This window comes from Dendronephthya gigantea, unplaced genomic scaffold, assembly GCF_004324835.1.
Source record: "Dendronephthya gigantea isolate DGI-Jeju-01 unplaced genomic scaffold, DenGig_1.0 000090F, whole genome shotgun sequence".
Classification (NCBI taxonomy): Eukaryota; Metazoa; Cnidaria; class Anthozoa; order Malacalcyonacea; family Nephtheidae; genus Dendronephthya; species Dendronephthya gigantea.
The window spans coordinates 376,283-448,371 of record NW_021163100.1 but is presented as its reverse complement, the minus strand read 5'-3'; the positions used below and the strand labels follow the sequence as shown (position 1 = coordinate 448,371).

At 38.3% G+C, this 72,089-nt stretch overlaps 3 protein-coding genes and 1 long non-coding RNA gene across 4 annotated transcripts; 3 read left to right on the top strand and 1 right to left on the bottom strand.

Moving 5' to 3' along the window:
* The first annotated feature begins 18,455 nt into the window (after positions 1 to 18,455).
* Positions 18,456 to 19,037, top strand: LOC114533444. The gene is made up of 3 exons (XR_003688059.1): positions 18,456 to 18,537; positions 18,638 to 18,743; positions 18,993 to 19,037. It is a non-coding gene; the product is annotated as an uncharacterized LOC114533444 (long non-coding RNA).
* An 8-nt stretch (positions 19,038 to 19,045) lies between these two features.
* On the top strand, positions 19,046 to 23,661 carry LOC114533413 (protein transport protein Sec16A-like). Its single transcript, XM_028554926.1, has 16 exons — positions 19,046 to 19,092; positions 19,184 to 19,232; positions 19,504 to 19,560; positions 19,818 to 19,871; positions 19,963 to 20,049; positions 20,233 to 20,319; positions 20,506 to 21,111; positions 21,343 to 21,450; positions 21,714 to 21,803; positions 21,915 to 21,968; positions 22,084 to 22,195; positions 22,466 to 22,669; positions 22,833 to 22,961; positions 23,057 to 23,099; positions 23,341 to 23,410; positions 23,638 to 23,661. Exons 3-16 carry the CDS (start codon positions 19,519 to 19,521, stop codon positions 23,659 to 23,661), a joined length of 1,710 nt encoding a protein of 569 aa, XP_028410727.1. The 5' UTR covers positions 19,046 to 19,092; positions 19,184 to 19,232; positions 19,504 to 19,518.
* A 20,795-nt stretch (positions 23,662 to 44,456) lies between these two features.
* Positions 44,457 to 47,709, bottom strand: LOC114533412. Its single transcript, XM_028554924.1, has 4 exons — positions 47,602 to 47,709; positions 45,948 to 46,231; positions 45,389 to 45,689; positions 44,457 to 44,936 (listed from the first exon to the last, which is right to left on the bottom strand). The coding sequence occupies exons 1-4, from the start codon at positions 47,707 to 47,709 to the stop codon at positions 44,457 to 44,459; spliced, it is 1,173 nt and encodes a 390-aa protein (XP_028410725.1).
* Positions 47,710 to 61,424: 13,715 nt separating this feature from the next.
* Positions 61,425 to 71,763, top strand: LOC114533428. The gene is made up of 7 exons (XM_028554941.1): positions 61,425 to 63,135; positions 65,890 to 65,946; positions 67,981 to 68,264; positions 68,787 to 68,915; positions 69,544 to 69,668; positions 70,008 to 70,915; positions 71,378 to 71,763. The coding sequence occupies exons 1-7, from the start codon at positions 61,716 to 61,718 to the stop codon at positions 71,542 to 71,544; spliced, it is 3,090 nt and encodes a 1,029-aa protein (XP_028410742.1). The 5' UTR covers positions 61,425 to 61,715; the 3' UTR covers positions 71,545 to 71,763.
* Positions 71,764 to 72,089: the final 326 nt, after the last annotated feature.

Below are 72,089 nucleotides of genomic sequence, written 5' to 3'. Positions count from 1 at the left end.
TGGGCCAATCAAATGCTTGGAACAATTTAGAGAACCAATCACAGCGCACGGGGACGTGTTACAAAGCTAATAGCCAATCATATTGCATGGAACCTTAAACAACCAACCAATCACATTTCACCAAAATAAACTGGAATGTCGCAATGTGTTTGTTTGTTACGTCATTTGTAACTGACGCTGACGCACCCAAAGCTAGGTTTGATTTAGCCAATCAGATTGCATGGAACGAAATATGCCAGCCAATAGGATAAGTCGGATTGCATGGAATAAAATAAATTAGCCAATCAAATTACCATAGAACAAATATAAAAGACTTTTATGTTCCTAATGGTGAAATTTCGCAAGATAGGTGAAGTTTTTGTAAATTGTCGTGCGAATTCACCGAAGTTTGGTTTTTTGGAAAGCAGAAGCTGGACAGCGTGATGCCCTTGGAACTTTTTAAAGAAATAAATGTTATCTGAACTTGTGTGCGTTTCTTGTTTGCTTTGGGGCGAGAAAGGGAGCGGTGGAGAACAGTTTTTATGTTATCGAGACTCATTGACAATATGGTAAAAACGATTAATACTAATGCGTATTTGTTCTGTTTTAATGGCGACAACCACTTTTTTGGTCGTATTTGTTGAACGGTGGTATTTTACTGGCTTCCTGTCTAGGGTTTATGATAATATATATCCAACAGTGAATGCATGTAGTCAGATTACACTGGTATTTACAATAGTAATGAAAAGAAAAGCTTCATCTTGCTTGCAAAAGGTTCAGTGAGAGCGGTCGTTCCATATCAATGACGTATTCTTGCTTACTTGATGACGTTTATTGTCGTTTTCAAAATTCCAGATGCACGTGCATGTGTGCAACACTGAGCTTTATATTATTATATAGATCACTGGTGTGCAATCAAAGCAATCTAGTTTCCAGAGCCCTTAATTGAGCATTAGCATGAATTGAACATGAGTAATTAAGCTGCGTCATCAAACATCAACAACGAATATTCTATATTCTCACTATTCTAAACTTCTAATCATAGTATTGACTGTATGCGGAGCGGATTTTCATGGAACTTCCAGCTATCTGAATTTTTGAAGGATGATTTATTCGAAAATTAAAACCGAACGTGAAGGGCTTGAAGGCAAGGCATTTCTTGGGCGTCATTTTCAGTCTCCCCGTGCGCGCGGTCGATAATTTTCTCAAATATCTCGCCAACCGCTTCCGAAAAAAATTTCAGTGGAAAGTTGAATTCATGTGGTTGAATGCTTTGAATCCTTTTGAATATTAATCAAATTCGCGGTAAAAGAAGCGATATTTCAAGGGAAGAAAGGATTTTTTCCGTATATCAAAAAATTATATCAAAAAGCCTTAAAGGTCATGCAGGCCAGTCAGTAAAATTAAAAACACAAATACAATGTTATGAATTCAAACTCAAGTCGACAGAGATAAACAAAAAATAGATTCACAACATACAACACAAAGTTAACCTAAAAAAAGCTTAATAAATTGAATGAAAGGAACTTCAAAAGTCTTCAATAAATTGAATGGTGGTGCTATAAATTTCGGATCACTTTTAAATCCTGATGAACTGATAGCAAAAGACCCCCCCCCCGTTATAAATTTGATGAGAAGAAAGGATTTTTGGTTTTTTTTAAAAATTACATTCAAAATGAAAGGAAAGTTATTTAACTGAACACAAATAAAATATTATTGATCCAGTTTCAAAACAACGATGTTGACAAGAGTTTTACTCATGAAATGAAATAAGTATCTGCATGCATGATTGCAAGAAACAACTGAAGTTAAGAAACTCATGCATGATTAAAAAAAAAACAGGGCGATGTGTATAAATAGCCAAATGGGACTCATTTTATCCACGGAAGAAATTTTTTATATAAGAAAAGCGGACCATAGGTGAGTCGGCCGGCGATTACAATTTACAAAGTTCAGTCAAAAACCAAACGGCAACCCGAAACTAGCGAAAGGAGGAAATTTCAAAAAACGTTGAATGTTGATATTTATGTTTTGGATCTTTGCAAAGAACTTTTATTTGCAAGTGGTGTATAATAATGCCACAAGTACATTCTACCAAGTTTATGATAAATTTTGCCACCTCAAATTAATGGATGTTGTAATGTTCCGGAGTCATTCACATGATATACGCTGCTCTCTTGACTTGTGAATTACTTCCTGTGTATTCATCAATGATAAAATATAATAATACAGTCCGTAACTATTATTTGGAATATATCTGTACAGTAATTACACCCGGCAAGCTTCAATTGTACCTGCATTAATTCATGAAAAATGCATGTAGGATTCCATTTTAAAACTTTTGAGCAATCATCTACACGACATCAAATTAATGTTTACCTTCTGCCCTGCTGTTTATACAATACTTATAATATATAGGCAAGCAGTTCTAGAATATAAAATCCAACATTCAGTTTCCAATGTCCGATATTTCTAGTACAAGAAAAATGATAAAAATATATTCATTCTTTTGCATAACATCTTTCCTTGCAAAAAGTAAAATAAACTAAATGTGAACAAATTCTTATATATGGTGAGCCAAAATGTTGAATCTCACTGGCATTTGCTGATCCTTTTTATCTTTATGGGTTGCACTATGTTTTTCTGGAGGTGGCTGGCTGACTATCACTGTTGGCTTCTCATTCACATTAGGTTACCTCTATGGCAAATCCAGGACAAAACCTCGCCGAGTAACTGGTGCTACTGCAAAGGGTGGGGTTACTAGTACTGTTTTAGGGGTATTATTCTTTGTGCTAGATTATAAGATAGAAGCTTACAGTTTCTGTGAAATAATTAGCCATCAAAATCAAGATCTGCAAGATGAATCCTTGAGTCTGCAAGATGAATCCTTTTCCTTCATGTTTCTTACCATTCTTCTAAGGGTTGGTTATTCTGACTAGTTGATCTGTTACCTCTTGAATTACGATTGAAAATTGAAATTTGTATTAGTCCTGGTTTTTAACCTAAGCTCTGCCTGAATGTCTTGTTCGATGTCAGCCTTAGGCAAATCTTACAGTATTGACAGGTAAGGATCTCGGTTGGTCTTGTTCCTCATTGACATCAGCTTTAGTATCAAGCTGCTATCTATACCCTCCCGAAAACTCAAGATTTCCGTCGTTTCTTGTGACGAGCTGTGGGGATGATAACCTTAAACCACAACCATCATAGATATTTATTTCATCATGGAACATCATATACTCCGCAATGCTCCTATGTCTGGTTTGGTTTCAAGCTACTGCACGTATTCCTGTAAACAGTGCATCTGCCTCTGTTTGGCGAGGTGATTAAAATAGCCTAGAAATCTTTGCACAACTTCTACATTCTCTGCCCTGCCACATCTATATAGGTTGTCATGCGTCTTGCAAGCACTCCAGTATCTAAACGCATCTTTTTATCCCATATCAGGCATACAGTATGTGTGAATTAAAACTTGGTCCTAGCCCCGCTGTCCAGGCAGCCAAGAAGTAGACGATCTCTCAAACTAATCAATAGTTTCATATAGTTGATGTTCAGAAATGTATCTTGTACTGGTACGAATGGAACAATCGCAGGTTCTTTCATTTTGGCTCTGTGGTAGTATTTTAAGTATTTTCGATGTATTTTCTTACACTCAGTTCCCACCAAACTGTTCAACGTCGTCATTTGAATCTTCCTAATCTCGTTTTCAGCCAGCGTTTCTCATAGTATTCTCCATGAAGAAGGGAGGTCTGGTGGTTAGGTTGGTCTTGTTTCTCATTGACATCAACTTTCGTACCAGGCTATTATTTATACTGTCCGTAAAGTGTTCCAGAAAACTCAAGATTACCGTCGTTTCTTGCGAAGAACCGTGGAGATGATAACCTTAAACCATACCCCATCATAGATACTTATTTCATCATGAAACAACAAATATACTCAGCAATGCTGCTATCTCCGGTTTAGTTTAAAGCTATTCCTGTAAGCTGTATTCCTATTTATACTGTCCGTGAGAATTTTCGTCGTTTCTTGTGAAGAACGTGGGGATGATAACCATAGATACCCAACCATAGATACTTTTTTTATCCTGGTACAACAAATACTCAGCAATCTCTGCTTTGGTTCAAGCTGTATTCCTGTAACACTGCATCTGCCCCTGTTTGGCGAGGTGATTAACAGAGCCTAGAAATCTTTGCACAACTTCTACCTTCTCTGCCCTGCGCCATCTATTCATTCAATTTTTCAGACTCTATGTGGTTCTCACCAGGCAAGCACTCCAGTATCTCAAACGCATCTTTATATTCCATATCTAGCGAGTCTATGGACTCGACCACATTACTTGCCTTTTCCACATTATTTATTACGATGCTGATATTTTTCTTTGATATATTGACTGGTTGGAAGATTATTTTATTTCTTTACATATCTCCAAACCTAATCGACAGGCTCTGGTGTTATCAAGACACATTACTCTGCCTTCTTAGACTAGTGTTATCAAGACACATTACTCTGCTTTCTTAGACTGGTGATATATGAAGATACATTACTCTGCCTTCTTAGACTGGTGATATATGAAAATACATTACTCTGCCTTCTTAGACTGGTGTTGTCAAGACACATTACTCTGCCTTCTTAGACTGATGTTATATGAAGATACATTACTCTGCCCTCTTAGACTGGTGTTATCAAGATACATTACTCCGCCTTCTTAGACTGGTGTTATCAAGACACATTACTCTGCCTTCTTAGACTGGTGATATATGAAGATACATTACTCTGCCTTCTTAGACTGGTGATATATGAAGATACATTACTCTGCCTTCTTAGACTGATGTTATATGAAGATACATTACTCTGCCTTCTTAGACTGGTGATATATGAAGATACATTACTCTGCCTTCTTAGACTGGTGTTATATGAAGATACATTACTCTGCCTTCTTAGACTGGTGTTGTCAAGACACATTACTCTGCCTTCTTAGACTGATGTTATATGAAGATACATTACTCTGCCTTCTTAGACTGATGTTATATGAAGATACATTACTCTGCCTTCTTAGACTGGTGTTATCAAGATACATTACTCCGCCTTCTTAGACTGATGTTATATGAAGATACATTACTCTGCCTTCTTAGACTGATGTTATATGAAGATACATTACTCTGCCTTCTTAGACTGATGTTATATGAAGATACATTACTCTAGCTGCCTTCTTAGACTGGTGTTATCAAGACACATTACTCTGCCTTGTTAGACTGGTGTTATCCAGAGTCCAGACCAGTTTCTTTCTAATGCACGTGATTGGACAAGGCGGTATGACCCGAAATTATTTGCAACTTCATCTGTCATTCTAAAATTATATGCATCTAAATTAGCGTGCCACGATCTTCATATCACTCATCTATAGTTTCGGTACTTGATATGGCTGACGATATGGTCATCTCTGACGTACAGAAAGGTTATATGACAGATATTTCACCGTACGCAGGCTTCCATGGTTTCCATTGCTGAAATGTTGTTTACATTTCGCAGACTTGTAGACTTATCCTGGATACTAAATTTTTCACTATCCATCCCACCACCACCACCACCACATTTTTTTTGCTACGTGACGTAATATTAGAGACCTTCAGTTTGACGTTTACGGCAAACGCCAAACCGCTAACAAAGTTTGTGTTTTAACTCCACTATCTTTAAGTGTGCGGCAATTTCGCTAAATTACAAACGTTCTGTATAAAACTTGTGATGTTCAGCAGTAATGTAAGAAAGCAATAGGCTATTTCTAATGTATTTAGAAAAGCAGCAAATTCAGCTTTGCCGTATGTGTTTCACGTTCGCCGTATAAAATTTAATGCTTGAACGACTGCAACACCCTCAGCCGTTCAGGCATTGAATTTTATACGGCGAACGTGAAACATATACGGCAAAGCTGAATTTGCTGCTTTTCTAAATACATCAGAAATAGCCTATTGGTTTTTTACATTGCTGCTGAACATCACAAGTTTTGTGTAGAACGTTTGTAATTTTGCGAAATTGCCGCACACTTAAGGAGAGTGGAGTTAAAACACAAACTTTGCCAGCGGTTTGGCGTTTGCCGTAAACGTCAAACTAAAGGTCTCTAATAGACGGGCCACGTACTCTATCTTCAATTCTTAAAGTTCTGCATGGTACTGACCGCCAGCTTCGTTGCTTCTGAAAAGCATCATCTCGATAGCTCAGAATTCTACGCAAATTATGTTCATGTAATTTAGGAAACGCACAAACAGCATTTTATCGATTCTCTGGCATCAATTACGTGGTAACTAGTGCACTTCATGTTAATCGTCGTGTTTGGCTAATGCAAGCTCTGCATTTCATCTTGAACAGCAGACAAAACGTTTTCAGCAAACTTCTTTAGCGATCTTCTCGTTTAGATTCAATCCCTTCAGTCGAAACTCAGAAAAGGCCTAAGCTTAAAAAACTATTTAGACCTTATCCACGCGTTTGATCACAGTTCTCACTTCTCAATTTCATATTTAGTAGACTTAATTAAGTTTGAAATGTTTTACAGAACAACCACGATTCATTTGCCAAATTAAAATACGAGAATTTGCAATCTAAGTGCACAATCAAAAACTTCTGTATGTTGGAGCACGTCATTCATTTATGCTCTCCGCCATATCACAAAAAATTCAACAACTCTCCAACAAAATTCCTCACAAACTTGCGTACAAGTTCTTCAGCTGTTTGATTTAATTTTTGTAAGTTTCTTCCACGCAAAGCTCTGAAAGTACTCGACGCTTTTGTACGTAGGGACGAATTTTGAAACAGGGCTGACTTCGTTTATTTCACGAAATCTTTCTCTCTGTCTTTTTCCTGACTCAACCTTGCAGCTGGTTGCTTTCATGTATACAGAAGAATATTTGCTCCATGCGGTTTTTACGTTTTTTTATGTTTCATTTCTTATTTTTGCTCAGTATTTTATAAACACCAAAAAAGATAAAGTTTAAACAAGTCTTTTCATGACAATTATCAAGACTAATTATCACGAGTAAAAACTACTAGTAAAATTTCTGCAATTTGATTGGCTACGCTACGTCCCTGTGCGATTTTTCCTACTCCTGAAGATATTGTTTTTTAGAAGTTTTTTTTCTAAAAAATTACCCACATAGCTCTTGGTTTCTATGTTAAGATAAACGTCGTCGCCCTCATTCCATAATTAATAGGAACCTTAAGATACACCAAATCTACGACGCGGACGTGTACTGCCTTTATTTCCACAGTTTCACAACAGGGGCCAGTTGTTCAAAAGCTGGTTAGATTAACCCATATGGACTAACCCTAGCTGGGTTATAGCAAATCTTTACATTAATTTTTCTAATCACTTGTTTACGAAGTTGAATATCTTTTTTCATGAATATTTTCTGGACCGATGGAAGTAACATTTTCTAAAGTTTTAAAACGGACGGTCGTTCAGAAGCACATGAACTAAAACACTGGATTAAAATTTAACCCAGGGTTTGCGGCCCCAGACTTCTTTTATGAACTCCTTTTGGTAAACGAGGTCAGAGCTGTGTGTAAAACTAATTAAAACTTGGTTCCTAACACTGACTAGCGGCTCATTTCATGTCACGTCCGCGTCGTAGATTTGGTGTATCTTAAGGTCCCTAATTACTCTACTTGTCAGGAGCCGGTTGTATCAAGCCCGTTTAACTTAAACGGTGGTTAAGTTCAAAATAGAAAGCAAGTCTATCGTTTTATTCAACAAGGGAACTAAATGTCTTTAACCTCAATACAAAGATACTGTTTACAACTACATATTGAGTGCATAATATCCAAGTTGAGAGACGTTATGAGTGTTATCAAATTTTGACTTGTCCACACTCCTCAGTTTAAGCTAGACGAGCTTGATACAACCGGCCCGAGGTAGTCAAACAGTGGATTACTCCTAGGTTTTTGACTTGGAAACTATAAGATTCTCGTTATTACAGGTGATAACAGCGATGGTGCCCGTTTAGATCTTGATGACATTGAGAGAGGCCAAGGGTAAGTTTAAGCCTAGAAACTACATTGGATTAATATTACCGTGAACGTTATGCGACCTCGGCTTATATATCCGCTATTTTTCTGGCAAAATAATTTGCTTTGGTGATTTTTGTTTCTTCAAATGCAAGTCGGAACCATTTTCTTCTTATCATACCTCGATTAAAACTTTTCATGCATTTGTTGTTAACCAGCAATATCGTGTGAGAAAACGTAAATTTTAAAATTTATATCCGTAACCATATTTCGAACAAATCTGTTTATTATGTTGACATACCTGAAATTCGACATCTTCATTGTCAGCGTGGTGTATGAGTAGAGGTATTGCAACAGTCTGCTAGTATTGAGTTAAAGATTCAAAATATCAATCTTACATTTGCTGACGGTATTTTATCAATTTTTCACGCAGTCATGCCGCTCGTAGAACATCAGATCCAAGAGAACAATCTGTGGTATACGAAAACGTGAGTTGTACATGTATACTTAGATGAGAAAGCGCATGTATAACAACTATCTTTAGTCTAGTGAAGACCAGCGAATATGGTGTGGACAATTTGATACCGAGAAAACAGCTATTATAATAATCCGGTAAAAATCGCAGCAACTATAGCAATATAATCCGATTTAAAGTAATGTTAGTATAACTAACAAGCCAAATACCATTTGTTGCGCGACAAAAATATTTATTAACAATTTAATACATATTTACATGAAAATAATAATTAATTAATTCGGTCAGCCATTTTGCTTTTTCTTTGGTTTTACTATCCACCGTATATGAGCTGATATACGGTGAGTATAGCTCGACCAAACAAATTGCGGAATAGCTCATATACAGTGAGTTGCTATACTATAACAATTTATACATATTACAACAATGATCATCGACAAGCGACAAGTTTGGCGCAACATCAGGCAAGTATTTTATAAACGTCTTAACGATATTTTCTGTCTAGAATCTTTATTCTCTCTTCACCGTTGCTTTACAGCGTCGCGTGTTTGTTCTTAGCTATTAGTGATCGAGTTTGAGATGCACAAAATCTACGACGACTCTTTTTCATGCATAAACAAAGTCAGAGCCGTATGTAAAACAAATTAATACTGGTTTCCTAACACATGTTTTTCATGTCACGTCCGCGTCGTAGATTTGGTGCATCTTAAACTCGCTATTTAATTGATGTGGACGTCGCGGTTTGACGTCATTTGACGTCAGTGTGAAAGGATCTATTATTGTTCTGTTGTTCGATTAATGTTGACTACTTGATGCGGTAGCTCCCAGCCAGAAATTTTGCTCTTCAAAATTAAATGCTAGGAGAAGGATTACTGGGTAACTCCACTACTCCAGTATTGGAATAGCACATTCAGCTACATATACCGCACTGCGAACCAGTGAAATCTTGTGTTGTTGATATTATTATAGAGCTTTAGGTTGATTACGAGTGATTAATGCCCCTTGGGATAGGATAGATCGCGGGAAAAAGTTTTGGATTACCTGAAAACATGATGGAGAATCCGTATCGTTGTTGTGGGTGAATCTTGTCGTTCCACTCAACTCGTAGTCAACTCTAAAGATCTCTATTTTCACAGGAGTGTGAGGTCAGTTTTGAACGGCGACGCCGTGAACCGGAAGCTACTACTGTCCGACAGAGGTACCGACGTTGCCCAAGACCACCAAGCAACCCCAGAAAACCTAAAATAGTTCCGGCTAGATTTCCAACAAACCGACCTGTACCATCCAACGGAAACTCACAATCAATTCCCACAAGTCCAGTTAATCAAATTGTTACAAAGAACGGTGGTTTGGATTTTGGTGAACCACCAAAACTCTGTAACCTAACCCATCGGTTGACAACACCGTCACCCCCAGTAAACAAGAAGATCTTGGAAGCCTTTTCCAACGATCCTGTTGAAGAAACTGGTGAAACCAATCCACTTGCCAAGTATTTTTCAACGCGAGGAAATACATCATCTACCTCAAAGGAAGCGGCTACTCCAACACCGTCACCCCCAGTAAACAAGAAGATCTTGGAAGCCTTTTCCAACGATCCTGTTGAAGAAATTGGTGAAACCAATCCACTTGCCAAGTATTTCTCAACGCGAGGAAATACATCATCTACCTCAAAGGAAGCGGCTACTCCAACACCGTCAGCATCAGTAAACAAGAAGATCTTGGAAGCCTTTTCCAACGATCCTGTTGAAGCAACTGGTGTAACCAATCCACTTGCCAAGTATTTTTTGACACCAGCTCCGGAAGTTAAAACAACTGTTAAGGTTGAGAAGTTTGTTGAAGTTAAAGCACCAACTTCAACCCTTCCACCAGACGAATACGTCGTTGAACAAGTTGTTGAAAACTTAGTTCAAGTTGAAGTCGTTGAAGTTGGACCAACATCACCAACTTCGACACCTCCACCAGACGAAAACATCTTGAGGTCCGTTGCAAAAGATTTAGTTCAAGCAGCTATCGAGACCAGCAAAGAAGAGTTAATATCCGAGCATATATCGCGTTTTGATTCATCTGCCTCTCAAGTTAAGAAGTTTGTAGAAGTTCAGGCGTTATTATTAAAAACGTCGACTTCGACCGTTCCACCAGACGAATACATCTTGAGGGCCGTTGCTAAAGACCTAGTTCAAGCAACTATTAAAGCAAGTCAGGTGGATTTATTCTCCGAAGTAACATTGTTAGACAGCTCCTCCTCAGATCAGCCTTGTAAGAATAAGATGTCAAACAATCAACACTTGTCGGCACACGAATTCTTTGACAGCTTTGGTTCATCCGATTCCGGCACTGCACCTTTTCATCGTGTTGACCACAGTTTCTTTACGCCTAACAAGAATCAAACATCGTTCCCGGCCTTGCCACCAACATCGAATGCAGCCGAGCAACGTTTCGTATCGCCAGCGACAAACGCTCAAAATTTTGAGCCAGCAAATCTGAGCGCGTATGCACATCCACGTCAAAATGTAGGAGACCACGGCATGTCGATGCAAGAACCATCATATGGGGCACTGGAGCGATATTCAACAACTCAACTCTTTAGTGAAGCTGGTGCTTCAACTACTAAAGAAACACCTCATGCCAAACAGCTCTCGGATGCTGAGAACCATGCAACATCGACTCCACCATCTTACGGGTCAAATTTGCCAGAACAGCCTTCTGCCCATACTGGAAACGACCTGTTTAACGTGGCAAAATCATCTACTCCTGGTGGTGGAACGTCACAGTTGTTTTCCGGGCAGCACCAGAATGATCCTTTCAAAGGTTTTAGTTCTAGTCAGGAGGAGAGCCGAAGATTTCCTTCTTTTGTAACAGGAGATGGAGTGCCTGGTTTTTCGATCAACACCGATGCACAACATTCTTTTCAGCATACAGAAGCATCAGAGAAAGAACCTAAAGTAAGGAAATGGCCTTTCGACCACAGTGAATCGGCAGCATCTCAAGTTGAACCACCTTCCAGTCGAGACCAAAACACCTACCATGCATCTTCAGCTCAAAACTTGCACGCACCGCCATCGAGTTCAACTTTTCCTGATTTCGACCAGAAAAATTATTCACTTGGGGACACAGCCACAGTATCTTCTGATTCAGCTATGGCATTCAGTGGTATTCCTAGACCCAATACCGTATTGGGTAACCAGAGTAAGACTTCTGGCGAAACATTACCAGGCCAAGACGTTGTTGAAACTTACGATCCAATTGGAAAACAACCAGTTGAACTTGCCAGCAATTTATATCCCACTGAACGCAACGCTTTTCCAGCTGTTCAATCTACAACTTCTGGCCTATATCCACCAGCAATGGTGAATGATGCTATTGACCAAGCCGCTGGTCCATCGTCGCAGAGTGTAACGCCAGCTTTCTACCCACCAGGTTTAACAACCAGCAAACCAGTAGGTCAAAGCAGCTCCTTGTACCCACCGGGAATGGATCTTGGGGAATCAAGCAAATTTCCAGCGTCCAATATCAAGCGTGATGTAAACTCGGCACATTTGCCTCCGCCATCTTTAGAGATGATGAACACCACCAACAACAATGTTGGTGAACGTTTTTCTCCTGGGCACAATTTTTTCCCAGCCACTAAACCTGCCGCTCCAAGTCAAGGGTCCTCTATGGAAGACGGCCAAAAGTTCTTGGCACAGAATCAAATTCATCTATTTTCACCAGCTGGTGCTTGGACGTCAACAGAGGACCTAGCTGAGAACCAATCTGCGGCACAGAATTCCATTCCAACATCTTCATCGTATGCACCAATGGCAGGCTATCCTGGAGAAACCCAGTCGGCACAAAGGAAACTTGCTTCATCCCTCACGTCTGACAATGCCGTTAATTCTGAAACGTCTCAGCCTGGATTTTCAATAAACAACGAGGAAAATAATCAGGCTTTACGTTCAGACGTTGTACAACCTGATACACCGCAGTTGGGACCAAGCAGCATGGTACCTTTTACTAGTAAAGAACAACTGCCCAGTAACCATCAAACAGCATGGCAACCGGCTACTCAGCCATTTGATTCGCAGGCATCAAGCGACGATGTCAAGGCTGAACCAACTCAGTGGGACGCTATTGATCCTCACGGTACTCCACGGAATACCCAACAAGCATCAACATTGCAACAAACAAGTGGACCAGTAAATGTGGGTGAAAAGTCCAGCGGAATTTTTTATACTCACCCATCGTCAAACGATCAGTCAGCACAATTTGGTAACCATAGTGCTGGCACTATCGGTTCAGCTAATCTTGAATCAAGTTTAGCCAATTTGGACACCATTACCGCTCGTGACGATGAATCTCGTGATGGTAATTCACTATCAGGTCACCAGCAAGTTCCAGCATTTGGTCACGAGCGAGTGAATTCACTCAATACAAGTGATCCCAAACTTGATACACCTCCGGCTAACACAAGCACCATCATCTCCAATGATGACCTAACATCGGGCAACCAGCAAGCTCTCTCCAGTCAACATTTGGGTGCTTCGGTTACCATGTTTCCTGTTGGTATGACACCACAGAACACCAATAAAGCAACTATTGCTTCGACCGAGACCAGAGGGAGTCAACAACTGGATACCGTCGACCCGAACCAGCATCCGTCGGCCTTTATGCCAGTGAAGCCAAACTCCCCGAGCTCCCAAGACTACGAAGAAAGAGTTCGGCACTTAAAATCTCCGCTTCGTTCGCCAGTACAGCGCGAGAAAAAGGAAGCTTTAATTCAAAGTGCTAAAATTCATACTTCTCTCTGGGACAATGATCCTCAATTGGCCATACCTGGTCTTATTTTCCAAACAGGGAATCGTGGAAATCAGTTTGTTCCAGTTTCCAGCCATGACCAACTTAATCGCCATGGATTCGACAACAGTTCTCAAAGAGCTATGAATGTGCATGGCCAACCGCCAAGTTCCAGTGGTATTTCGATCGACCATAATGCCAAAATATCGCAGCAACCACATTCTAATGCCGCGTCATCAGATCTGGGTATTCCTGGCTTCACACGGAATCGTAATCGATTCAGTAGTACTCCATCAAAGTTGCCAAATCCACCTGTGGCCTCCAGCGCCGCTCAGCAAACCCTGTTAGCGGCTGCTTTGCAGAGAAGTGATTGTGACTCGACATCCAGTCTTAGTCGCCAAAGTTCACTTGGTGTTTCAAGTTCAAATCAAGAACTCGCCAGTGCAAACCCTGTTCATGATGTGATCGACAAGCCAACTAGTCTTAACCGAGGAAATATCCAACGGTGAGTATGGCTCTCTACCAAGAATAGCGATTTTTCACACCTCGATCGAAACCCGTTTTCAAATCCGCACACAAACTAAGCAACTATTGTCTAACGATGGTCCAAAATCTCACACTACTAACCATAACCTAAAAATAACAATAATCTGAGATATCAGTAATCGTTCAGTAATTTTTTAGTTAAAGTAAAGAATATAGGAAGATTAATGAAATTCTAGGATGTATAGAGAGCGACAGAAGTGTCAGCAGGGTAGACGCAGGTTCTTACAAGACATTGTGCACGGATTTCATAATTTTTAAATTGCTCAGCTATTTGTTGTCTTACAATAATTATTTGTTTCTTCGGTATTAATTATTCATTCTTCGTAACCTGCGTTTATTAACCGTCATTTGAGACGTTGGAGTCAACGTGGACGACTCTTGGCTTAGGAGAAAGCATATTAAAATTAAGCGTTAATTAAGAGCTTAAAATTAAGAGTCTAGTTGTAGAATTAACGCATTACATTGTACAAATTTGCATTTTAAACTATCTCAAATATTAAATATAATACCGATATTAACTGGTACATAACGTAACAGTGTGACCTATTAATAAACGGCGTCAACGGATCAAAACCTATTCAGTAAAAAGTTTTCATGGTGTTTCTGGGGGCGAATTATTTATTTTGGTTTCAATTAACGGACTAGACTGTTGATACTTTTAATTTTTTTAGGCCAAATGTCATCCAAGCGCCTGTAGTAAACAACATTCCTTCCTCAAACCAGATTCCTGACCAGCACTTGCAACAGACTGCCCCTGCTTCTGGGACCATGACCGGTCTCCCCCAGAACTCCTTCACACATCCTGACGCCAGCCGCTCTGCAGTGCGTACCGGGTTGCCTCAGAGTGAGCATGCTCGGATGCGGGAAGGTAGTGGTGGGGGATTGGTCCCTGAGTATGGTGGCGCTGATGGTCATGTTGACCATCCTGTTGCTACCAGTGATGGTTATGGTTCTGGCCAGATTGAAGGTATGGTTTCCTCGAGTGAACAGGAACAGCATCAGTTGTTATACCAACAGCAACAATTGCAGTACAAGCAACAACAGTACGAACAAATGCTGTTTCAAAATGAGTTCAGCTCGCAAAATCAGCAGCTGCGAGGAGGACACATGAATGTACAGCGACAAAGGTCTGAACCGAATCAGTTTACTCAACAACATCATTTGCAACAGCAACAACAGTTGCAACAGCAACAACAGTTGCAACAGCAACAACAGTTGCAACAGCAACAACAGTGGCAACAGCAACAACACTTGCAGCAGCAACAACAGTTGCAACAGCAGGCACAGGAGTACCAGCAGAATATTCAACATCAAAAAGTGGAAAGGTAAATGAGATATTTTAAAGTACTCTACAATAGACTGTATAAAGTTCTTAAAACCACCTTAGGCACCGAAAGCAGTAGTAAAGTATTACAATATTGTATACGTAGAAGCCAATGTTTCTAGCACTTAGACTACATGACTACTATGGCGAAGTGGCAAGCACATTCACGAGATCATGAAATTACTGGCTAAATTTGTTAAAACACAAAATTGAAGTAATTTTTCGCACATTATCCTCTCGTGTTCAACTAAACAAATCCATCATTTGTAGGCAAATTAGCGGGCAATACCCACAGCAAGTTAGCAGCAATGTTAATCTACAGTATTCAACCAACGATACTGATCAATGGCAGCAGCATGGCAACACTGATACACAGTATGAAGATTTTGATTCAGAGGAGGAAAGCAATCGATATTATGATGAGAGCAGAAAGTGGTTTTGGTCTTTCAAAAGAGAACGGTGGATCCGTGCAGAGAAGTAAGTGCTGTTTTATGCGGAAGTGGTTTGAATTCAGACAACAGTATTTCTCATACAAACTATTTGTTTCAAGCAGCAGGCGAGAAAGCCAGTATGATGATCAACGATATCACAGATCTGACTCGAGAAGAAGTCGCAATCGTGAGCGAAGAAGAGAGAGCCAGGGTAGAAGACGAACAGACTACAATGACCGAGCATATTATAAATATTATCGTGATTCTTATGATCGGGATTACCATCGTTGGGAGTCTGACTTTAGTGGGTCCAGTGGTGATAGTCAGCGGCGTGGTTCTCGTTCAGGACGATCATCCCGTAACTCAAGACGATTGAGCTCAGGAAGTTACAGCTCATCCACATCAAACTCTTTGGGAGACAGTATCAAGTGGGATGACCAGAACAAGCAACAACAGAGTAGTGCAATCACCGCTGAAGATACGGTTGAACGGGGTAAGATTTAAGTAGAGTAGTAAACAGCGGTGGATGAAGCCTGGCGAGATATCAAAAATCCGAAGACCAAAGTTTCAAAATCATCAGAAACTGGTAGTTACCTTTATAGTACTGCACTGGAATCGCTCGTTCGATAACTGTCACGAGGTTTTTCCAGCAGGCTGGAATCCTAAGAAACCTGGTTGTTTATCCTTAGCTAAAATCGTAAATATATTTTCCACAGTTGTAGTAATTACTCCTGAACGACTAACCCCGAAGCAGCGTACAAAACCTCATATTGTTGGAGCGTTTTCAACCGCCTCTCGATTGAGTGTTGCTCCAGTCAGACAGGTCCTTGATGGTGAGACTGCTAAAGTGTACTTGACTGATGTCAAGGTAATCATATAGCTACGTCATATTAACTATTTCTGTACGTATAACTACAACTGGGACGACACTTTAATACTGTTCTAGGCCTCTTGCGGAAGACAAATTCCAGTTAGATGTATTGGTATAGGTCTGAATGTCAGATATAGTCGTAGTCGTTTGTATAATAACAGCGGAGACAGAAATATTGTCTATAGAACTGATGCTAGCTTTGTCTAAGCCTTATTTGTATAGATTTCTAGTAACAGTATTACACTCAAGACCAATAGTAGCGTATTATTCGACTTCCAGGGAGATCAGATAGATCAGAAACAGCAAGCGTTAGCTCTAATCAATCAGGTTGGTTATCCCTTGTCAATTGACAGGTTGCGACATACCTAAAATATTCTACTGTATAAATTGACGCATATGATCTTGTTTTATTCAGAGCGAAGATAGATTCAACGAGGCGATGCGCAATTTCCCTGGACCACTTTGCAGGTAAAATGCCAAAATAATGGCTGGTTTAAGACGATTTCATTTCTGGAGTCAGGATATGATTGATAGTGAATTTTTCGGCACTAAGACTGTATTATCACTCAGCATTTGAAAAGCATACAAATTTTATTTATTTTCAATGTTTTATTCTACTTTATTATATGTCTAGAATAGTTCATCGGCCATCAACTAAAATCAAGCATTCTGATTGGTTCCTGAGCGGTCGGTAACCAACAGTACGGACCGGCCAGGTTCGGCGGGAATTTTTTAGTTGGGAATTTTAATCGTTTTTAGTCATATAATAAATAGTTTATTGACTGAGCTTGTTCGGTCCGTACAGGAGGATACTGATCTCATTCTTTTTTCGCCGTCCTGTACGGACCTCTCGCTCAGTCAATAACATATATGTATTTTTCACAGGGGCAAAACCCATAAACGGGATGTTGTAAAGTATGCCAAAGAGATGGCCATGATGGCTTTCAACAACCAAAGCGATTCTTTTGAAAAACGCGAGGCTGTCTACATTCTTTGGCAAGTGTTGGCTGTTATGGTCCAACAAAATGGGGTAAGAACTACATTCAGTCTTTCTGCATGCATAAAAATTATAAAGATTGTGTGATTAGCTCGCTTTTAAACAGTCTGAAAGCACTGGATCAAAATAATTTCTAAGTAATCTACGTTTGAATATGCAGAGTTTTTAACTCTTTCTGTTGGCCTTTTCTTCATTGGTTGAACTGCGATCTTTATTCCAGGTGTACCTCAACACCGATATTGCCGAGGTTCTAACCTCGGATCTACCCGAAGATTCTTATACAAGACGGGAACGTAGTTCTTCCAGCTCTCAAAGGGTATCCTTTGCAGCTGATGGGCAAGATTATTCCAAACACGATCAAGTCGCGACATATCGAGAGCTTCTCTTGACTGGCAAAACACAGGTACGCTGTTTATTAATCTTGCCATCGCTTTTCTCTTGCCTGACGAAAGCCCGCTCTCCTCCTGGCGAATTCGTTCGCACGAAGTGGTAAAAAGTACAGAAGGATTAATCTTTACCAATACGTGCGCTTGTATTGAAAGAAGCATGTGTAGAAAAATACCTTTGAATATTGTTGACCTGTTAGACGTAGGAACTATTCCATGCAGAAGATCTAGAAAGCAATTCATTCTATCTACAGTTTCTTTACGGTTTTTTTAGAACAACACTGCACGTGCAAATAGTTTGGCCGTTATACGAGCTTAGAGTTATTCATGAATTCTGGCTATATATTTATACCCGCGGTGAAGTGGAGAACAATACAACTGTTTTATCATTTATTCATTTCACTCCATAGGAAGCTCTGGAACACGCAGTAAACTCCAAGATCTGGGGCCACGCCTTGACGCTAGCATACCACACTGACCAGAATGTATTTTCGAATATCATGGAAAGGTAACGACATTTATTCTTTGCTTGCTATATTTGAATTATTCTGCTTGTTGTTTACACGTTTCTCTCAATTGTGTTCTTGCTTGATCTCTCCTAACTGCTTGCAAATGTCTATTTTTCCATATTGTACATGTGTCAGTATATTTTCCAATGCTTTTTCGCATTGTTTATTGTAGATTCAACAGTCAACTTAATGAGGACGACTCCTTGTTATGTTTGTATCAGCATCTCGGGTCTAAGCGACCTTCAATTTTAGATGTGAGTTTGAAGAATTATCTGGACCAATGTGGTTCACAAACGCGGTACAGTTCACGTAGAATTTATAAAGTACCCTATCTTTTTTTTTGTCAAAATTTAGAAAAAGACAAGGCGATGGAGAAAACATTTGGCAATCATGATTTCAAATCCATCCAAGTCAACCGCTAAAGATAGCGAAAATATTCATGCACTTGGCGCGAGCTTAGGTAAGTTCAGTTTGGATAAGCCAGGGATGGTGATTTGGCCGGGGGTGGGTAGGTGTTGACCAATATCACAATTCAAGCTACGTTGTAGTATGCGTGATCAAGTTGATGCATTTTCACATCCGGTGATAGCTAACTGCTTAAACAAGTCACGAGGACACTGGCAACGTTTCCTTCAAGAGATTCTTGTTTCGATTGACCTACTGCTTGTGTTTGTTGCTATCATGCAAAATGTTACTTTCTCTTTTCCAGAGTCTCGTGGCCTGATTGAAGCAGCTCATCTTTGCTACATATTAGCTGGAGAAGAAATTAGTAAACAGAGTGGCACACTGTTACTAGGTTATTCTTCGAAGTATGTTGAAGAGTCGCATTGTCTGTCTGTTTAATGAACATAAAGGTTCGTGGTTCATCTTCTCACAAACTTAAACTCTTGTTTTCTGTAGTGAAATCCGACCAGAATTCGTGGATTTCCTGGCTCTTCAACGCACAGAGGTAGATCGCTGAGATGCTTACAAATCCTTTATTGAAGCCGCTATACATTTGCCATGCAGCATGCTCTAGAATTCTCTCTTATGTTTTTTTCACTTTGCTACAAACCCTTTTTCCGCCATTGCCTTTTAATTGCTTTATTTCCACTCTGCTTGCCAGTCGACCTAAACATTCATCCGTTTTTGCCTGATACATGCATGTGTTATAAAATTGTTTAAAATAGTCAAAAGCTATTCTGTTTGTATTCTTGTTAACCAACAACATGTTCCTGTAGATATATGAATACGCTATGAGCCTCAAAGATGAAAATTTTATAATAAAAGATTTCCAGGTTAGAAATTACTTCATTGTAGATTTCTCTAATGTGTGTTGAACTTTGAAAAGCACAGAAGTGCCGCATAAGTACTAGTTGTTCAATTCAGCGTCTCACTTTACTTCGTATTTCAATACTTGCTTACGTTTCCGCAAATTGCGGGGATATCTATTCTATAGAATAAGATTTTTTGAGATCAGAAGATAATTCTATACCTGGTTGGTCATGGAGTTGAACCTTGGCTGCACATTCTTTAACGTTATGTTTTTTTTCAGCCATGGAAAGAATTGTACGTCCATTCATTGGCCGATGCCGGATTCCATAATAAAGTTAGTAATTGTTATATCTTCGTTTGACTTATGGTGTTACTCCACAACCTTCACAATCTTTGATTTAACACGCGTTCATTGTCTTATTTAGGCATTTCGTTATTGCGAGAAATTGGTAGATGATGTCTTGAAGCATTCAACATCCTTTACTAAAGATATGATAACGCGACTTCATGCGGTATGTCATCATTTCTCGCCTTACCTTTCGTTTAAAATAGACGTTTCAGGCCTGTTCTAGCCTTCGCTCAAATCAAGAAATCAAAAGCGAATAATGAAATTTTTAAATAGCTTATTGTTTTCAGATACAACCTGATATACACATGGTGAAATCGTTTGATGCTCAAATTTTCTTTCCTTCCAGTTATCCATGAGACTTTACAGACGAGAATTTATTGCGCCGTTATTAGATATGAACGGACGCCTGCAACAATTGTTAGATCTACTCAAGGTACGAAGTATATTTTTATTTTACATGATTTTTATGTCGATTCTAAAATCTGCAAGTGAAACTTTGCGATCAACAATTAGACAGCGTCGTTTCTGTGAGGACACGCCAACTGATGCTGTCCTGGAAGCATGCTTGCAGTTTTCCATGCGAAACGTTTCTAAGGCGTGTTAAAAATTGTCTTTTTAGGAAAACAACGAAACCTTAGGGCACTCGTTCTTGTCTACCAGCAGCTGGCAAACATTGGCGCAACAACTACCTCAGCAATCACAACTTCCACAGGAAGTGCCGTATGAACACACGCAAAACATTGATAATAAAGAAGTTCAAAATTCCACTACAATGGTACCTACAATGTTTGTTCCTCAAACAAATAGTGACATAGTCCAGGAACAAGTTTTATATCGCGAGGACAACAAAGCTTCTCAGAGTTTCGCTCAATTCGAGCCCACCGCTGCACCAAGTGGCAACATGTCCTACACCGGGGAATTTCAAGCTCAAGAGCCAGTACCATCGCAAGGGAATTACCCCTACGGGGTTGCTCCCACCGACCAAACTCTTCCACCGGAGAATTACCCCTATGAAAATGTCGCACAAGCAGTTCCGAGCAGCATAGAGCACAATGAAACAGGATTACCAAGTTCTGGCACAAACTTCTACGAAGGGGACTCTTTTGAGCATTTGTTACGGAAGCAGCCGAGTAATGCTAGTGTTAACGCAGTCGAAACAAGTGGAATTTCAGCGCCTGCGACTTCAGATAATAGTTTTGATTACTACGCTCAATCTAACTTCAGGGTAAGTGTAATATACGTTTATTAGGAATTGACCCTTCGGTACCTAGATCGCCCAGAAATCCTGGTAACCTTATTTGGAATAGATTAAACTCAGTATTATGGAGAGATTTTTGCACCGACTTTAGATGAATAGGGCCTTTACTCGAACAATTTAGACCCAGGTAGGCATAGGATATTAATTATTTAACGAGAGTAGGTTACTAATATTTAGTTTCTGTAAAATCGTTTTTAGGAATCAAATATTGCGAATGGCGCAAAGAAGGAAGAAACTCAAGCCCAGACCAAGGAAGAGAAGAAGACCAAAAAAGACGATAACAAGAAGTCAGAGAAACAGAGTGGAGTAAGTTTTCTACAGTTTCAAACTGCAGATTCCGAATCAACCCGGAATTGAGAAACATGCAGTAATCGTATTGAGCTAGTTGTTGACCGTTAGCGAAACATGTTCTGTGTTTTCCGAGGTCTTGTTTTATAGTTTGTGTGCGTAGGTATATGGTAGAAAACAGATGTTTCAGCAAGTTTAATTGTTAGTTTATATTGTGTGTTAGGGGGCGGTTGTTTTAAACAATGCTTAAACCAACAAAATTTTGACTTCATTTTATTTAGGGATTGTTTACGTCATTTGGCGGTTTCTTGAAATTTTTCATTCCCAAAGGCAAGAACGAGATTATCTTACCTGACGATAAGAAGAAAACTGTAAGTTATAGTGCCTTGCTTCGAATATGTGCCTTTCAGCTTTTGTTTACGAAAATATATATTACATTATGATTTATTGTTTAAAAAGTTTCGTATATGTTTACTCTTTAGATCTATTGGGACGAAAAAGAAGGAAAGTGGGTGAACACGGAAGAAGGTGAAGAGGTAATGTAAAACATGGTTTGTTTTGTAGTGTGCTTGCAAAGGTGTGTATATTTTCTTTCTTCACAATGCACACGCTTATAAAGCTGATATTAATCTTTGTTCCTTCATTAAACAGGAGAAAGCTGACTTGTCTCCACCACCAATTGATCCATCTTTGATTGGCGGTGCCCAACCTGTCATGCCTACCATCCCATCAGGAACTGTTGGACAACCTACACCAACATCTGGTAAGCAACTTGTCGTTATGTCGACTTGTAAATGAAATATTTATACAGGCCCATATACAAGTCTGATCCCAAATCACATCTTTCAAGAATTCAACGTCTTCATTTCTACAGACCTCGTCAGCCTAATTTTGAATTATAAGATAGTGTTAATGAAATTTATATTTGCATTATATTTGGGAAAGGGAAAATGAAATTATAATCTGAGTATGTAAAGCTGTATCGTAAAACTGTTATGTTGCTATAAAAAACTCCGACTTTCCCTTTGTCTAGGCACATCGAGTGCAGATACCGGTTTCTCAAACACACCGCAACTTCCAGCATCCCAGGCTTCATCAGCGTCGCAAACTCCTCCTGCGGCAAAAGCTCCACCAATCATTCCTGGCGCTTTTACTCCAGATCAACCAGAAATATCGTTGATTAATTCACTATTATCGACACCTAGCCGATTTTCGCGTAGAGCTCACAGCTCGAAAGGTATCATCTAAAATATGTTAATAATGATTAGAGCGGAGATTTCGATAGGATTATGGCTTGGTTTGAGCATAGACAATCCTGTCTTTTAGATTGTCTATGGTTTGAGAGACTCTAGATTGTTTGGATTAGAATTCTACATTTGAACTTTGAACTGTTGTTTCAGGTCGTAGATCGAACTATGTTGATGTCTTGAGTGCCTCAGGGGCAACGACGAAACCTAACGAAACCGCGTCACATCTCCTTTTCCAACCGTTTCCAGCACCACCAGGGAATCAGGCACCAATAACAAGCAGTAAGTGTTAAAGAACGAAATCCCGTACTTACACCTAGTAGCCTAGTGTTATCAACTATACATCACTAACTACAAAACGTTTCGACTATCTTTAGACATTCTGTCGAATACTGAAGGATCACTGATGCCGCCAGCTAGGTATGTGAAAATACCACTTTGATTTAGCGATACGTCTTGATACGCGATGTTTAATATTTCTGTTGACAACAAATTTCAAAATGCGCGAGAATCAAATCCAACGATTCAGTTTTGTTATTTTTTGCAGTGTCTGTTTAGTTAATATCTGTGAAGAGTATTCTTAAATAGTGATGTATTATAGGGTGAATATATAATATGGATCCCAAATAGGTACTAATATTGTTGTTTGTTTTATATACAGTCAAAGCAACGGCGTTGACCAGAGCAGTGTAGCCAACAATACTGTGGAGGAACAGTCGACTTACTCACAGGTAAATGAAAGAATAAGGCCACCGTTATTGCACGTTTAACTGGATCTTCCCATCTTTTGGAACGCAATTTGTATGACTAGGTTTGCCAGCTCTCTTAAAATTGTAAATAAGATGCATGAAAGGCGGAATAAACAAAATTGCCCTTTATGTTCAAGGCTTAAAACCATTAGTTCAAGTGTCAAGTGTCACTCATAAAGGAATCCTTTCTGTTTCGATATTATCCTCAGGATGTTTTCCTAAGTGTGGAATGATTATCGAGTGGGGTTTTCCTTTCAGGATTCTCAATCGTCTCCCGCCGTACCGTTTTTCAATCCAGCTGATTACGTATCAACACCTTCGCCGGCGTCCAGTCGGGGCAGATTATACCCAATAGCAAAATAAAAAAGCAAAAAAAAAAAGAAAATGCAGTAAAATGAAAAACAGTATAAATACAGTATAAAATTTATGTAAATTTATGAGAAATTGATGAGCAATGAGTGATTGTTCATTTGAATGACAGAGTTATTTATCAGTATAATTATATAATTATGTGTAATAATGTGTGTCCTCAAGGCACGCCATAAAATATGGAATAAACTACACTCTTCTACAAGCATTATTTTATCGTGTGATTGCTTTTATCGCTGAATGACGATGCAGATAAATTACAATAATATTACATGCGCCGGTGGATGAACTTTAAGCATTCTTCTGTCGACGCTAACCGTAGTGGCGTGACTGGCGTCACCAAAGTCTCCCCCTCCCCATTCAAATCGCTCACTCCCCAGAAAAATCCTATTTTGGCATCTGAACCGGTATGGAGAAGAGCGAAAGGCACTTGATTGGTCCCAATTTGACCTTCTATGTTTTGCTGTGTATCTATGGTCGTAATTGACGTCATGAAGAACGTCATGTGTTTGTTCTTCAGTCATTTAGCATTCCCTTTTGCTTTTCTTCAATTATTCACACGACAGTTAGTTGTTTGCGTGTCAACGGAGTGCCAAAACTGAAAAAAATTTATACCCGTTCCAAATCTTTCGGGTTATGGTGTAAAGCGGCAAGAACGTCATAGACTATGTAAAGTGTAGACGGTCCAAGTTTTGCAAACGCCTTACGCCTACGCCTTCCCCTGTTGCTCGAATCATTAATTAACGACTAATCCATGGAAACTATGACAATATGTACATGTTTTTTATATAACATCTGAAAACGTAAAGGAAACATAATGAATTGCAGATCGCGTACGTACAAAGTACTAATGTTTCATGACTAACGAGACAGGAATAACGTAATACACATTTACTGTATTATTAAAACCGTTCGTCTCCATATTTTATACAGTATTTAGGTATTTACTGTTGTTGCTATAAACAATACTAACAATACGTGGGCTCGCATGTACCGGGGGGTGAGTACGGCACTTATATAGCGCCCTGTGCTCAACAAGAGCTAGCGCAGCCGGTCACGTGACTTTAGTTTTGGCGGGAATTTGTATCTCCTTTTCCCAAGAATTTGAGAACGATTCAAGGTATGCAAATTTATTTGTATTTCTTCAATTGTTTTTTATACAACTTTGTTTCGCTTTTTCTTTTCAAGTACTTCTTTCAGTATATTATACCTTAATTTTATACATTCTGTTTATATTAGGATGGTTTTAGTGTTATATTCGGAACAAAATCATTTTGTAAACAAAGGATCTTTTAATCCCGGTTTAATCTTATAAGCCGGTGCGGAGCACCGTGCGAGGGTACTAATTCCGCCCGGAGATTAGGAATTATACCCGGAACCCGGGAGAACATAGCGAAATCCAATGTCGCCCAAATCATAGAGATTATAAATAACACTAGAGGAGGCATTGGTATCAGAAACATTAGTCAAAAAAGGGAGCGCGATAATGGGGGGCAAATTCAAGTCCCGGATGCTAAGCCAAGCGCTGATTGGCTAGATCAATGCCTCCTTAGCAACCACGTTAGCAACAATTTTAAAAAAATTATATTCGTTTTTCAGGTCGCTTTGCCGGTTTTTTAAGGAAAAACAGTGCTTTTTGAAACTGGTTCTACTAATTTAGACATCCTGAAACGATATTTTAGGCAAAAAAACTTTTAGAAATAAAAAAAACTCGTTAAAAACGACTTATTTTGGCCTCGGACATCGTAAATGAGTGAACATCCGGGACTTGAATTTGCCCCCCATTAACGCGCTCCCCAATTTCTCCTCGATGACTCCTCTAGTTTTATTTATTTATAATCTCTATGGCAATTCTCTATGGCCCAAATGTTATGGACGTTCAATGGTCATGGTACTTGTGCGCACGCGCAAAATTTGAATGAGTGACGACTGGTAATTAGCAACTTGCTGATTGGCTAAGACGAAACGTTCGTGTTTCAGTGAAAAACGTCAGCAATTTAACTGTCATTTTGCTTATTTTTGCAAACTATTTTTTTAAAAAAATGTTTCGAAAACACAATATGAAATGTGGAATCAAATAACAGATAAAACACTGGGAAGAGTTTAAAATATTATCAGAACTGGAAGAATTAGCGGTGAAAAAGAACAACTGGTTTATAATCCTTGAAATGGTAGGAGTCTAGTTTGTTTATTTCGAGGTTTCTTTCGTGTTTGCTGTACGAATACATTTTATGAGCTTGGTACAGTGTGTCGTTTTGCTCGGTTTTGCGAAGACGTGACCGACTATTTAAGGCTTTACATCATCGTTTTAATATAACAAATATCACTTTAAAGGTTTATAGAGTCGACTGCAATCACTGCATGAATTTAATAATCGAGAAAAAAAACATTCGACGTTCACTGCTTGGTTATTTATATTATTTGTGCTGTTTTGAAGGTTTAGCTATAATGGAGTATTAACTCTCACTTAAACTGTGAAAGTCTAAAACTTAATGCAACGGAAAGCAGCAGGAAAACGGGTGATTTCACTTCACCTTTACGACTATATTTGTTTCCGAAAAATTTGAAACATCAGCTATCGGCTTTACATTTCAGGCTAGCTCAGGAAATATTTTGCTTCGTTTGAAACGGCAAGGGGTTGCTGCATACATGTATTTCTAGTTTATAAACTTTATTATAGATAAAAATTTGTTGTTTCGTATCTTGTCAAATGCTTTTTATGCTTTACTTAGAGCGAATTCAAACACTGTAAAATTAAAATATGATTTCTTCAGACAATAAACTCATTTTATGACAAGCACTGAGTTTATATCTGAACCACCGCAACCACGAATTTTTAGCTAGGTTGCATGTCCTGAAGCAAAGGTTTTCTTTGGTTGTTATAACTGGCAGAATTTGCCCAGTATTGTAGTACTATAGTACTTTATATATAACCTGAATTATTTGATTATATGGCAGCCAATTTAATATTCATGTAATTATTATAAACCCTTGTAATATTATTGTATTCTCTTGTGGTGTTTATTAAAAGGCTCTTTCTAAATATGTACAACCAGTTGAACTATACAAATTTTACCCTTTGAAAAATTTACTTAGAATGTACTTATCTCCAGCCAGATCCTGGATACATTAATCTTAATTGATTCCATACCTGGATATACCTGGAGCAATTAAGTATAAGAATAATTTTTCACTGACAAATTTCTGCCATGAGTACTGTACATATGTTTCATCCCAAATCCCAAAAAGTAGGTTCATAAAAATTCTGTTCATCTTGCATTTAATTTCCAGTATATATATATATATATATATATATATATATATATATATATATATATATGCAATTAATGAGTTGTGATTCGATCCCCAGGTGCCTTAGAGAATCCCTTGTACATTTCCCTTACGAAAATATTCTATAGAATATTCTATTGAAATATTCTATAGAATATCCTATAGAATATTCTAAAAGATTTTGGCACTAATTCTATAGAATATTCTACAGAATATTCTATGGAACATTCAATAGAATATTTTATAGAAGATGCTATTGAAGATGCTATAGACGATGCTATAGAAGATTCTATAGAAGATCCTATAGAAGATTCTATAGAAGATGCTATAGAAGATGCTATAGAATGCTATAGGATATGCTGCATACAGTAGCATATTCTACAGAACATGCAATATTACACAATTAAGATGTGCTATTCACTCTTCTGTGCAATATTACCAATATATTATGTCTAGCCATGAGAAAACATCAATGATGAAAATCACTTCAAGAATAAAAAGATATATATTAGAAATATTGGCATATATGTACCAGTACATCAAAAGTTGTGCAACATTGAATACTTTTGTTTGTAATGTATTTTGGTAATATTAATTATTGTCTATTATTCTATATTTTGGATATTTTTAAAGTGTTTGTCTGACCAGTAGCTCAGTTCATTATTTTTCGCAGGACTTCTTTTTAGCATTTTCTTAGCATTACTTGTCACACGTACTTCAGATGCAGGACAACCATATCTTTTTGAAGTATACTCTACATTAAGGAATATGATTGAAAAATTATTTAAAAATGCAAGACTTGTCTTACCATGCTGTGAGTGATGAAATAGTATACAATATATATTTAGCTAACTGAAATAAGTTATCAGCTTACCACATATGCCATTGACTTTTTCCTTGTCAAGTTGTGGCTTGGCATCCTTCTCCTTTAATGCATTGGAGATCTTTCCTGTCATGGAGTGTGTGGACAGAACCTCCCGGCTCCACAATATACCCATAATATTGAGTACACAAAATCCTTTAAAATTAATTGCCTTTTCCTTTTAAAACCTTCTGTTGAGTCTTTGTTATTGAGACACTGGGACATAAGGGCACCTACAAATATAATTATACCATTTTGACCTTTGGTTTATAGTATGATGTTTGGACATAAGCAAATCTGCAAATTTAATAGTAAATGCAAAATTAAACACATGAGACATTATATTCACTCTTAGAATGATATATTAAAAATTAAGTATTCTATATACAATATAAAGGGTATAGAGAATATTTGTTAATTGCCTGCACAAACATATAGGCTATAGCATATAACTACAAACACACTCACCACTTAATTCCAATACTTTAGCTTCACATGTTATTGTTGAAATTGTAGATGGGTCAATGGAACCTTTCAGAAATTTTCTGATGGCCTTGACACAATTTCTTTCTCACGATCCTAGTCTATAGTCATGTACCATTCACAAAATTATCCGAATCTTCTGATTCTTCTCACATAATCCAGCGCGTTTCACCAACCTTCTATACTCCTCATCGACAAATTCAAGTACTGCGTATTTCATGTTCAAATACGAAAGAAAAACTCGCTAACTTCTACCAGTATCAGTTATAAAACGTTGAACGAATGACAAAGACGCGCTCACAATTTGAAAATAATGCGTTATGCGTGTCAGTTACACAAGTCCCACATAACTTTGCGGCCTTGTTTGGGCAAAACGCCCGCCATCTAACCTGCGAACAGGCATATTATGAAACAGATATGTCTAAAATACTTGTGATTTGTCTTTTCAAAACGAATGATTTTTGCGGAAAATTTTAACATTAAGATTTAAAAAGTATGTCGAGAGGACCTCACACAAAATACGAATATGATGCTATTCAACCTTTGTGTTTCTAGACAGATGAAAACACATTTCTCGACCAATATCAATCGTGTACTAAAATTAATATATTTTAAATTGCCTTAATTTTTACATAAAGTCACATTCTGTATAACATTTTATAGATTATTGTGTACAGCATGTTCTATAGAATATATCATTCACAATAGAATATTCTATAGGATCTATAAATTCTATAGAATATGGCAATGGAATATTCTATAGGATAAGAAGTCCTATAGAATATTCTATAGGATTTAGAATATGCTATAGCATATTCTATAGGATTCTATAGAACATTTTCGTAAGGGTTGTAACCCTAGCAACAAAAGGAATTTTGTTTTAGACTATATAATCAGAAATTTGTTTATATTACCTATAGTAAGGATTTACCAGTTAATCAGGACATACCAGTAATCTTTGAACAAGTGACTTGGCTGAAAAGTATTAGAGGCCCACTTTAGGATAATATTATACATTTATGCAGTGGCCGGAGAAGATTGTTAAGGGGGGGGGGCATATATATAGGGGCATATATTCATGTTAACAGACATACTATAAAAACAATTAATCAAATTAAAAAGAAACTAATAATATGCTGGGGTCGGTTGCATAAAACCCTTTAACACTTCACTTTGCATATAGTTAAATCCTATAGTTAACATAGAAATACATTAACTCTGATTGGCCAATTTTGTCCTTAACTGCAGTTAAAAGTCAACTTTAGTTTTTTATACAACTGACCCCTGAACAATGAATATATGCATATTTGCCCCCCCCCCCACTTACTGTAATGATCTTCCGTAGCCCCAGCATTTATGGATAAACTGAAAATGTACTTGAATTTTGCATGATTAGTTCACAAAATTTTACTTAATTATTATTCAGTTCCTGGAACAATAAATGTATTTATTATATTTGCAGAGCTAGATTTGTGATCTTTAACCAAGGCCTTTGGCCCTGATTATAAGCTACCTTAATTTGTTTCTTTATATTCAAACTGATGCCTCCTTTAGACATGATCCTGATGAATGCATAGGGATCAAGAGTAATTTTAATTTTTAATTTTATTCTGCACCAAATAAATTATATCCCTATATATAACCTTGCTGCATCTGCTGAAGCAAAGCTTTTATTGCTGGACACTATGAATACTGTATGTGCAAATAATTTAGATCCACTGATTTGACAACTAAGCAGATAAAAGAGAAATTCTTAACAGGTAAAATTCTCAAACACTCAGTTAAAATGTTCTGTTAACAAGTTTTATAGGACCAATATTTTGCCCATATGTTATTTTATGGAAAAAAATGTGACAATTATGACAACATGATTTTTACAATTTGGGACTAAATTGTGGTGGGCTACAACACTTTCTACCAATATTCCATCACAGTACTGTTACAGACAAATGATATACAAATATCAGGGTCCGGTTATTCGAAAGGTGTTGAGCTTAAACAGTGTATGGATAAACCAATGTTTACAAAACTCATACATACATCCTGTGAATGACTGAACAGGTGTTGAAAGAACTTTTGATAAGGGGGAGAAGGGAGGGGGCTGCGTCTATTCGGAAAAAAGGTCATGGTGAGATCCTCCAGCACCTTAATTTCCCCCCATATATATTTCAGTTTGGTAACTGGTCACCTTCAGTGACACAAACTAGCACAGTAAAAGAGTCTATGGCATGGACCACCCCCGCGGTTTCGATGGGCAGCTGAACCTGCATCTTTTCATTCTTTTGCACTAAATAATATGTACTTTCATTGAAAATTAAACTATTTACCTTGAAATATTTCAGCTACCTCAGTTATTAAAATAATGGATGTCAATTTTGTTTTTCATTTTGAACTTATATATCCGCCGTTCCAGTTAGACGTACGCCCTTTTGACAAATGGCCCTGTACATCACTATTAATCAGTATTTTCCTTCAGGTCATTGCTCCGAGGCGTACTGGTTTTTAGTGACTCATAGGCTATATACTGTATAGTTTTACAGATAAATATTTCGTTCAGGTTTTGAGTTTCTATGGATGATCATGACGAAATGATGGTAGAGGATACAGCTGCATTGGATGATTTAAAATTATTGATTGAGAGTATCAAATACTGACACGAAGATTTAGAATTTCAGGAGCAAGCTCTGAAGACCATGGCATCTATATTTCGAACCAGTGGTAAGATTGCTACATTCACACTGTATATTTTAGTTGTCTTTTTATTTACACGTTCAATAGCCAGATATGCATGAAAGATTTTTCAGTTTAATTACAAGAATAAAAAAAAGCATACGTGTATTTCTTAATTTATCGTGTGGAAATATAGATTGTACGTCTGGCAGATCTTTGTTGCGAAATCAGGCGTAACGTCTCTCTTGGAATGTGGCAGTGATCTAATTGCTCACGTGTTAATGCTAATGGCGCGGCCACCTCCTGCTATTTCTCAGAATTTCTTGATTGTTATATGGCGTTCTATTTGGTCTGGATCGGGCCATTTTTGTTTGACCGCTCATAGCATTTCTGTGCATGAGAAGTGCGACGTTTGACCTGTAGGCCTAATGCTCCACCGTCCAGGTTTCTACACTCCTATACGTTGTTATTTTTGAAGTTCACATTATTTACAAATTTCGTTTAGCAAGACCTCCAACCGAGGGTCAACAAAACACACTGTTTTCCCGAGGTGTCAGTAAATAAGTGATATATTTGTTGTTATATCTACTGTCAATATGAAAATAAACCAAAGAAGAGCTAATTCCATGTATAGATTAGAATATGAAACAATATTAACTTCAAATTAACAAAGTTAACTTCAAAAACTTTCCTGTGATTTCCATGGTCGTGTTGCTAGGGAAAGCATAGCAACAGGCATGAGATTTGCCCTAGGGAAAATTATGAGATTTGATGCCCGTTCGTGTTGATCACGCGTAATCATGGCGAAGATTTGAAGCCCTCCACGCGTGCATCTATTATTGTCCAATAGGAAAGCAGAAAAGATGAATTGTGACACTAGGTATATAGCAATAGAATGTACTCGCTATAGTTTGCTGGTTTGGTTCTTTCTAGACAATACATCGAGCTTCTTGGTTCATACGAATGGTTTAGAACACATCTTAAAGATACTGATATCCCCTGACGACCAACCAAACTCGCTTAGAGAGGCTTCTCTACATGCATTGTGCGCCGCTTGTGAAAATAATGGTAATAACGTATGCTGTCCATGTTAAACGTGGAATAGTTTTGAGACTAAGCACATTATTATGTCGTTCTTGCATGTACCGTATTAGCTTAGGCCTATATAATAATCTGACAATGCTGATATGGTTTTCCTAGGATTATTAAGGGTCTGGTAATAATTAAAATAAAATATAGTATTAGTGTCAGGGGACGCTTTAGTTAGGGATTATTAAGATTAACTTTTTTAATAGATTCAGATTTTTAATATAAAAATTGACCCAGGGAACTATTCGAATCCCTCGAGCTCTTTTCTCTAAAGGGTTAGAAAAAGAGCTTACAGGGTTAAAGTATGAAAGCAATGAATTACCTAAATTCTTTCATAAATTATTGTGTATAAATCAGGTGAATTAATATTGTGATGGTGCTGCTCTGAGTTACAAACAGATCCAGACGAATACGTCGTTGAACAAGTTGTTGAAAACTTAGTTCCAATAACTGTTGAAGTTAAAGCACCAACTTTGACCCTTCCACCAGACGAATACGTCGTTGAACAAGTTTTAGAAAACTTAGTTCAAGCTACTGTTGAAGTTAAAGCACCAACTTCGACCCTTCCACCAGACGAATACGTTGTTGAACAAGTTGTTGAAAACTTAGTTCCAGCAACTGTTGAAGTTAGACCAACATCACCAACTTCGACACCTCCACCAGACGAAAACATCTTGAGGTCCGTTGCAAAAGATTTAGTTCAAGCAGCTATTGAGACCAGCAAAGAAGAATTAATATGAGGGGCAAATATCGCGTCTCGATTCATCTGCCACTCAAGTTGAGAAGTTTGTAGAAGTTCAGGCGTTATTATTAAAAACGTCAACTTCGACCGTTCCACCAGACGAATACATTTTTTGGGCCGTTGCTAAAGACTTAGTTCAAGCAACTGTTGAAGTTAAAGCTTTAACTTCAACAGTTGCTTGAACTAAGTTTTCAACAACTTGTTCAACGACGTATTCGTCTGGTGGAAGAGTCGAAGTTGGTGCTTTAAAAAATTTTGATCCACCAAATGAGATCTCGTATGCACATCCACGTCAAAATGTAGGAGACCACGGCATGTCGATGCAAGAACCATCATATGGAGCACAGGAGCGATATTCAACAGCTCAACTCTTTAGTGAAGCTCAGATCAGCCTTGTAAAAATAAGATGTCGAACAATCAACACTCGTCGGCACACGAGTTCTTTGACAGCTTTGGTTCATCCGGTTCCGGCACTGCACCCTTTCATCGTGTGAGCCACAGTTTCTTTACGCCTAACAGGGATCAAACATCGTTCCCGGCCTTGCCACCAGCGTCAAATGCAGCCGAGCAACATTTCGTATCGCCAGCCAGGTTTGTGTGGAAAACTTAGTTCAAGCAACTGTTGAAGTTAAAGTTTCGTGCTTCAACTTCAACAGTTGCTTGAACTAAGTTTTTAACAACTTGTTCAACGACGTATTCGTCTGGTGGAAGAGTCGAAGTTGGTGCTTTAAAAAATTTTGATCCACCAAATGAGATCTCGTATGCACATCCACGTCAAAATGTAGGAGACCACGGCATGTCGATGCAAGAACCATCATATGGAGCACAGGAGCGATATTCAACAGCTCAACTCTTTAGTGAAGCTCAGATCAGCCTTGTAGAAATAAGATGTCGAACAATCAACACTCGTCGGCACACGAGTTCTTTGACAGCTTTGGTTTATCCGGTTCCGGCACTGCACCCTTTCATCGTGTGAGCCACAGTTTCTTTACGCCTAACAGGGATCATGCAAACATCGTTCCCGGCCTTGCCACCAGCGTCAAATGCAGCCGAGCAACATTTCGTATCGCCAGCCAGGTTTGTGTTGAAAACTTAGTTCAAGCAACTGTTGAAGTTAAAGTTTGGTGCTTTAACTTCAACAGTTGCTTGAACTAAGTTTTCAACAACTTGTTCAACGACGTATTCGTCTGGTTGAAGAGTCGAAGTTGGTGCTTTAAAAAATTTTGATCCACCAAATGAGAGCTCGTATGCACATCCACGTCAAAATGTAGGAGACCACGGCATGTCGATGCAAGAACCATCATATGGGGCACAGGAGCGATATTCAACAGCTCAACTCTTTAGTGAAGCTCAGATCAGCCTTGTAAAAATAAGATGTCGAACAATCAACACTCGTCGGCACACGAGTTCTTTGACAGCTTTGGTTCATCCGGTTCCGGCACTGCACCCTTTCATAGTGTGAGCCACAGTTTCTTTACGCCTAACAGGGATCAAACATCGTTCCCGGCCTTGCCACAAGCGTCAAATGCAGCCGAGCAACATTTCGTATCGCCAGCCAGGTTTGTGTTGAAAACTTAGTTCAAGCAACTGTTGAAGTTAAAGTTTGGTGCTTTAACTTCAACAGTTGCTTGAACTAAGTTTTCAACAACTTGTTCAACGACGTATTCGTCTGGTGGAAGAGTCGAAGTTGGTGCTTTAAAAAATTTTGATCCACCAAATGAGATCTCGTATGCACATCCACGTCAAAATGTAGGAGACCACGGCATGTCGATGCAAGAACCATCATATGGAGCACAGGAGCGATATTCAACAGCTCAACTCTTTAGTGAAGCTCAGATCAGCCTTGTAAAAATAAGATGTCGAACAATCAACACTCGTCGGCACACGAGTTCTTTGACAGCTTTGGTTCATCCGGTTCCGGCACTGCACCCTTTCATCGTGTGAGCCACAGTTTCTTTACGCCTAACAGGGATCAAACATCGTTCCCGGCCTTGCCACCAGCGTCAAATGCAGCCGAGCAACATTTCGTATCGCCAGCCAGGTTTGTGTTGAAAACTTAGTTCAAGCAACTGTTGAAGTTAAAGTTTGGTGCTTTAACTTCAACAGTTGCTTGAACTAAGTTTTCAACAACTTGTTCAACGACGTATTCGTCTGGTGGAAGAGTCGAAGTTGGTGCTTTAAAAAATTTTGATCCACCAAATGAGAGCTCGTATGCACATCCACGTCAAAATGTAGGAGACCACGGCATGTAGATGCAAGAACCATCATATGGGGCACAGGAGCGATATTCAACAGCTCAACTCTTTAGTGAAGCTCAGATCAGCCATGTAAAAATGAGATGTCGAACAATCAACACTCGTCGGCACACGAGTTCTTTGACAGCTTTGGTTCAACCGGTTCCGGCACTGCACCCTTTTATCGTGTGAGCCACAGTTTCTTTACGCCTAACAGGGATCAAACATCGTTCCCGGCCTTGCCACCAGCGTCAAATGCAGCCGAGCAACATTTTGTATCGCCAGCCAGGTTTGTGTTGAAAACTTAGTTCAAGCAACTGTTGAAGTTAAAGTTTCGTGCTTTAACTTCAACAGTTGCTTGAACTAAGTTTTCAACAACTTGTTCAACGACGTATTCGTTTGGTGGAAGAGTCGAAGTTGGTGCTTTAAAAAATTTTGATCCACCAAATGAGAGCTCTTATGCACATCCACGTCAAAATGTAGGAGACCACGGCATGTCGATGCAAGAACAATCATATGGGGCACAGGAGCGATATTCAACAGCTCAACTCTTTAGTTAAGCTCAGATCAGCCTTGTAAAAATAAGATGTCGAACAATCAACACTCGTCGGCACACGAGCTCTTTGACAGCTTTGGTTCATCCGGTTCCGGCACTGCACCCTTTCATCGTGTGAGCCACAGTTTCTTTACGCCTAACAGGGATCAAACATCGTTTCCGGCCTTGCAACCAGCGTCAAATGCAGCCGAGCAACATTTCGTATCGCCAGCCAGGTTTGTGTTTAAAACTTAGTTCAGGCAACAGTTGATGTTAAAGTTTCGTGCTTTAACTTCAACAGTTGCTTGAACTAAGTTTTCAACAACTTGTTCAACGACGTATTCGTCTGGTGGAAGAGTCGAAGTTGGTGCTTTAAAAAATTTTGATCCACCAAATGAGAGCTCGTATGCACATCCACGTCAAAATGTAGGAGACCACGGCATGTCGATGCAAGAACCATCATATGGAGCACAGGAGCGATATTCAACAGCTCAACTCTTTAGTTAAGCTCAGATCAGCCTTGTAAAAATAAGATGTCGAACAATCAACACTCGTCGGCACACGAGTTCTTTGACAGCTTTGGTTCATCCGGTTCCGGCACTGCACCCTTTCATCGTGTGAGCCACAGTTTCTTTACGCCTAACAGGGATCAAACATCGTTTCCGGCCTTGCCACCAGCGTCAAATGCAGCCGAGCAACATTTCGTATCGCCAGCCAGGTTTGTGTTTAAAACTTAGTTCAAGCAACTGTTGATGTTAAAGTTTCGTGCTTTAACTTCAACAGTTGCTTGAACTAAGTTTTCAACAACTTGTTCAACGACGTATTCGTCTGGTGGAAGAGTCGAAGTTGGTGCTTTAAAAAATTTTGATCCACCAAATGAGAGCTCGTATGCACATCCACGTCAAAATGTAGGAGACCACGGCATGTCGATGCAAGAACCATCATATGGGGCACAGGAGCGATATTCAACAGCTTAAGTCTTTAGTGAAGCTCAGATCAGCCTTCTAAAAATAAGATGTCGAACAATTAACACTCGTCGGCACACGAGTTCTTTGACAGCTTTGGTTCATCCGGTTCCGGCACTGCACCCTTTCATAGTGTGAGCCACAGTTTCTTTACGCCTAACAGGGATCAAACATCGTTCCCGGCCTTGCCACCAGCGTCAAATGCAGCCGAGCAACATTTCGTATCGCCAGCCAGGTTTGTGTGTAAACTTAGTTCAAGCAACTGTTGAAGTTAAAGTTTCGTGCTTCAACTTCAACAGTTACTTGAATTAAGTTTTCAACAACTTGTTCAACGACGTATTCGTCTGGTGGAAGAGTCGAAGTTGGTGCTTTAAAAAATTTTGATCCACCAAATGAGATCTCGTATGCACATCCACGTCAAAATGTAGGAGACCACGGCATGTCGATGCAAGAACCATCATATGGAGCACAGGAGCGATATTCAACAGCTCAACTCTTTAGTGAAGCTCAGATCAGCCTTGTAAAAATAAGATGTCGAACAATCAACACTCGTCGGCACACGAGTTCTTTGACAGCTTTGGTTCATCCGGTTCCGGCACTGCACCCTTTCATCGTGTGAGCCACAGTTTCTTTACGCCTAACAGGGATCAAACATCGTTCCCGGCCTTGCCACCAGCGTCAAATGCAGCCGAGCAACATTTCGTATCGCCAGCCAGGTTTGTGTTGAAAACTTAGTTCAAGCAACTGTTGAAGTTAAAGTTTCGTGCTTCAACTTCAACAGTTGCTTGAACTAAGTTTTTAACAACTTGTTCAACGACGTATTCGTCTGGTGGAAGAGTCGAAGTTGGTGCTTTAAAAAATTTTGATCCACCAAATGAGATCTCGTATGCACATCCACGTCAAAATGTAGGAGACCACGGCATGTCGATGCAAGAACCATCATATGGAGCACAGGAGCGATATTCAACAGCTCAACTCTTTAGTTAAGCTCAGATCAGCCTTGTAAAAATAAGATGTCGAACAATCAACACTCGTCGGCACACGAGCTCTTTGACAGCTTTGGTTCATCCGGTTCCGGCACTGCACCCTTTCATCGTGTGAGCCACAGTTTCTTTACGCCTAACAGGGATCAAACATCGTTTCCGGCCTTGCCACCAGCGTCAAATGCAGCCGAGCAACATTTCGTATCGCCAGCCAGGTTTGTGTTGAAAACTTAGTTCAAGCAACTGTTGATGTTAAAGTTTCGTGCTTTAACTTCAACAGTTGCTTGAACTAAGTTTTCAACAACTTGTTCAACGACGTATTCGTCTGGTGGAAGAGTCGAAGTTGGTGCTTTAAAAAATTTTGATCCACCAAATGAGAGCTCGTATGCACATCCACGTCAAAATGTAGGAGACCACGGCATGTCGATGCAAGAACCATCATATGGGGCACAGGAGCGATATTCAACAGTTTAACTCTTTAGTGAAGCTCAGATCAGCCTTGTAAAAATAAGATGTCGAACAATTAACACTCGTCGGCACACGAGTTCTTTGACAGCTTTGGTTCATCCGGTTCCGGCACTGCACCCTTTCATAGTGTGAGCCACAGTTTCTTTACGCCTAACAGGGATCAACCATCGTTCCCGGCCTTGCCACCAGCGTCAAATGAAGCCGAGCAACATTTCGTATCGCCAGCCAGGTTTGTGTGGAAAACTTAGTTCAAGCAACTGTTGAAGTTAAAGTTTCGTGCTTCAACTTCAACAGTTACTTGAACTAAGTTTTCAACAACTTGTTCAACGACGTATTCGTCTGGTGGAAGAGTCGAAGTTGGTGCTTTAAAAAATTTTGATCCACCAAATGAGATCTCGTATGCACATCCACGTCAAAATGTAGGAGACCACGGCATGTCGATGCAAGAACCATCATATGGAGCACAGGAGCGATATTCAACAGCTCAACTCTTTAGTGAAGCTCAGATCAGCCTTGTAAAAATAAGATGTCGAACAATCAACACTCGTCGGCACACGAGTTCTTTGACAGCTTTGGTTCATCCGGTTCCGGCACTGCACCCTTTCATCGTGTGAGCCACAGTTTCTTTACGCCTAACAGGGATCAAACATCGTTCCCGGCCTTGCCACCAGCGTCAAATGCAGCCGAGCAACATTTCGTATCGCCAGCCAGGTTTGTGTGGAAAACTTAGTTCAATCAATCAATCAATCAATCAAAACTTTATTTAAGCACGGTAAAATCTACAGTATAAAAAGTGGGCTATAATTATATACATTCATTAGATATTTAGGGACAAAATTACTAAATACAACACAATACAATACAATTTAAAATACAGATATATAAACTGATTTACAAGATTGCCGTGCGAGAGTCTGTTTTATAGGGAAAAAATGTTGTCAATCTCCCTTTTAAATTGGTTAAGAGAGCATAATGCTCGTACATTTTGAGGTAACTCATTCCACAACACCGCGCCACTATAACTAAAACTTCGTTTAGCATAATTTGTTCGCGGTTTCGGTACAAATAAAGCATTTTCAGAGTTTCTCAAATTGTATCCTGTGCTGTGGAATTCAAATAAATTACGGAGATAATTCGGTGTTAAATCGTTAAGAATTTTGAACATTATTACAGCCTTGTGTTTTTTCCGGCGTGTCGAAAGATTGTCCCAACCTAGTTTAGTGAAAAGGTCGCTGGAACTTGCATCGTATCCAGATTTGGTAATTACCCTCGCTGCTCTATTTTGCAGTTTTTGCAATTTATCATTTAACGTGATAATTTTAACCATCCCAAACTGAACTACAATAATCAAAATACGGTTGAATCAAAGCTCCGTAAATTTTGAGGGCAGTGCTTGTATCTATGAACTGGCGTATCCTTTTAAGAGCACCAATTGCCGACGCAACCTTTTTGGAAATGCCTTCAACGTGTCGCGCCCATACTAGGTGCTCATCAATTTGTAATCCTAATGATTTCGTATCTTTAACTCTCTTGATTATCTTCCCGTCAATTTCAATGTTTATTTGTTCATTATTGTGTATCATTAACCGTTGACGAGATCCAATTATCATAAATTCCGTTTTAGCGACATTTAGACTCAGTTTGTTAGCTATGAGCCATTGATTAAGATTTTTCAATTCAGAGTTAATTATTGATTCAAGCTCTGTTACAGATTTTGCCGCAATACTTATATTGGTATCATCAGCAAACATTCTCGGAGAGGCTCTTTCCAGACAATTAGGCAAATCGTTAATGTAAATTAAAAACAATAGTGGCCCCAAGTTGCTACCTTGAGGCACACCACAACTTATTTTAACAGCCTCAGATAATTCACCATTTACGCAACATCTTTGGCCACGGTTGCTTAGATATGATTCAAAGAGTTTGATGCCGCTTTGGTCAACACCATATATTCTTAACTTCCGTAAGAGAATGGTGTGATCAATGGTATCAAATGCTTTTTTGAGGTCGATAAAGACCACTCCATTGAGTAGGCCATTATCTATGTTGATTGACCATTTGTCCGTTGCTTCTAATAAGGCAGTTAATGTACTGTGCAATGATCGAAAACCGGATTGAATTTTGGATATCAAATTATTAGCATTTAAATACTCATATAGCTGATCAAAAATCAGTTTTTCAAAAATCTTAGCAACACATGAAATTACGGATATTGGTCGATAGTTGTCCATATCATCTTTTCTACCTTTCTTAAAATCGGCGTAACTCTTGCTAACTTCCATTCCGTTGGGAATATGCCAGTAGTTATAATCTTATCAAATATTAGAGTTAATGATGGGGCAACGATTTCAGCTGCAAGTTTTAAAAGTTTGCAGGGTATTTTATCCAGACCTGATGCTTTCTTTTCGTTAATCGTTCTTAATTTACTACAAACTGTATTTATTGTGGGGGTGTCAATGAGAATGTGGTTTCAGTTGGCTCAATATAAACCTCCGGTTCCACAGCAGATGGTGGTATATCAGATGCTAATTCTCACCTACTTTTGCAAAGTGAGAATTAAACATTTCGGCTATGTCCTTAGGCGCATTTATTGTTTCTTCGCCAATTGTAATATTAGATATGGTCTTATGACTAGAATTATTACGAGAGCTTAATTCATTAATAAGTTTCCAAGTTGACTTTGGATTGTTCTGGTTGGTCTCAAGGTTATCAGTAAAGTATTGACTTTTCACTTTTTTAATTTCATTATTCGTAGAGTTCCTTAATGATTTATATTGTTGCCAAATCAATGTGTCTCCAGTCATTTTTGCTTTCTTTTTCAAAAAATCTCTCTGGCGCATTTTTTGTTTTAATTCATTAGTTATCCAAGGGGATTTCTTTTTCCCAATTCTTTTTAATCTGAGTGGAGCATGTTTATCAATGCAATTAAGTAACATCCCTTTCCATCTTACCCACATTTCATTAGGTTCATTGCACAAATTTAATTCTAACCATTGCTGTTGTTTTAAATCTCGTATAAAGTTTCCTCTATGAAAATTTTTCATACTCCTTATTTCAACTAATCGCGCTTCCGCTTTCTTATAATGAACCTTATGTGTCATATAAACTAAAACATGATCACTTATGGAAAGATCAATTATGCCTGAGTTTATGATCTTTGTTGGGGCATTTGTAACGCAAAGATCAATTAGCGTTGAGGAATATGGTGTAGTTCTAGTGGGTTCTTTAATTAGTTGTGTGAGGCCAAAAATTTCAAATATATCATTTAATTTATTAGCATTGGCTGATGTTGCTCCCGGCATAAGGTCCACATTTATGTCACCTAATAGAAAGTAGTCATGATTCGTCAAATCTACCTTCTGTATTATTTTCTCAAAATAATCAAAGTAATACGTTGGCAGATCTGGAGGTCGATACCAAGTGCTAATTAAAAGAGATTTAGACCGAGGCTTAGTTATTTCAACTGTTAAATATTCTAAATCGTCAGAGCTTAAATCATCGCAAATTTTGTAATTAAGGTTGCATCTTACATAGAAACAAACACCACCCCCATGTCTCCCATTTGTTCTCCTATCTTTCCTTACTATTTCATAGCCGGGTATATGGACTTCGTTATCTCCAATTAAAGAATCAAGCTTTGTTTCGTTAATTGAGATAACATCAATATCAGATTCTTTCATAAATATTCGAAATTCATCAATATGCGCAAAAAGGCTATTAATCTAACTAACTAACTTCAACAGTTGCTTGAACTAAGTTTTCAACAACTTGTTCAACGACGTATTCGTCTGGTGGAAGAGTCGAAGTTGGTGCTTTAAAAAATTTTGATCCACCAAATGAGAGCTCGTATGCACATCCACGTCAAAATGTAGGAGACCACGGCATGTAGATGCAAGAACCATCATATGGGGCACAGGAGCGATATTCAACAGCTCAACTCTTTAGTGAAGCTCAGATCAGCCATGTAAAAATGAGATGTCGAACAATCAACACTCGTCGGCACACGAGTTCTTTGACAGCTTTGGTTCAACCGGTTTTGGCACTGCACCCTTTTATCGTGTGAGCCACAGTTTCTTTACGCCTAACAGGGATCAAACATCGTTCCCGGCCTTGCCACCAGCGTCAAATGCAGCCGAGCAACATTTTGTATCGCCAGCCAGGTTTGTGTTGAAAACTTAGTTCAAGCAACTGTTGAAGTTAAAGCTTGGTGCTTTAACTTCAACAGTTGCTTGAACTAAGTTTTCAACAACTTGTTCAACGACGTATTCGTCTGGTGGAAGAGTCGAAGTTGGTGCTTTAAAAAATTTTGATCCACCAAATGAGAGCTCGTATGCACATCCACGTCAAAATGTAGGAGACCACGGCATGTCGATGCAAGAACCATCATATGGGGCACAGGAGCGATATTCAACAGCTCAACTCTTTAGTGAAGCTCAGATCAGCCTTGTAAAAATAAGATGTCGAACAATCAACACTCGTCGGCGCAATTTTCCGTTTCGTAAACCGCCAGTGTCACCAGTGACAATCAGTGTCACCACTATTAGCGTACGTCACATCCGGTGAATATGAAACAGAATTCGAATATTAATAACAAAGGCTCGCGCGCTTTAGCATGTTTGTGAACATGGCGGATGAGCAGGCCCACAAGAAATCGTTGAAAAAACCAAGTGGATGGAATCAATTCAATCAAGAAGTTGCTGTACGTATCAAATTTTCTATAAGATCAATTAGTTTATTTAAATACAGCAGTAAATCAACGCAGAATACTAAAACACGAAACTAGTCTAGAGAAAAATTTGCATAATTCTGCGATTTTACTCGTGAAGGCACGTTGTTCTTTTGTTGCGTTGTTGTATTGTAATAATCCAGCGTTCGACAATATCTGAATAAAGAGTATTAATAAAAGGGCATATTAGAGAAAACAAAAAGTAAAAATTTTTCTCAATTTGGAGATATTGTCTATTGCGTATATATTTACCAGAAAATTTTTACGCGAAACATTTTACTACAGTAATAATACAAACTATGTTGCGATATTTCTTTAGCCTGAGATAGCAAGTAGACTTGGGCAAGAACATGAAATAGGGAAAATAAGTAAAGTTGCTTCAGGGATGTGGCGGAAACTTGGTACATACAGAAGGAAGGTAATAATTTGTAAACAATATTTACAGGTTTCAGGAGCAAAACAATAGGCCCTTCCATTTAATTTCCTGACACCCCCCCCCTTGAGTGACAAAGATACGGATTTTACCCCCCTTTGGAAACAGTTTTCTGGACGACCTCGAGAAATTCAATATTTTTTGTAAAACTCAGAAATTTATTTTTTTTCAAGCTCATAGACCCCCTTGGGATCCCCCCCCCTTGTTTAGAGGTAGCACCTTCCTCCTTCCAACCTTTGGAAATTTAAAAAAAATTGATCTCCTCAGAAATTGCCCTTTAACAATCCCCTCAAAAAATCAGAATGTTCAGACGTTATTAATTTTTAAAATCTTGTTCCCAAGGAGCTGTGGATATTAAATGGAATGATTGTTTAGATTTTATCATAGTTCATCAAAGACATTTTCTCCCTTAGGATCATTGGGCAATAGGATTGACCCAAAATAAATATTTTCTCTCTGCAGGAATGGAGGGATGAAGCTCAGAGGAAAAGGGAAGACTGGGACACCGGTTTACTTGAGGTAGAGCAGAAATGCAAGTTATGTGACAAATCATTTGTACGTCAACGGGATCTGAGATATCATGAAAAAGGATGTGGCAAGATGCATTGCAGTGACTGTGGTGAAGAATTTTCTCATAAAGAATTCCTCAAGTCACATATTGTTAAGGAGCACCAACAAGCATTTAAATGCGATGAATGTGGGAAAGCATTTCACAGTAAGCGAAACCTAGGAAGACACCAAGTGACACATACCAAGGCAAAAGTAACATGTGAGGTCTGTGGGTCACAAATTAATAGTACTAGCCAAAAACGGCATATGAAACTGAAACATTGTTAAAGCTGTTTGTTACAAATGTAGCTTTTTATAACAATTGATAGTGTTGGCAAATGCAATATAAACATCACTACAAGTATAAAGACTTGGAAGAGTACGTTCATGTTATTTTTTTAATTACTAATTAAAGTTCTCAAAGTTCTTATTCTACTAGTCATGTTACTATTTAATTTAATTAATTCTAAACCCTCGGTCCCAAAGTTAAGACCAAGATTTGTTATGCATGGAAAATATGCTTAAAACTGACTTTACCTCATCTTCAAAAATGTCATTAAATATAACCATGAACTAAGCTATACAAAGATATGTAACCAGATTAGTTCAAAATGACATACTAGAGTACTTCATGTGTGGTGGCTAGTTTTTGACTTCATTGTGTGTGAGCCACATTTTTTAGCCATAGGGGTGTTTTCTCTCACAGCGACTGAAAAATTGTGACTACGTTTGGCTTTCTTCTTGGGGATTACTAATGGCTCCAGTCTGAATGAGTGTTGTTTACCAACTGCTTGACGGCTACCATTGCCCGATTTTCTTTTTCGATTTGGTTGGACCTTAATTTTTTTCCCATTTTTGGACTTGCTAAGTTCGGACATCCCAAAATTAAAAAGTGCTGATGTGAGGTTTCCACTGCCAGTATTTGATTTTATAAGTCTCTGAAGCTTGCCGGTAAACTTCAGAACTCCTGCAGCCATCTTCTTGTCTTGACTCTCTGTGAGCTTCTCAGCAAGTAGATTGCAGCTTTCCTGGAGGGAAATTTGAGCTTGACTGATCAGACTTTGTGTTTTGTTGCAATTTACTTCTGAGGAAGGGAATTGGTCACATTTCTGCAATATTAAGTTAAAATTAATTTAAACTTTAATGAATTTGAAGAAATTTGGCTTGTTTTGCTATAGGAGAGTGCTGCCTCTCACTTGAAATAATCAGTTTGCTTAGCTTAAAACACAAAAAGTGTTATATGATATTTTGAATTGTGCGCATAGGTGAAGTGAAATATTAACCTGTTAACTGCCAGCAATGTCTGTGTTGCATAGTCAAACCTGAACTAAGTGGACCCCATTTAAGTGGACAGGTTGTTTGAAGCTGACTCTGTAATTTATATATATGTATATTTATATGACACTGTAATATATGTATAATTATATGACAGTGTCATATATGTATATTTATATGACACTGTAATATATATGTATGTGTATATAGGCATCCACTTCACACAGGTCAAGACTGTATAACCCAGGATATAATGGTATTAAAGCACTAAATAATTTGAATGTACCTCTGCTTGCATCTCATCAATATCTCCATCTTTTCCTTGCTCTGGAAGAACATCTTCAGCTTCATTTAATACCAAATCCTGTGCAGGATCCATGTGACGAAGACAGGTGTACTTGGAAGTGGGAAGTGTTCGGCCAAGTGCAACTAATGCAAACTGTTGTCTCAGTTCTGGACAGGAAACAGGTACAAAGTTTAAACAGTTTGCCAACTTGGCTACCCACAAGAGATATTGGTGCTTACATGGAGATCTATCTTTTCCTGTTTCACACGTACAAACACCCAGTGACATATCAACCATGTACCTTGTTATTAAAGAGAGTGCAACTGTTTAGAAATACATTAAAAAATATCATACTCTAATAATCTGATAATGCTACTTACAACAAAATTTTGTTACTAAAGGCCTGATTCTACGAGTTCTTCTTTTGATTGTGAGCAATCAAGTAGAAATAATTTATTCGAGAGGTCGCGATTCAAAAGAAAACGGCAAAATATTTCGCATTTTGTTGAGAAAAGTGGCCGTAGAGTCAGTCCTTGACACTGATTTATTATAGTCTTACCATTTGTCAGCATCTGTAAGACTTGGAACTTGAAAAACATCACCTGGAAACTTTTTTACTTTCTCTAGGAATGCAAGTTTCTCATCTTCACTCGGTATTATATAGCCCCGACTTCCATCTTTTTTCCTTTTCTCTTTGCCAAAAAAGCGACTCCGGTAGTACCCATCATAGCTTCCATCTGCTACAGAGAGTAGCTTTTCTTTGTAGTGGTGTTCCAAGTCTGTAACTAATCGTTCAACAAGTGCAACAACATTGAATTCCTTCGTTCTCTTCAAAATGACATCCTTTACAATCAGGAATTGCGATTCAACAAAGTTGTTGGTTTGATTTCCACGGTCTATTCTATTCGATCTTCGTAAAGATTTTCAAAGTACTGAAAGGCATTTTCATAATCATCACAAGCATTACTTAGCAGTTCTTCATAGCTGGATTCAAACAAGTCTTCCGATTCAGCATAAACAGCTTTCTTAAACATGCTCATTATGGTAGGTCGGTCAAACTGATTAATAAGATGATTCTTATCATGTAGCCATTTCCACACTTGCTGCAAGATGTGAAATGTGCAAAGTAACAGTTTTGCACATGGCCATGTTGATCTTATGGCAGTCCGTTCTTCGTCACAGTTGTCTGTCATAATAACTGCTGGGCCATCAGCCCCTCTTCCAAAGAAAGCATCATTGGGTAGACATTTTCTCAGCATTTCAAAACCACTCTTTAATGTGGATTCCTTCTCATCAGATGTAATTAATATACCACATGGTAATGCCCCAGCAATACAGTGTGTACACAGAAAGAACACTTTTAAATTATGCTCCTCTGTGTTTGAAGTCGCATCAATAAAAACAAGTTCACCACTTTGCTCAACGTACTTGTGTACACGTTTCATTAATGGTGAGATGATGACTACAAGAAGTGGAATATTCTCACCCCCATAGAGCTGATAGCTTGTACTTGCTTCTGGGTTTGATGTTTTATAGTTATCTAATACATGAACAAGTCTTTCATACATGGCATTACCTTTACCACCAAACTTTTCCTGGACATATTGTTCGTAAATATAGCAAAAGTCTCTTCGCCGTGGAGTGATCGAACGATCCGCCTTTTTTACGTGAAATTCCATATCATCCTTGCACATAGCTTTAACTTCCTGTAGGTACTGTTGTCTGGCTGAGCAAGGTGTGTGCCCAGCTTGATACAGTTTCTTAATTTTATCCACACATTCAGTTGTCAAGTCCTTGAAGTTAAAAGCCTCCAAATTCTCAGTCGAATGATTATGTTCCCATTCAACGCTTATGAAACACTTACCAAATACATCTATTTTCATAGCCAGCTGAAAGGGGCAATTTGTGTTCTTGACTCTGGCTGTTGGGTTACTCTGCAGCCTTCGTTGGGGGTCTTTTTGTGGGCTGATAATCCGCGTGTTGTGATGGCAACGATAGTAGTTCTGCAACTTGTATAGTTTGCTTGGTTTCTTTTTAGCTTTAACTTTTAAAGTAACACTGTTGATCTCCTGAAATTCCGAAATCCATTCTTCGAAATCATTGGCTGATACATCCCGTGTGGAAACATATAATTTGAATTTATTACCTTCAGATGCATGGAAACTTTCTACCGAGTTTTCGCAGCATTCTGGTAGCCTTTTCATCGCTTTCACTTTCAGATTTTCTTCCTGATCTTTCGATAGCGACTTAGACAAAATTTGACGGTCAACATCATTGATAACCGTGTTAAAAAGTTCTTCAAAATCATTCACCACCGCCATTTTAAAACATACACATTCAGAGATTGTCAGCATAGCAGATTACACTTACGTAATTACTCACCGGATGTGACGCACGCTAATAATGGTGACACTGATTGTCACTGGTGACACTGGCGGTTTACGAAACGGAAAATTGCCTCGTCGGCACACGAGTTCTTTGACAGCTTTGGTTCATCTGGTTCCGGCACTGCACCCTTTCATAGTGTGAGCCACAGTTTCTTTACGCCTAACAGGGATCAAACATCGTTCCCGGCCTTGCCACCAGCGTCAAATGCAGCCGAGCAACATTTCGTATCGCCAGCCAGGTTTGTGTTGAAAACTTAGTTCAAGCAACTGTTGAAGTTAAAGTTTGGTGCTTTAACTTCAACAGTTGCTTGAACTAAGTTTTCAACAACTTGTTCAACGACGTATTCGTCTGGTGGAAGAGTCGAAGTTGGTGCTTTAAAAAACTTTGAGCCACCAAATGAGAGCTCGTATGCACATCCACGTCAAAATGTAGGAGACCACGGCATGTCGATGCAAGAACCATCATATGGGGCACAGGAGCGATATTCAACAACTCAACTCTTTAGTGAAGCTGGTGCTTCAACTACCAAAGAAACACGCCATGCCAAACAGCTCTCGGATGCTGAAAACCATGCAACATGAACTCCACCATCTTACGGGTCAAATTTGCCAGCACAGCCTTCTGCCCATACTGGAAACGACCTGTTTAACGTGGCGAAATCATTTACTCCTGGTGGTGGAACGTCCCAGTTGTTTTCCGGGCAGCACCAGAATGATCCTTTCGAAGGTTTTGGTTCTAGTCATGAGGAGAGCCGAAGATTTCCTTCTTTTGCAGCAGGAGATGGAGTGCCTGGTTTCTCGATCAAAACCGATGCACAATATTCTTTTCAGCATACAGAAGCATCAGAGAAAAAACCTAAAGTAGGGAAATGGCCTTTCGACCACAATGAGTCGGCACCATCTCAAGTTGAACCACCTTCTAGTCGAGACCAAAACACCTGCCATGCATCTTCAGCTCAAAACCTGAACGCACCGCCATCGAGTTCAACTTTTCCTGATTTCGATCAGAAAAATTATTCACTTGGGGACACAGCCACAGTATTTTCTGATTCAGCTATGGCATTCAGTGGTATTCCTAGACCCAATACTGAATTGGGTAACCAGAGTAAGACCTCTGGCGAAACATTACCGGGCCAAGACGTTGTTGAAACTTACGATCCAATTGGAAAACAACCAGTTGAACTTGCCAGCAATTTATATCCTACTGAACGCAACGCTTTTCCAGCTGTTCCATCTACAACTTCTGGCCTATATCCACCAACAATGGTGAATGATGCTATTGACCAAGCCGCTGGTCCATCGACGCAGAGTGTAACGCCGGCTCTCTACCCACCAGGTTTAACAACCAGCAAACCAGTAGGTCAAAGCAGCTCCTTGTACCTACCGGGAATGGATCTTGGAGAATCAAGCAAATTTCCACCGTCCAATATCAAGGGTGATGTAAACTGGGCACATTTGCCTCCGCCATCTTTAGAGATGATGAACACCACCAACAACAATGTTGGTGAACGTTTTTCTCCTGGGCACAACCTTTTTCCAGCCACTAAACCTGCCGCTCCAAGTCAAGGGTCCTTTTTGGAAGACGGCCAAAAGTTCTTGGCACAGAATCAAATTCATCTATTTTCACCAGCTGGTGCTGGGACGTCAACAGAGGACCTAGCTGAGAACCAATCTGCGGCACAGAATTCCATTCCAACATCTTCATCGTATGTACCAGTGGCAGGCAATCCTGGAGAAACCCAGTCCGCACAAAGGAAACTTGGTCCATCCCTCACGTCTGACAATACCGCTGAAACGTCTCAGCCTGGATTTTCTATAAACAACGAGGAAATTAATCAGGCTTTACGTTCAGACGTTGTACAACCTGATACACCGCAGTTGGGACCAAGCAGCATGGTACCTTTTACTAGTAAAGAACAACTGCCCAGTAACTATCAATCATCAGCATGGCAACCGGTTACCCAGCTAATTGATTCGCAAGCATCAAGCGACGATGTCAAGGCTGAACCAACTCAGTGGGACGCTATTGATCCTCACTGTACTCCACGGAATACCCAACAAGCATCAACATTGCAACAAACAAGTGGACCAGTAAATGTGGGTAAAAAGTCTAACGGGATTTTTTATACTCACCCATCGTCAAACGATCAGTCAGCACAATTTGGTAACCATGGTGCTGGCACTATCGGTTCAGCTAATCTTGAATCAAGTTTAGCCAATTTGGACACCATGTCCGCTCGTGACGATGAATCTCGTGATGGTAATTCACTATCAGGTCACCAGCAAGTTCCAGCATTTAGTCACGAGCGAGTGAATTCACTCAATACAAGTTATCCCAAATTTGATACACCTCCGGCTAACACAAGCACCATCATCTCCAATGATGACCTAACATCGGGCAACCAGCAAGCACTCTCAAGTCAACATTTGAGTGCTTCGGTTACCATGTTTCCTGTTGGTATGACACCACAGAACACCAATAAAGCAACTATTGCTTCGTCTGAGACCAAAGGGAGTCAACAACTGGGTACCGTGGATCCGAACTAGCATCCGTCGGCCTTTATACCAGTGAAGCCAAACTCCCCGAGCTCCCAAGACTACGAAGAAAGAGTTCGGCACTTAGAATCTCCGCTTCGTTCGCCAGTACATCGCGAGAAAAAGGAAGCTTTAATTCAAAGTGCTAGAATTCATACTTCCCTCTGTGAAATTAAATTATCCTCAATTGGCCATACCTGGTCTTATTGTCCAAACAGGGAATCGTGGAAATCAGTTTGTTCTAGTTTCCAGCCATGACCAACTTAATCTCCATGGATTCGACAACAGTTCTCAAAGAGCTATGAATGTGCATGGCCAACCGCCAAGTTCCTAAGCTATATTTAATTATTTATATGATAAAATGACTCAAGTATGCATGTGAGCAATTAATATGCAAGGGCCGCTAAACCATTAAAAATTAAAAATGGGGGCAGTAACAAAAAGGCTACTTTCTCATATAGTATGTCGGCAGCCTATCTTACAATACACACGTGATGACAATGACAGTAAAGTAGCTTTTTTAGCTGCTTACAAATATCTGTAATTATATTGAGTCCTGTTTGAAGTTTCCTACATCTTTTTTCGATTTAGAATAACTATATAAGGCACAATTAATTACTTTCTTCAAGAATGAAACATTTTTTATTTTTTTTAATTAAAATTACTCAAAGTATGTATTATGTTTAAACTAATTCGTATAGGTTATAGATTATACGAAGGGGTTCTTATATCCCCCAACAGTCTTAAACTGTCTGCATGCATGTATCCTTTTAGCTATATTAAAGATCAATAGAGCTGCTGTTTTTAAACGTTTTCTAAACCGAAATTTTTACCTTAAGTGCAAATTGAAAAAATTAATGCATTGCTCAAAGCCGGTCGTATATATATATACGATTTTTTCGATCCAGAAACAAATAAATTTGGCACAGTCCAGATAGAGAAACAGTGTGTCTCAAAATAGGCAGTTCAAACATACGAAGTACACCCTTGAAGCCAAACACTTATCAATTAAAAGTACCCAACTGCAAGGAAAAATATTCGTTTGTGAAAACATCGTGAATCTATTTAACCGGAGCTCGGTGAGCCAAACAGTGACGAAGGAACGTCGATTTTAAGTTTTGATTTTGCTCTTGTGTTTTATAGTGAACGACGACGGATGTTGTGGAGACGGAGACAGAACTAAGGGAAGACGATTCCGGTAATTTTTTATTTTATTGCAGGCGATTTTAAAAAACACCATGCTAAGTTTCGTAGGTTGGGTAGGTCCCGTAGATTCCGTAGAACTGTTACAGGCAGCTTGATATATTATACACTTGACTGTGATGTCGAATGTTGGTAAAAGACATCAGCTTGCGAAGTTGACATATTTTGTATAAGTCATTGTTTTGCGCAAAAAGCATCACTATTTTTCAAATGTAGTGTCACTTTTCCCCGTGTAAAACTAGTTTCTAGTAATATATAGTTTATACAAAATTTGCCAACTTCACTCCGCCATAATTTCCGAATTTTTTAACATTTAGCTCAACCAAAATGTCTAATTTTGGGATGCTCTCTCCCGCTATAGCTGTAGATTTCAAAACCGATTAATTTCTCTACTTCAGCATTTAGTTTAAATTGAATTATTTAAAAATTTGAAATTAAATGAGCCTTACCCGAAAGGCAATGTTTAATGAGAATTCTACGAAATCTGTAGTTGTACATGAAATGCACGTTTTTGCATGTTGCCACGAGTCATGTTTTTGTGCATGCGCACAATTTTCACACGATTTTCAGTTGAGCATGGAATTGCAAAAGTTTGTTCCTTAAGGCCTCTAGTTTGAAAACAATACTTGGACTTCATCGAATAATGCTATACAACTAACATGTTTTGAAATGACATCCGTAGAAAGTGTGTTACGAGCTATACTAGTTGTTGCCACTCGCGTACTCTAATCTGTAAATTTGGCGGTGTTAACGCCACTGATGAACAGCAATTTTTTAATCCACCGCTCGACCGTACTATATAATTTTTTATATGTATTATTGACCATTATAATGTGGTGTGACAAAAGAAACTAATAACCTACCGCTACGCTGTAATTGAGCTGTTCCCTCCAAAATTAATATAATGTTCTAAAACTTGATAAACACAGAGTTCCATTTGATGATAGCGCTGCACGAAAACATTGTCAAATACTGCCAGGTTTATTTCTTACTTCCTTGGCGGGGCCATCGGGCCGTTTTTGACACCTCGATAAATGTATATAGATATTATAGTCTGTCAAATGAAAGAAAACTGCTTGTCGTATATTTCCCAAGCTCTTTTTTCGTTCTAATAAATTATAAATATCGGCGAAATAATTTTCCCTGTTTCGGGACGGGAATCGATAATATTTTTAGACATGAACGAGCGTCTTTCATCATCTATTGCGAGGTGTTCTGGTTAGGAAAATTGGTATGGGGAAAAACACCGATAGTCAATAGATATTTAAGCACTCTAGATAGCCTAAGAGGAAAATACCGACCAACGACCGTTACTAATGGATAAAATCAAGTGATTTATGTAAATCAATTCACTGTAGTATCAATCTAATCTTTATACTAACCTAAAACCGCTATATTCGTCCTAAAAAAGAAAAATCGCTGATTTGCTTCAAGTCTGTACTCTACGTCTTCACAACTTGTTTTGACTCGTGGAAACACACAACGTGCATATCATGTTAACGCAGAAGTACGTAACTACAACTTGGTATTGAATTAATTAAAATCCAAAACACTTTCACACTTTGAATGGATTACATGATAAGGGTGATTGAATTTTTGATAAGGGTGAATAATTTTTTCATCCCCTTTTTTTTACAGGCGGTATTTTCTCTACCAAATCTGTGACCAAACTGTGACCTTTCGCCTTACGCTCGTGCTCGTTACACACATACGAAATTACATTGCCAAAAAGAGAACAATTGCTGCAGACCTCTCCTCTACCGTTGATGATGATGAAAAACATAGCGACGAACAATTAATAACTGTCCCTCTAACAATATATACGAGTGAATATAAACTAGATTACATGCTAAGCTATATGAAATAATAATAATTTGTTGACCCTCCTTTGGCCTTGATGACGGACTTACAATAATAATTGATGACGGACTTACACCGGCGTCGCATACTTTTTGTTAAGGTGGTAATCTTGAGGGGTCAAAAGAAATTCATCCTATGGACAGTCTTTACAGCAACCCATAAATCATGGACGTTATGAATATTAATTCCTTTCTTGCACTATCCCCTTGACATTATCCCACAGATTTTCAATATAGGGTTAAGGTATTTTGACTGTGCAGGTCAATCCATTTTTGTCACCCCCTCTTCCCATGAAACCATTGTTTGACTATCTTGAAAGTGTGGCAGGTTACATTACATTACTGAAATATTGCTTGGAATAAGAGAATTATCCAAAATTCCTATGAAGCTCTCTTCTATATTCGCTTCTTCTTTATGAATTTGTATCTAAACAGTTCCTTTTGACCGCTAGTGTACAATAAAAGTTTGATTGTTGCGATTCATGTTACATACGACAATAGCAACATTTGAGCAGTTCTTTTTGACCGCCAGTGTATAACAGTAAACTATTCGAAATTTCAAATTCCTTCGTCTGGAATTACTTAGTAGCTACAAACATCGTCAGACCGAAATGTTGGGCAATAGGCAATTGATCAACAGTTATTTATGTAATGAGATTAACTCACTGCACATCGATATTTAACACGCTAGCAGCTAGGGCAGTGGCTAGTATCGGGAATTGTTTCCCCAGATCAATAATTAGCTATCACTCACAGATTCTGGTTTTTTAAGTTTTTTATTCGCGATATCTCTTCACAGGTTGTTCGTCTACTCTCCGCGCTGTCTCGCACTACTCTCATCTCACTCCCATACTTATCTTGTCAATCAGCTGTTATTTTACCTTGTTCACATTACTCCGCATATTTCGCAATGTCTGCTACAAATGTTCTGCAATTAAAAGTTTAATTAACGCTAATATATATAATGTCACTAATTAATGAATAACTGTCAACTTCCCAACACTAGAAATTTCTATAATAATTGTTTGCTAATCTCTTCCACCAAGTTATTTTTGCCCAACCGAAGTCTGAATGTCTTAAGAAAAGCTACTGAGGTCTCTAAATTCTTATCTTCGACACGTCCGAGCCATAAACAAAAACAATATCTTAAAAATTTTGTAAATTGTAATGTTTCTGTATGTGTGTATAAGTGTATTAATTTTATTGCAATTTTTAATTTCACGCACCCCTCTCGGAAATCAGTATTGCTGTAGGGGCCAGCGTGTTTAAATAAAGTTTTATTTTTAGAAATATTCAATTTAGTTGTTACCGACGTCACTAATATGTTATGATCTGCTAATCGAGATACACATGCATGCACCATCACGTGATCATCGAAATGCACTGGATCTCCTCATGAGATTACGCACGATCTCTTATGATCATCGATCACGAATGACATGTTCTCCTTATTATCATCGAGGCACACACGACACGACCGGCTTATTGAGATATATACGATCTCCTCCACGAGTGCTGACAGTTGGCCATCAAACACTCACGGCCTTAACAAGCACACGCCGGCTCGCGCTGTGGGATCTGAGACCTGTGATACATGAGTTCAGGCGGATGACCCCAGTTGACGTCATGTTAATTGCCGTTTGGTACCTCAAAACTGCCAAATTCCTTGTACGAATACAATACAATTGTCCCCGCTTTCAACAAATCCAACTTGTTTTGAAATAAACCTTCGATATTTCTCGAGTTGACAGAATCAACTTGACAAAGTTCCGGAATTCATTACACGAGCAACGAGGCCCACGGTACGTACATTCCGAATTTGGTTACTCGAAGAATTTCTTCTCAGCTAAGAAATTACTAATCGACTAAAATGGACTAAGAAACAACCAAAATTAACGACTAATGTTGACAAACAGTAGCGTAGCCAGCCTGACGATTTGTCCCGCTATACAAATATTTTGGTGTTCTTTCGCCTGTATTCAAAAAGCTCACTCACACTCAAACTCATTGAGTGGGAGATCTTAATCTTCTCATGACGTTTCAATGGCGGTATTTTCAGCCGAACAGGGGCTTGATTTTCAGTGATTTACCTTATATCTTTTCGTCTATTGAAAGAAAACTTTCTCATTGATCAGCATTAACAAAATTTATATGTCACACTCAATGAGTGTGAGTGTGAGTGAGCTTTTTGAATACGGGCCTTTGACTGTGAAATATATTTATATGATCATGTGCGGTTTCTCTGGTCGATATTCACTTCAATGGTAAAGTTTCATAGGTAGCTAGTGACTAGTGACGCATGTCATGCACGTATCTCTCAATACATTACGTGCAGCTAAATCGACCAGTCGGAAGGGATGCGGAATTTTCGAATATAGTGTGGGCGACTCATATATATATAGGAAAACACTTGGTGGCCAACTGTACGCTATTCCGTTTCAGTCCTTGCGGAAGAAGGAAAATTTTGCATTTATTTCATTACGAACTCAAAATCAATATTTGTAATGAATATTTACCCGTATGCAATTAATGCGTCTTTTCGGGTTGACCCTATACCGATAACTAAGCCCATTTTCCACTAGGCGAATTTATTCGCGCGAACAGATAAAGGTCGACACAGACCGGACGCGAATTGGCAACGCGGCGCGAATTTTCAACGTTTTTAATTTTTCAAAATCAAATAAATTTTAAACTATCATAATATTCTTGTAGATTACATAACAATAAAACATTTTGACTCCTCTAGCGTCCATAATTTTCAAATTTTACTTCCAGAATTTAATTTATATGCTTCTGAAAACTCAAAATTTGCGTCGCGTCGCGTTGCCGCATCGCGACCGGTCTGTGTCGGCCTTAAAAAGTAGGAAGCGATTCTACTTTTTCGCGGCGATTTTTTTTTGCAGACCAATCTGTGGAAAACGGGCTTAAACCTATAATATATTGGCACGTCTGAAATCAACCATATGCGCCGCGAGGCAAAAATAGGTTTTCCATCGTTTTAGCTTTCCAAAATAAATGAAACGACTGACTAGTCTCACGAATAAACTAATCCAACTCCTCAAATCAGTAGTCTTAATTCTCAAGATTTTGACATATTTAATTGTCTTTGTCAAAAGAGTTAATATAAAGAAAGTTTAGTATAAAGGCTGATAAAGCTTCGCGTTCTTTGGGAGTATCCTGTTTGAGTGTTTGTGTACTTATAGTCACATGGCCAGAAAATTCGGACATATTTAACATTCTACTTCCGCCTAAATTTGCATATGGTGTCAAAATAAAGCTTCGTGAGTTTATAGTAAACTGTAATGTGCACAGTACTAAACGCTAAAAATACACCTTTAGGTAGGTCAATTATAATTTGCCTTAATTGCTCGTTGCAGAGCAAGTTAATCTTAATATTTTTATACAGTATTTCAAAATGTTTTATCAGTATTCGTCCTGCATTTTCAAAACAAAGTTTTGGTCATTTATCACGTTGAATACCATATAAAACGAAAACCGTAATAGCGTAGAAATAAAATAAAAATGCAGAGCCGACATAAACCTTTGCCAGCAAAATATTACCTCAGGATCTTCAATATGACACGAGTTACAAGAAACAACCAGGGCAAATAGCAAAGATGCAATGATTTTCTTAAATTTTGCAAAATTTAAGAATGCGTAATATAATTTATAGTTCTGCAAACGAATAATATTTGAACAGATATGCAAATTTGCTACGGCAATCTGCATATTCCATGTCCGCAATTTCTGGCCATGAAGACAATTAGATCATTAGATCCTCAAATCAAATTTTCTTTGCCTTTTCAAATCGCATGCAAGCTCAGGATTCATGTTACGTATAATTACTAATAAACAGAAGAAAAATTGTAATTAAGTGCATGATTGATTCATTTTCGACTAGGAAAAAGTCAATTAATGATTTATACCCGTACTAATTTTGATTTCTACGCTTGTCCTTCGTATTGGTTGCACCTTAAAATATTTCATGCAAAAGCAAACATTGTGAACATTTGGAGAGAGATGTTATAAAGTGTTATGTTTAGCGTTGAAACTCGTTGCATGGATCCATGAAGCGGCAGATTGCCAATAATTGAGAAAGGATGTTCATTGATATAGAAAGAAAAAGTCTTAATCAACTCATCGAAACAGGAAAACTCAACTTAAATATTTAGTTCATGCAGTAGCGCCAGAATGGCTGGCCAGTTTCGAGTGAAGATGTGACCAATTTTTCGGATGCACTTTCCTTTAGAGCGAATACGGAGGTCTTTCGTACGCCCCTGACTTCCCGACTCTATTTGTGCAGCACGAATATCGTATAGTGAGCGCTACTATATGAATACGATTTTATTTCTACCTGAGTATCTCAAGGGATGTCCCTGGTTACCGAGATCATATAAACCGCATCAAAGACGCAGGATAGGCCTTGGATCATACACACGCACAAGCTATTTCCACATGGGAAAGTTAGGAAGTGCAATGGCGAAGATATTCCCCATTTATCGACGCCGCGCTGTCTTTCAGAAAAATCGAACGAGTTGTCTCCAGCCCAGGCGTTTTTGTGGTGCCAAACTGAATCTAGGCGCATCTTTATTTCCTTTTTTCTTTCCTCCACGCCCCCTGCGCCGCCTACACGAACGCATGCAGACGATTATTCAGCTCAATGCTGTTCTTCCACATAAATCACGATGGTCTTCGTGCAAAAAAAAAAACTGACTGAATACTACGCAAGATGCTTTCGCATAGCCCTGAAAAGTGAAAAGTCAGCAAAAGAAATTAATAATTTTGCAAAAAGGGTAATTTTGTAAAAAAAGAGCAATGATTAACAATTCTAGAATGGCGAATGGCGTTAACTATGTTATGTTTAACAAAATTGACAAACTTTTTAAAATTTTCAGTTAAAATATTTTGTATTAATTCATTACAATGCTTCTTCTTGTTGTGGCGATTTAGTTGCAAAACAATACAAGCTATAGTTAGGAAATATATTTCATGTGGGAATTGTCTGATGTTTTTTTGATGCCGCCATATAACTGAATAATTACGAGCGGGAAATGGCAACATTTAACACTGTCGCACATATATTACTTAAATATATTTGATTCCATTTCTCACTTAGCAGATAAAGACCTTTTATAGTTATTTAGCCATAAGTTGCCTTGGCCGTTGGACGATAATGAGTGAATAACTGCTTTCGTGATATTGAATGCAGTATATACTATGTATATGACTATGAGAAAACTAACTTCCTAGCATCGTAATTTACGCAGCTTTAAAGTCGCGACTAGACCGGCGATTTTTGACGGTGATTTTCTTATCATGCATGGAGTATGTTATTGGTGTAATTTAGCGAATTAGTTTCCTTTCTTCGCAAATATTATATACAACTGTGCACATAATTCTCTCAATAACATACGTTAGAAAGAAAATACATCGCCAACAGAAATTGGTCGTGTAAACAATTATATAGCCTGTCTCACGATGACGAACATGCCGCCATTTTGGGGTACTTTTTTCAAAAACCGTGAGCGTAAGACTTGCTAACGGCGACTGTCTTCATTTTTAGGCTGAATTTATTCTTTAAACAGTGTGTTTGTTTATTCTAAAAAAATTACTTTTGATGTTAAAACAATTTTTAAACCCATTTCAGAAATTTGAAAGTACCTCAAAACGTCATCGTAATGAGAAAGGCTAATTCTGTGTATTCATGCACAGTATGCATTCCTAACATACGTTACATAACCACAGCATGTAAGAATATATTTATAAAATTCGACCATAAAGAAATTATAACTAGGTCCACTCAGGAGAATGGGTTTCCTGAGTGTGACCATAGACAATCCAAAAGACATGTCTTTTGGATTGTCTATGGTGTGACTCAGTATGGATCGAGACTGACGGATTTGACTCGACTGACATGACTTGCGCTTGCGGTATACTTTTTCAAATAAAATTTATATTGTTAAGTTTTTGCTTTTACTGGACGTTTTGCCATTTTCGTTGAGACGTGAAGCAAAATATATTTCTTGTATATCAAAGCTATATTTTCGTGAAGAAAAAATTGCGTTTGTTTACCTTTGAAATTATTGTCAATTATGAATTGTTGTTATAAAATAATCCCAATATAGTAAATTATTAAAATGGCATAAAAATTGCGCGAATTCCCGATTCTGCGATAGACGTGAATAAAAATGTGTTAAAATATGTTTTAAATATTATTCATTCCCGGTAAAGCTGGTTAGCTATGTATATATTATGAATGTAATTTCCGGGGGTAATCAGTAAATATTTTCATATTTCACAATTTTTCATTACAATCATACCTCAACTGGTAAATAATATATCAGTTCACTGGTTTGAAAAACGGTCCAAGTCTCCAAGACCAGAACGAAACATCAGTATTGGCATTGGACATGACGCCATTCACACCGTCACAGGGCATTAATTGTATAGCTACGTACTTATGTAGGAACGACTTTTAATGGTAATGAAAAACAAAATACAGTAGTCCCCCGCTAACTCGAACTCGCTTAACTCGAACTCCTCGCTAACTCGAACTAAATCCAATTCCCCTTGAATTTGATAGTGTTTTTTATAGTAATTTACTCCGCTTAACTCGAACTCGCTTAACTCGAACTCCTCGCTAATTCGAACAAATTTTGTTTCCCCTGCTCAAATATATCCGGTTAACTCGAATTTTGGTTTCGAATCATAGATCAGCAAACTTTAAAATGTGAGAAGATAGAATTTTGACAACTGGAAACTATCAAAATAACAACAAGTTAATCCATGTATATAATTGTATGTAAATGCTTATAAATTTTAAAAGATTTTGTGTGGTGCTACGGTCGTTATTGATCTAACTTTTTTAGTTCCTTTTGTATTCTTTCGATCTTTTTAATTTTAAACGTCGTCCACTCTCGCTGAACATTCATATTGGGAGGCCTGGTATCCCTTGAAGAATGATTCGATTGGATTTTATATCTTATTGTATTACTTATATAATAAACGTAATCTGACACCAACTCCGGTTAACTCGAACTCTCTGTAACTCGAACAATTTTTCTTTCCCCTTGGGAGTTCGAGTTAGCGAGGGACTACTGTACTGTCGCAGTGTTTTTTCGGCTTAGTTTGGGCTGATACCCGCTTAATTACAATAATTCAGGCCTGGTTACATAGTAATTCGACATCGGATTAGCGTACGAAAAAAAATTACCAGTAACGTGATCATCTTGGTAACACTCATGAGTCATGGCACACAACTCACAAGACGCAAACTCGGTTACGGTGATATTTCAACTTTATTCAGATTTAGGGCAAGTAAAAGAAAATGGAGAGTGAATGTTGAGATGATATGGAATGCGAAACTTTTTTTCAAAACAACAGATGAGGTTGATAGAAAAAGCGCTAGTGCCTTGAAAACTATTATTGTAATATTGAGAGTTGTTTCAAATGATTGTCATCGGCGAGGGTCGCAACCTCGCACGAGTAAAGACCGTGCGTACAAGGTTTTGAGAGTCGAAGCTGTTACATGTCATTGTCAGTATTTAATTTATTAAAACGTGTGTCTTTGAATGCGTTTTTTTAATGTCAGCGGACAGCAGTTCAAACAAATATACCAAATTCCAAATCTCTTAAACCAATTTTGTATTTAGTTCCTATTAATCACTGCTGTTCATTGTTTTTAATTTTGTTTCCGTTACGTGCGCCCGCTTATAGCATCATGAAGCACAGTATCCTGTTCGATACTCAAAAACAAAGTAATTTCAATATTGGACTTTAAAATTTTCCACGCCGTTCTCCTCCCACTCCTTATAATCCTGATACTAATAGCATCTTTGTAGATTTGTTTCATTTAAGCTTTTTCCGCCTTCCTATTTATTCAGCAAAATGTCAGAAATCCACACAAAGTCAAAGGTTATTTCGGCCATAAATTCATTAAATCGCCAAATGTTGACATTCCTCGCCACTCCTTCGTGAGTTGCAATCGGAAATGGTCGTACGATCTCGCTTCTATGACGTCAAAAATTATGATAATTATTTCGATTTTATTATCAAGCATCGAAGCGAAGAGAAATACAAAGCGTGTGGCTTTGTGCGTGGGGAAAGACGTATTTATCACAGAATCGGCAATATTTTCAAACTTAAGCATGTGTTGTGAAAACTCCTAGAACAATCTGGATTCAATGATGTTGGACTTACAGTTATTTCGTATACATTGGCCGAGATGGATCGAGCATATTGTCAGGAATTAACGGAATGTTTGTGGCGAGTGAATTTTTGATCTGTGATCTCGTCCATATGACCAGTGCGTAGAGTTTTGGCGCGTTTGGATTATAACACACAATGTCCTGTGCTAAAGTTATCAGCAGAAAGCTACACGAAAGTTACGATTCTGAATGCTTGTACCAGGGAGAGTTCCTACAACTTGACAACGATTTGCAATATATTCGCCATGCCCGAATGTTTGTAATGAGAGATCGAATCTGTCTGGCGTCTTTAGACCATGAGGATGGCGATTGTAGTATTAATAATTGCTTAGAAATATCTCGTTCATGTGTCAACATTGACTTTGTCAAGAATTCTCCTTATACGTTTAAATTGAATGTAAAACACCCGGAGAATGATACCAATGTTTATCAATTGTGCGACAGACAAGACTCGTGGCCAGAATTTCTACGATCCTTTGATTTATACGATAACGTTGAAGAAACAAGCAATAGAAGAGTTCTGCCAAAAGTCACTTTCGATGAGATGGATGATTATATATCTGATTCGGAAAGCGAATGTTCATCACTAAGCGAAGGCAGCAGTGCAGATGATATTGGCCTACCACGATATTTTACACTTCGTGCTGGCCAAGGTCTTGGCACGATGTCTATGTATAATGTAAATAATGCCATGATGATGATGAATCCCGGCCATGTACGCAGACTTAATAAAGATACTTCGAATCGTCGTGGTTCGATAGACTTTTTAGGCTTACCCTGCAGTGAATCGGACGAAAGTCTACGGCATTCAAATTCTTATCCGCAGCTGAACTGTAATACAAAAACAGAGCGAAGTAGATCTCTGCCAAACCTGACAGAATTAGATAATGTTTTAGTGGATCATGATTTGAGATATGGCAGCTTTAATAAACCAAAACGTATTGGATCAGGATATAATATACATAGACATAGACATAGTGATGATGAAAGAACAGCACAATTCCTGTCATCAGTGGAGTATAGAACAGAATATGGTAAAAGAAATGCAAATAATCATAGAGAGCTCTTTCTAAACGAACAAATACGAAAACTTATTGCTCAGCCTAGTAGCATTAAGTTTTGTAATACTGCTGGAAGAACTCAGGATAAAAACGAGAATAAGCTTGATCCCATATGTGAAAGTGTAGCACAGGAACATTTCGCTGAGCCAAAATCCCCAACAGAACAGCCTAAAACAAGAGCTATCGAAGTCATAGATTCTGCTGGTGGTAAATTCAAGCTATCTTTAAAACGATTCTGGAAGCGCCGAGACAAACTAACTATTAACAAGTCTGGAGTTAAGTCGGATGTGACAGTTCAACAAGAAAACGATCCGGAACATGTTGTTTTTATTAATAAACTTGCTGTGGATTATAAATGCAACAATGTACAGTCCATGCCCAGCTATGCGGTGTCCAGCGATAGACGAGGAGGGCTAGGCTCTGATGTGAGTGGAAAAAAAGAACAAGTAAATATATCTACTGTTACGAAACAAAAAGATTGCGTCTCCCCAACAGGTAAGGAGAGTCACATGAATTTGTTGATTGTCATATGTTTGCAGTAAATATTAGGAAATCGTTGACTTCATTCGACTGACTCGCAGCTGCAAATAACCCTTTCTTATTTTACAATTGACATCATTACGTGGGTTTTAATCCATATTTAAATATACTGCCTCTGTAATGTTGCAATTATGGACAGGAACGAAACCGGAATTTTGGAAGATCATGCTCTCTTATATGTATTCGACCATTTCTACGTGCACTGTAAACGGGCATGTTTTGATCCTGTTATATCCTATCCAAAGGCCTTCGCGAACAATACCGGTTTGATGATTTTATGCTACACGCTTGACAATTGGATAAAAGTTCATGGCGTGTCCCACAAGTATCGCTGTGCATTATACATAAAAATCCCTATCCTTATCGCTTCATATGCACGTGAAAAAGTCATTTCGAAGTATGCTTCGCAAATAGCTCTAAATATTTCCCATGTCTGATCATGCATGCCTGCAATATATAGCTGAATATAAAACTTTGTTTACATCTTTTCACATGCAATTTAGGCGAAGAATCACAAGTACATGTTGAAGTATAAATTCTTTAAATATCCTATAGTATAAATATGCGTTGTGTAGTAAACAGCAAAGGCGTCATGCTAGGCTCTTTCGGAAGCATTAATATTTTAAAATCTCCTTCATGTGTTTTGAATATTTCTCATGTTTTTATCTGGAATACGTTTTTGTTTAGTAAAAGCGATGTAGGATTAGTTGAGGTCTTTTGTTATGTCCCTGTAACATCTGTTAACAGTCAGCAATAAGCAATAATAACATTTCAATGGGGACTTTGATGTGTGGCGGTATACGCTAGAAGCTGTCAATTTAAAGCATTTTCACACCCTTTGTTGCTTTGATTTATACCCCTAATCTCATTTGGGTATCCTAAGAGTATATAACTGCTTTTGTTTAATGTTCCCAGCCAGAAAACAAGATTTTCTAGCACTTGCCTACCTTAGTTATGAAAGAGTTTAAATAGTTATAATTTTCAAAAGTACAAACATAATCCAAGAGCATCATTTCTAAGGCTCCCTATTGTTCCACAACATACCACCCACTGCAAATGTAATTAAAAGCATTTTGGTGTTGATACTTTCATGCAACTGTTTAGGTTTCGCCTAACTTTGTATTTTCATTGAAAACTCTTAAACTTGGTTTTATTTCAGTACACATTATGAAAGGCTTTGATATGTTAGTTTTGCTTCAGAGGGGCAAAGATCAATCTAGAAAGTGATTAATTATTTACTTAGTTCATCATTTATGAGGCCATTATATTTTAAGTCATGAAATGAAATATCTTTAGTGAATATTTCAAGTTCTGGCAATGGGATTGCCTGTTTCCTGTTTAAGTAAAAAGTATTCCCATTATTTTGTTTTAACCATTGATCAAATAGAAATCAAAGTGCAGTAAAAAATCATATGTTCACAACCTAAATAATTTATGCAATTAACGCTTGATTGTTCCAGACATTGTTGGAACATACAAGATTGCCGAATAGAATTGCCAAATTACTACAGTATTATGACAGATGTTATTTATGAATGCTTACTGTCCATGCACTAGTAGAATGAAAGAGATCTGATATTGATGTATATTAAGTTTTGTTCCCTTCTTTGCAAATATTGACTAGTTACAATGCATATATGTATTTTAACTACAATACTGTTGCTTTTGAAGCAATACTTCTGGAAGCTTTCAGCATATATACTGTACATGACAGTTTTTGATGTACTGGAGTCTGAAGCTGGAGGATTTTTTTAGCAAATTGCACTTGATGTTGCCATAGCTCAAAGCACTTCAAATATTTTATTTTCTCCTCCAAATTGGTACCTACTTCCTCAATGAATTATTTTTAGGATAAAGGCTATTACCTGTTTTTAAGGCTATTGGGGCTCTAAACTTAACCTGTATATTTCTAAATGTGGACTTCCCAAGTTCAGGGAAAGTCAGGCTTGAATGATTTCATGGTTATCTCAAAATCTACAGGAAGTTATATGATATAGGACCAGCCTGTAGTGTCTCTACCTAGCACGAAACAAGTATTTGGTTGAAACATTGAGCAACTGAACTAAGGCTTAAGGGTTTTAAAAGTCTCAAAAACCTTGTATACCAATCTGAATATATTTTCAAAATATTGTAAATTTGTAATACATCTTGTATGTGTTGAATGTAAGACTAACAACTTTCAGTCTACCATGGTACTTGAAACTGTCAAGATATGTTTCCTCCTCCCCAGTCATGCATCTCTATACTTTGTTATTTTAAACAAGTGAAGCATCGAAATACATAAGTAAAATTATTTCTAGATATTTTTCACTTGACCATGTGTAGTTGGAATGTTGGCTGTAAAACTGTACATTAACTGTGGAAATGCAGGTGGCACAAAGGATAATCTTCTTTATTTGAATTAGACTTTGTAATTAGCTTTTAAATATTGTGGTAAAAGTAATTTTAACTATGCAGGTGAATTGTAAGCTACAGTATTCCTAAATCAGTATATTTGCTGTTAATAACATAGCCATCATTTTACATTGCTTTTTATATTTTAATTCCCTCTTAAAATACTGTAATCAATAATAGTGGCTGTGGCGAAGGTGTATGAACTGAAATAACCCTAAGCTGGCTGATGTATTTTGGTATAACTTTAAGGCTAATCTATTTCGGTAAAAGTTCTAAGCAACAAGACTAAGTGTTTAATTTTATCATTTACTACAGGAGTCCAACAAAAGGAGAAATCCAAGTTAACTCCAAATTCCCAGCCAACCTTCACAGGTATGTTGTGTATATAGTCTAGTCTGCTGACAGTCTAGATCAGGTTGTTCCTTATTGCGTCTAACAGTTCACTTAATCATACATGTACTGTACAGTACACAACTTGAGTATCCACTGCAATATCAGTAATAATGTATCGTATATATCATAAGTGAAATGTTTTTCCCAAAATGTGTAAGTAGAATTCTTTAAAAGTATAGTTTACCTTAATGTAAACGGAAGTACGCTTGCGATTATTGCATTTTTACGGTTAACAAGTGTTGAGTCTGTGAGAGATCTTTTTCACATTTCACAGGCCGAACAGCAAATAGCATTTGTTTCAGACAGGGATATTAGAGAAATAATGAGCTAATTGACAATTGTAAAGTAAATATTTGAATATCGTATAATTGCTCGCGTTTTTAAAGTTCAAGTTCATTGTTTACGAACAGATTTCCTGCTAACCTTCAAATCAAAAGTGAAAATTGATTTATGATAAAGTTAATTTCCCGGACAACAAATTCTCCCGGCCAACAACAGTTTTTTGGCGGGAAACGTGGATTTCGGAATACATACCTACAAATTTTTAAATTGCGTATTCATGCACAAACAATTTTACTCTTAAATTATTAAATTTCTTGTTGGCAGTCATATTAATAAAACTAGACATCTCAAGATCGACATAACACGTCAATATTGACAACGAAGGCGACTAATAATAAATGAAATGAATATTTATAGTCCCATGGGACTTTTCCAGACGTCGTGAACGCTGTTTACAAGGCGGCAAATCACAAATTCTCACGGCTTATATTGAATGCCTGAATTTCAAGCCTTATAAAGTACAACCTTAAATTCGGTTTACTAGAAGTTTTTCCAGCTATTTTTCTCATCCTTTATAATCGTTCCAGATCATACGATTGACTATGAACGATAATTTTCATCTTCAGCTATATATGCTGAAAGAATTCATTTTAACAATCGTCGTCGAGTTGCCGTCTTGTATATAGTAGATCTAGTGCTAGATCTTATAACCTTTGCTTGCATACTGGACTTGCCAGGATTTAAGTTGTTTACCATTATATTCAGTTTATTGAGTTCATAAAATTGATTAATTTTAGTCCAATTTGTTTTTCCTTATTATGGACACTTTTAAAGTCTCTCATTTCGACAAGTAAATTCTACTCATGAACAACTGTCTAAAACATACAAGAAAACTTCTTAGTATAGTACATGACAGCGTTTCGGCTGATGAATGTCTTCAGGAGGGTTTGCGTGACAATCTGTGTGAAAATTAACTCTTTTTGACGAGGGCCCTTAGGTAGAAACGTCTAGAATTTTTTATGCAGTTACTCAGCCTCAATTGATAAGAATTTATTTTCAAGTTATTTTTCCTGTGTAAATATCAGCCTTAGCGGCAATTAATGTTTTTAGTTCCGGTAAATATATACCTATAACTTAGGCCCGTTTCAGACCTTGAAATTTTCATGCGCCGAATCGAATGCAAATGAACTTAGACAAAGACTTTACCTCGATAGCCGAATTCATATTATATAGGGACGGGAAGCTCATCTTATAGACGGGAAAGTTGATACTAAAAGTAAAAATCCGTCTGAATATCAATAGGGATGGATAAATTTATACGTACGATGTGTTAGGGTAATTCTAAAAAGGGTGTCGTAAGTATTACGATAATAATTTTGTTTATTTCCCCTCAGGCTTAGCGTTGTTCCATCCTCGAACATTTTGATATTGTAGAAACTCGTCTGATTTTTCCGTCAAAATACGAATTTTCCGTCAAAAGACGGGTCTCTCGTCCAGACGGGATTCCCGTTCAATTTACCCGTCTTTTCAGACGGGAAAGTTAGATATAGGAAAATTCGGACAAGAAGCCCGTTTGTGACCGGATTCACATCTGAGGAGTTTCCCGTCTTCGATGAGTTTCCCGTCTCTAATATGAATTCGGCTAATAAGATAAGATCCGGCACGTGAAAAGTTCGCCCTTGCATGAAATGTGGCCTTTAACTTATCATTAAATCTCAATTCAATTTTTAGGCAAGGATACGATCAGAAAGAAAATTGTTAAGCGTGTTCTTTCTCCTTTCACTATTCTTCGTTCCGTATCAGAAGAAGAAAAAACCATCAACGACCTTCCGCCAACGGAGAGCGCCGGCTACGAAGGGAAGTGTGATGACGTATTAGTCGAAGTTCGTCCGAAGAAACTACTCGATATGAATCCTTTATATCTTGCTCAAGAACTGTGTCTGATTGATAAAGAACTTCTCGTTCGCATACCTTGGATTGAATTATCCACTTGTGGCTGGATGACAAAACACAAGGTAATAATTTACCGTTCATTAACTGGCTGTGTATATAACAAGGATCAACCATTGATATCAAGGTGATATAATACTGTACTATTTTACCTGAATTTGCAAAGACGAATTTGCAAACTCCAGGGTACAGTTTCCGTACACATTTCTGCTGGAAACCCTGATCTCAGAAATTCTTGCCTTGTTTGTCCGCATAAAGCCCGGTTTACACTATCAAATTTTCTGTGATCACAGTTTCAGTGAATTTTCCAACAACAAGTCCTACGTTTTTAAGGATTCGTTGGAAATACTGGAGGGAACTGTTACACTAATTAACGCTAAGTTATTTTATCCTAATCAGTACAAAATGTTTAAAACTTTTGATTTAACAATGCAAAATTGCAACTGTGGTCACAGAAACTTTGACAGTACAAACCGGGCCTTATAATCGTTAATCCTTAAAATCTTTAAACCTTGTACATTGTTTATTATTGAAGATAGTTTAACTTAACGATAACATGATATTGAGATTTGTCCATTGATGTTTAGTACCAACGTTCTCCAAGTGTCATGGCAATGGTGGAGTTTTTTAATCGCATTGCTCTTCTTGTTGCTTCGGAAATATTGTTCGAAGTTGATCCTCAGATGCGAGTTCGTGTTATCTCTAAAGTTATTCAGGTTTGTGCGATGTCACTTAAGTTATTCATAAATACAGTTACTATAGCTAGGTCAGTGAACCACTTTTCAGTTTTCAACTCGATCTCCGTATATGTTTACTCTCGATCAATATATATGCCACAGCTGTGTATCTCTGTATATTTGTGAATAAATGGAATGTTCACAGGAAATGCGTACATACATGTGAATATCCGACGGTTCATGGCTTTTATTGTGATTGTGCTACTCTGACTTACCCACCGTACAAGCTGAAACATTTGTTTGAGGACAGTGGAAATCGTGACCCGCGACCAAACGTTTTCATCTTGCCAGGTTTGGTAACTTAGAATAGCACAATCACAATATTAATTCAGACACAGGTTTAAGGTTTGTTTGACCATCTGCGTGCATTAATACGTACAACTCAATACATTAATGCGGCGTTACACTATATTCAACTTTCCTTGCAAATTTAATGCAATTCTACTCCTGAGCCATTCTTAACACTCTTCACAAATTACAATAACAATACTGTGACATCCCTCGAAATTATAATTGCATTGCAAGTTGCAAGAAAAATTGCATAGTGCGAACAGCGCCTTTTAAAAACATGTGTATTGATGTTGTATAATTTATGTTTTACTCATAGGTCGCTAACAAACTTCGTACAATGGGTAACTTCAACTCCCTAAAAGCACTTCTGGGTGGTTTGCAATGCACGCCAATCTACCGTCTCAAGGAGACTTGGAAAGAAGTGTCTTCAAAACGGAAAAAGTAAGATGCATGTTTACTGTAATATGCTGTAGCTATATAGCGAACATGCATGATAGCTTGTAAAAGCGTATATTCAGTCCTGTCGCAACGAGGTGTCCAGAGTGGGGTAGGGAGCGACGTTATGCAAAAAAATTCCTACTTAAGCCCAGCAAGTCTAAAATTTGATCGTTTTGGTGAGATACCGCAATCCCCTGACTCATTCGCCATGCCTCTGCCTAATAATGACGTTAATAGAAAATCTTCTGCCATTAAAAGTGCATACTTTCGTTAGTAAAGTGAATAAATCCCATTATGATCGAATTAAAATTTGTGACTAAAACATCTGCTGTCTTTTTTCAGGCACTTCCGCGAGCTGTCAAAGCTAATGAGCGAGGAAGATAACTTCGCTGCGTATAGAAATGAGGTGGACAATCTGATGAACCAGAAATCCCCGTGTCTACCATTTCTCGGTGATTTCCTGACGCAGATTGCCCAGACGCAAACGTACTTGGCTTGTCGCAAGAAGAAGAGCCCTGAACCTCCAAAGAATCGGAATTCCTCCACAACAGAAAGCGACGCGAGCCCGACAACACCAACACCTCAGAGTATCGTGAAACAGTCGTCAAGAGGGAAGACGCCTTCTCGAACGAGTTTGGTTAAAAGGCGAAGTACCTCGGTTAAAGTCAATGATGTCCGCTTTTCCAAGTCTTCCCCAAACCTCCCCGCGTCATGCACTCGGACTCCCGAGAGACCGTCTCATTATCGTTCTACTCGATTCCGAAGATGTCGGAGTTGGCAGCACAGTAACGATAGCGGAATACAAGTGAACAATAGCAATAACTCCAGTTTGTCTGCAAGCTCAGCGTCTTTCTTGACCAGTAATACGTCACTGGGTAGCGGTACGTTTGGATTTCACCAAAAAAATGGGACGACCGACGATCGCTCCGGGAATTCAAAACAACAGAACCTCGGCAGGTCTACAAGTACACCGACATCCGTTAAGAATTCTATGAAATTAAAACTTCGTCGTAATCAAAGTGTTTCCGACAAGTGTCTGGCGAACTCTGACAGTGGAACTAGTTTAAAAACAAAACTTTCATTCATGCGTTCGTTTCGACGAAGTAAAAGCATGGATCAGTCACCATCCAGTGCTGAGAGTATACAGAGATTGTATACTGCTAGAACGGAGAACGGAGGAAGTCCTGGAAAGACTCCTGACGTGAAAGACTCTGGTCGCGTTCCTGATGCCAAAGACACTGAAGAAACAGGTACAACACTCTTTTATTTGCTATAATTTCAGGCATTACGCCATTTTTGCCGGCCTAGTTCATTGAATTCGCCTTCTGATTGTATTATTAAATTCGGATTAGTTTCGGAATTATTTGCGCCTAAAGTTGATAACTTTAAGTTTGGTGACATTCCCTGCTGAAACACCATCATCAGCTGATTAGAACCACTGAACCAGTGACGAACACAAGTTGGATAGGGTAAGGACATGAACGTCTCCTAAGTCTCCGCGGCCGCTAAAGGCCCCGCGACTGATGTCGCCATTGGCGTAGTCAACGCTAGAATAGATAAATAAACATCACAAAAGTATGCATGACTGTTACGCTACTGATTAGAACCAGTCAAATGTACTTGATATGCTTTCATTAAACGATTATTGGAAGACACCTTATTTTCAGAGAACCGAAATACTAGAATTCATTCAATCGCTTTATTTTTCATAGGTACGGAACTACAGCTCTGGCATTTCCATGTTGCTGCGATCCAATACAGCTTCCCTAGTCGATCTCCTGTCAAAGACTTTTTGCTTTCAACAGCATTTAACTCTGAAGAGGACAACTACAAACTGTCGTTGCAGAGAGAACCGCCTGCCAAGAAATCTTCTCCATGAGCAGATTTTTTATTTCGCCGTAAATATGGCTGCAAAGAGTATATATATATTGAGATATATGCATCATATTTGATGTGTGATATAGAGTATATAACTTGTATTTCAACGCAGAGTATGTATGTTCACTCTTAAAGAGTTTGGCCTATTTGTAAATATTTGGTTTTAAAATATCTGTATTTCAGGAATGCCGGGGCAAATATTTTAACTCCGTATAATAAATGTCTCAAATTTATCAAAACCGCTTCTGTTTGCTCTTTAGTCTGTTTTTTTTTAACTGAAATTGACAAGCACGATTCTCAGCAATATTATAAAATACATATATACATATTATACAAAAGACTGCGGTGACATTTCCATACGTAATTAATCCTCTTCACCAACCACCACATGACTGTATTTTTTAACTAACTAAAAGCTGGTTTCCACTCAGGAAAATTCTCCTTTGGATCGGACAGGACAGGAAAGTTTTCTTTGTATATTCGCCGCCTGAGAACTCACCGACAAAGGAAATTTTCCTGTCCGTTCCGATCCAAAGGAGCACGCAT

Bases quoted from the DNA above. Each gene is read 5' to 3' on its own strand.
- LOC114533413 (XM_028554926.1), top strand. From the start codon at position 19,519: ATGAGCCTCAAAGATGAAAATTTTATAATAAAAGATTTCCAG. The intron at 21,969-22,083 runs GTAATGTAAAAC...TTCATTAAACAG, and splicing joins ACACGGAAGAAGGTGAAGAG to GAGAAAGCTGACTTGTCTCC. The intron at 23,411-23,637 runs GTAAATGAAAGA...TATTATCCTCAG, and splicing joins AACAGTCGACTTACTCACAG to GATGTTTTCCTAAGTGTGGA.
- LOC114533412 (XM_028554924.1), bottom strand. From the start codon at position 47,709: ATGGCGGTGGTGAATGATTTTGAAGAACTTTTTAACACGGTTATCAAT. The intron at 45,690-45,947 runs GTAAGACTATAA...TTTAATAACAAG, and splicing joins CTTACAGATGCTGACAAATG to GTACATGGTTGATATGTCAC. The intron at 44,937-45,388 runs GTACATTCAAAT...TTAATATTGCAG, and splicing joins TTGATGAGATGCAAGCAGAG to AAATGTGACCAATTCCCTTC.
- LOC114533428 (XM_028554941.1), top strand. From the start codon at position 61,716: ATGTCCTGTGCTAAAGTTATCAGCAGAAAGCTACACGAAAGTTACGAT. The intron at 69,669-70,007 runs GTAAGATGCATG...GTCTTTTTTCAG, and splicing joins GTGTCTTCAAAACGGAAAAA to GCACTTCCGCGAGCTGTCAA. The intron at 70,916-71,377 runs GTACAACACTCT...TATTTTTCATAG, and splicing joins CAAAGACACTGAAGAAACAG to GTACGGAACTACAGCTCTGG.